At 32.1% G+C, this 72,089-nt stretch overlaps 4 protein-coding genes and 1 long non-coding RNA gene across 8 annotated transcripts in view; 4 read left to right on the top strand and 1 right to left on the bottom strand.

Annotated features, from left to right (window-relative positions):
• The first annotated feature begins 32,336 nt into the window (after nt 1-32,336).
• Nucleotides 32,337-34,211, top strand: LOC100788787 (thaumatin-like protein 1b). The gene is made up of 2 exons (XM_014762597.2): nt 32,337-32,504; nt 33,246-34,211. Exons 1-2 carry the CDS (start codon nt 32,337-32,339, stop codon nt 33,888-33,890), a joined length of 813 nt encoding a protein of 270 aa, XP_014618083.1. The 3' UTR covers nt 33,891-34,211.
• Nucleotides 34,212-40,572: 6,361 nt separating this feature from the next.
• On the bottom strand, nt 40,573-42,530 carry LOC100820314 (thaumatin-like protein 1b). Its single transcript, XM_003535162.5, has 2 exons — nt 42,389-42,530; nt 40,573-41,425 (listed from the first exon to the last, which is right to left on the bottom strand). The coding sequence occupies exons 1-2, from the start codon at nt 42,501-42,503 to the stop codon at nt 40,749-40,751; spliced, it is 792 nt and encodes a 263-aa protein (XP_003535210.2). The 5' UTR covers nt 42,504-42,530; the 3' UTR covers nt 40,573-40,748.
• A 3,658-nt stretch (nt 42,531-46,188) lies between these two features.
• Nucleotides 46,189-52,203, top strand: LOC106794957 (uncharacterized). Of its 2 annotated transcripts, none has more exons than XR_005886586.1 (6): nt 46,189-46,282; nt 47,941-47,986; nt 48,128-50,138; nt 50,255-50,319; nt 50,893-50,965; nt 51,611-52,203. It is a non-coding gene; the product is annotated as an uncharacterized lncRNA (long non-coding RNA). The 2 variants fall into 2 exon arrangements; XR_005886587.1 differs by having other exon boundaries at nt 46,233-46,282; nt 46,733-47,986.
• Nucleotides 52,204-66,350: 14,147 nt separating this feature from the next.
• Nucleotides 66,351-68,112, top strand: LOC100814459 (spermidine hydroxycinnamoyl transferase). The gene is made up of 2 exons (XM_003535159.5): nt 66,351-66,817; nt 66,960-68,112. The coding sequence occupies exons 1-2, from the start codon at nt 66,408-66,410 to the stop codon at nt 67,894-67,896; spliced, it is 1,347 nt and encodes a 448-aa protein (XP_003535207.1). The 5' UTR covers nt 66,351-66,407; the 3' UTR covers nt 67,897-68,112.
• Nucleotides 68,113-68,226: 114 nt separating this feature from the next.
• LOC102670366 (phosphatidylinositol-3-phosphatase SAC1) overlaps nt 68,227-72,089 on the top strand; it is a 6,599-nt gene continuing 2,736 nt past the window's right edge. The window contains exons 1-7 of one of the 3 annotated variants that reach the window (XR_005886581.1): nt 68,227-69,113; nt 69,346-69,533; nt 69,637-69,734; nt 69,890-70,023; nt 70,145-70,276; nt 71,657-71,743; nt 72,001-72,089. The exon at nt 72,001-72,089 is cut by the window's right edge and continues 2,736 nt beyond it. Coding sequence is in view for 2 of the 3 variants with exons in the window: in XM_006588740.3 (XP_006588803.1) it covers nt 68,977-69,113; nt 69,346-69,533; nt 69,637-69,734; nt 69,890-70,023; nt 70,145-70,276; nt 71,255-71,408 (843 nt within the window). In the remaining variant the exon portion in view is untranslated. Of the gene's footprint in view, nt 69,114-69,345; nt 69,534-69,636; nt 69,735-69,889; nt 70,024-70,144; nt 70,277-71,254; nt 71,597-71,656 lie in introns of those variants that run through there. The other 2 variants (XM_006588741.3, XM_006588740.3) reach the window with 2 other exon arrangements.

The raw sequence follows: 72,089 nt of genomic DNA, 5'->3' as shown, positions 1-72,089 counted from the left end.
TGTATGTGATAAATTGAGTATGTATATGATTGAGATACATATGTTCATTGAGTTGTGAACTATGAATTATACAATCACACGACCATAAGTCCCTTTAAGGACGACGAGTTAATGCTAAGTCCCTTTTAGGGCGACGAGTTGATGCTAAGTCCCTTTTTGGGCGACGAGTTAATGTTAAGTCTCTTTAAGGGCGACGAGTTAATGATAAGACCCTTAAAGGGCGACGAGTTAAAATTATTTTGAGAACAATTGAGGAGTTGTGTGTTTTGTACAGTTCATAGATAGAGTCTGTGTGCTAAAATGTTTTCTGGGTTGGACCTGAATCAGGAGGGAGAGGCCCTGACAGACTCTTCGGAGTGTAGGCCTTGGGGGTCACACGGTTTGAGTGCTCCTTTAAGCCTATATTGATCACATATGGTTGGAGCATTCTTGCAAAACGCTGTGACCCTGACTGGTCTCCCTATGATATTACCTAGTAAGAGTGACTTGACTTATTATTGTGTGGTTTGTCTTGTCATGTACTCCTAGGCGCCCGACGAGGTTTTTCACTGACATGGTACCACATTGCATATAGGTTTGAGTCTTAACATAACTGTCGCATACGCTTGCTAATTGTTTATTATGAAATTGATGTGTTATTATGTCTTGATCGGAGTGTGTGATTTCTGTGTATAGTGATTGATGATTGAAAGGTATGATTGATGGATGAAAAGTGTGATTGATGAATGACAAAGTGATGAAATAATGTGAGATATGCCAAGTAAATTATATTTGGCTACTATATGTTGTGTTGTTTCTCTCTAGTAGTTAGAAATGTGATAACTCACTCCCGGTTTGCTGTTTGTGTTTGGATCCTGTGATGATCTTGAACTTTGTGTTCGGGGGAGTAGATGAATAGGTGGATGACTATGAAGAACCTCATGCTAGAGGACACGCGAACACCACGCTCTGATAGGATGTGACATTAGGATATAGGTTCTATATTAATTGTATGAGACTTAGATGACCTTCTTTGAGTCGAGATGACTTTATTATTTATTTGGACAAGTTTGAATATGATGTAGAAGAAAGTGAATGTGAGCCTTTTACCCATTTGAAAAGCTTGTAGTTAAAAATGTTTTAAAAATACTTTTAATTAATATTTGAATTTTTATTCCTTTATTAATATATATGTGAGGGGTAGAGGGTGTCACAATGATCAAATAATACTTTGGACCGGCTCCAAGGAATTTCCATATGTCTACCTCCATGGCCCTCGAAAACCTAGAGCAGCTGACGCAACAAATCAGGGACCAGCTGGAGGAGTCGATCACAGAAAAAGTAACTCAACAGCTAATGTTTTCCTTCAGCCACATGCAATCCCAGTTTCAGTCACAGATACAATCACAAGGACTCGCACTGCCTCCTGAGCCTGAGGTTGGTCCTTTAGCTGCTCGTGTCAGCATAAATGAGAGTTATGTTGATTCCTCAGGGAACGATCGACACACGGGTGACTCAAACAAATGCGGGTTGTACATCAAAGACAATCCTCCCTGCCTGGTTTCCCTAGGAAGACTTTATGAGGGATCCACAACCGTTCACAACATTCATTTGTTGCATGATCAAATCAAGGTTGGTGTTGAGGGGGTTAGAGATGCAGATGTTCTCATTCCTGTACCCACTAAAGAGGTTAAGTGAGTGGGGTTGGCACTTAACACCTTCATTGCTTGGCCGACACATCTTGTCAAGCGTTTATCAGAACAGGGATTTCAGTGTCATTAAATTCTTCTTTTTTCAATTAAAGTGTTCACTGTAATTAAATTATGTTAATTAACTATGTTGGATAAACAGGGAGTTGTGGGACCCGTGAAACCTGCAGATAGGCCGGATCATGATGTCGATGATCCTTTATATCTGATGACATTGACCATCCCACAGCTTTTTCTGAAGTCGTTGCAGGTTATGTGGGATGCTACTATGTTTGGGGTGTTTAATGAGAACTTCCCCTTGTACATAAAGCATGAAGATCTGTCTGAAATAGCACACGATGGTCAATGTCTCAGCATCTCTGTTATACAGTTGTGGATTCTGTAAGTCAGTTTACATTATTCTTTATTACCTAACTTATTGTTTTAAATTCATACATAATTTACTTTATATGTTAACAATAATAGGCATATGACTGAGACAAGTATGCGAGCAGGGAATGCCGATGTGTATGGATTCCATGAGCCACAGTTCATCCAGAGATCTGGACAATCGCAATTTGAATCAGAAAGTTACATCAAGAACTGAATGCAGAATTCAAAGTGGGATGTGTACCTAGGAGCCTACCTGAATGGGTAAGTTAAACTAAACAAATGAATTTAAATAATGTATAATAGTATAACAACCTATATTGGTCTCCACTGCAGTGCACATTGGTAAATGGTCGTCATTTTGCCTAAGGAAAATGTTGTCATCTGGTTTTGTTCGTTGTATAATAGGCCAGACAATTACCTCAAAGGAATAATTAACAGATCAGTGTTGTTTTTCAATACATTTTCATTAGCATTAGTCGGGAACATCAATATTTTAATTGTACAATAAGCATCCATGTTTGTATTCAACAGTGCTTTGAAAGGACTTGACGATACTCCACAAAGTAAATCCAAATCTACTGCTAGGTGAATTGTTGTTAAAATAAGTCATTTAAACAATGCTTCTACTTATATTTTAGTATTGTGTAGACTAATTTGTACTTAACATTGAATATCTAAATTTCATAATGTATTTAGTGTAATAGACAAAAAGGAAGCACTGAGTGTGGATATTACGTCATGCACTGGATGTCAACTATAATCTTAGGAAGTTTCAAGAATAATTGGGAAATGGTAATTGTTTAATTCAAACAAATTTGATTTTGTTATGATTGGAATTATATTATTAACTTATGTTTTATTTTATCATACAGTATTTCAATGATGCTAGACCATTAGAACCAGAGAGATTGAAGGTGTTTCGCATCTAGTAAAGTATTATTTGAAAGTTAAAAATGAAACTTAGGATGTTTAGGCAATTTTGTAATTGTAGTTTACTTGCTTTACATTTTTTACAATTCATGTCTCCTTAACATTAAATATTCTTTTAATTCATAGTTATTAATAAATTTCTCATGAAATTTCTGGTAAAAACTATTTCAAAACAGAGTGAAAATTATACATGTTGTGTGGTCTGATTTAAAATTTGTAGGTTAATTTTTGGATTTATTGAAAAAACAGACAACATATTAAAAAAATTCATAAAAACAACATCGATTTTTTATAAAATCGGTGTTAACTGACACTAACAACATCAGTTTTTGAAAAAACCAATGTTAATCTAAAGATATATAGCTTTTTTTATAATTTTTATTATATAATATTGGTTATTTAAATAATTGATATTGTATTTTTACATTAACATCAGTTTTGGAAAACTGATATTAATGATAATACTTTCAACATCGGTTAGTAATCGATGTTGAAAGTCTTAAATAATCGATATAAAAATCCTATTTTCTAGTAGTGCATATCATGTCACACGCACAATATATATATATATATATATATATATATATATATATATATATATATATATATATATATATATATATATTAACAATATTGTTTCGCAACCTATAAAACATACATCGTATATCCAGAAAAAAAAAACATAACCTTTCCAAACTACCAACAAAAAAATAAATGATTTTCGCATGCGTCTTCTTCGTGACTCTAGTATATTAGGGATGAAGTCATTATAACCTTATATGTTAGCCACAAAGGACACCACCATTTATGCTAACATGGCTATCTTATTTTATTTTTTTACAACAAGGGAGTATTCCTACACCACTTGCAGAGGATACTTCTTCAAACAAGTTTGTTATACACCACAACATGCAATGAGAACTTTAACATGCATGCATGTATTTTGGGATTCCTTTCCCTGTCTATAGGCTGCATGAGGCTACCTTGCTCAACAGTGTCGAACACCGTATATACTAAGCATGTGTCTGAACTAGTCCTTTGGCAACATCAACAGTGTCGATCAGTGTCTTTGCCAAAACAGAAGAAGATGTGTGAGAGGATGTTGCCGCAGAAGTTCTTACGTCAAAAAGGTAAACAAATTAGGGATTGTAACCGCTACATTGTTGATGCATTAAAGATTGACCTTCGAAATATGATCGATCTAAAGAAACAATTGGAGATGGAGAATGCCATTTTCAAGAACCAACGCTAAATGGGTAAGCCAAAAGGAGCAACGTCTGACTTTTTGTAACACTCTTATGCTCCAGCACCAACTACGCTTTTTAGAATTTTTTTTTTGAACTACACACTATGCTTATTTTACTATTATGCTACATGTGCATGCCCTAAGATTAGTGAATCTTTTTTTTTCTTCATCATCTAATGCCCTGTGACAAATTTCTATTGGAACAATAAAGTTATCATATGCACTCACACTATTGTTCGCTCTTCGGTAAACTAATCGGAAAGTGTCCCAAGTCGTGCAAGTAATATAAAACTGTACGAACCGAGTATCGTATCCGCAGGGAACTTGTTTCACTCAAAAAATATATGTTTAATGAGAAAACATTTATATAAAGCAAGTAAATATTAACTTGGATTTTTGTATAAAAATCTAATTAAACACAAATAAAAAATATCTAGAGTTTGAGAAATAAAAACAGTAAAAAAACCTCGTCCTTGATCCCTCGAGTAAATGGACCTAACTCTACTTAAACCAAGATCCCTCGAGTAAATGGACCTAACTCTACTTAAACCTCGTCCTTGATCCCTCAACAAACTTAGTCTAAAAGAGTTGCATTACGATTGCAACATAATAAGGACTAGATCATTGCACTCCATTCCTAGACATACAGTTTTCTAGCTTGCTCTATCAAGTTCTAAGGTTTTAAAGCACTTCCCAGTACTAAAAATCCTAACTATACATACAAATGGGTGATCAAGCCACAAGTATGCAGAAATAAGCATAGATAAAAGCAATAAACACATAAAAACAACATTAAAATAGATAGTAAAAGAGTTTTACATCAAAGGTTCAACAGAACTCCCCAACAAGAGGTTTTGCCTTCCATTACAAGCAATGAACTTTCAGCACAAAGGATAGATTTTGAGGGAAGAAAATGGCTAAGAATGGTTGAGGATGTCTCCTCCAACCTCTAGAACCCTAATCTCACTCCTCTAACCTAAAGTCTCGTGGAGGCTTGTTTCTGTCGCTCTAGCTTCTCCCTTGGCTCTATTTTTTGACTCCCTCTTTTGATTCATGCTAACTTCAGCATTTTAAAGGCTCCTTGACGTTTCTGATTCTGAAGGCTCGCTTAGCAAGATTGGCTCACAAAGCGCGAGTTAGTGAAATTTGGCTTAGCGAGCTGGGCACACTAAGCGCGAGAAGAGACAAACGACTCCTGGGCGAGCTTGCAGTGTGCTGAGCGAGCACATCTCTGGCTGATCCTCTTCTAGAGTTTCTCATCATGCTAAGCGAGCTGAGTGTCTCACTTTGCGGATGTCACTCGCTAAGTGCATATGCCTCGCTTAACGAGACACCAACTGCTTGACCTGCTCTTCTTTTGGCCTGAAACTGAAGTGGTTTCAACATTAATTCACAAAATGGGAGTATCTACTATATAAATTCAAACTAAACATGAAAATATGTACAATTCCTACAAAAGAACCATAAATTAGGGGAAATAAGCTAATTTCATGTAACTATTCAATACAAAAGTTAGTCGTAAATAACGACTAACAACTATGCACTCACTGTCTCTTTATGTTAGAGAATAAGAAAAGATGATGAAGGAATTGATTGAGAGAAAATAGAGGGGACTTGGAATTCTGAAAAAAAAAAAAAAAAAACTTTTGCACTCTCATGCACACTCCTGCACACACACCTTCTCATTGATGATCACTATTATTTTTATACACACTGCACATGTAGCTATAACAAACTTCATAGCTGTCAATATAACTTCAAAATGAATCACTAACTAACTCCTAACTAACTAACTGAATTACAACATACATCAACATCCCTCCTTAATTCAGATTTGTCAAGGATGTCACTCCTAACTTGTCTCTCAATTCCTTGAACTTGATAAACTTCAATGGCTTAGTTAGTAAGTCTTCAATTTGATCTTCAGACCTACAAAACTCCAATTCAAGCTTCTCCTTACTCACTTGATCACGCAAGAAATGAAACTTGGTTTCAAAATGTTTACTCCTGCCATGTGCCAAAGGATGCTTGGCTAAATCAATCATTGATTTGTTATCAATCAACAACCTCATAGGATTGCAATCTCTCAAGTTCAATTCTTCCATTAAATCTTTTAGCCATAGAGCTTGACAAGCTGCCATAGCAGCAACAATATATTATGCTTCACATGTTGACAAAGTAACTACACTTTGCTTCTTTGAGCACCAAGAGATTGATGTTATTCCAAATTTGAAAACATACCCAGCCGTGCTTTTCCTATCATCCTTATCACCATACCAATCTGAATCACTATAACCAAACACTTCTCCTTCTATATTCTTCTGATTGTAAGGATATAAAATGTCAAGATCCAATGTTCCTTTCACAGCCAAGAAGTGAGGTGTCTTTGGTTTCTCCATAAACCTGCTTATCAACCCAACACAATAGGCAATGTTAGGTCTGGTGTTACATAGGTACCTCAATGAGCCTACAGTTTGCTTGTACAAGGTAGGATCAACTTCTTTCTCATCCCCATCTATTTACAACTTAATTCCAGTTTTTGTTGGTGTGACCACAAAATTGCACTCCATCATATTGAACCTCTTCAGAATGTCTTTTGCATACTTCTTATAATGCATGAAAATCCCTTTACTAGTAGAAACAAATTCAATACCCAGGAAGTATGATAGTTCACCAAGATCAGAAATCTCAAATTCTTCCATTATTCTTTCTTTGAACACTCACATATCTTCTTTACTACTGCTAGTCACTAGCAAATCATCTACATAAAGACATATTATCAAAAACTCACTAGAATCTATCTTTCTAACATAAACTTCATGCTCAGTAGTGCACTTGGTGAAATTCTGTTGGACTAGGAAGCTATCAATTCTCATATTCCAGGCTCTAGGAGCCTGCTTAAGGCCATATAGTGCCTTATTCAACTTGTAAACTTTATCCTCTTGACCTGCCACTACAAAACCAGGTGGTTGAGTTATGTAGACTTCTTCTTCAAGTGACCCATTCAAAAATGCTAACTTCACATCAAGTTGATATAGAGACCAGTTTCTGTTGCTAGCAGTTGCCACAATGAACCTAACAGTTTCAAGTCTTGCAACTGGAGCAAAAACCTCATTGTAGTCCAAGCCATGTTTCTAAAGAAATCCTTTTGCTACTAATCTTGCCTTATACTTGGATACATCTCCATTAGGCTTTACTTTAGTCTTATAGACCCACTTCACATCAATTGGTCTTTTTCCTTGAGGTAAGTAGACTAACTCCCAAGTCTGGTTCTTCTTAATTAATCTCAATTCTTCTTCCATAGCTGCTCTCCAATGTGAACTTTGTGAGGCTTCATCATGACTCATTAGTTCTGATTCAGCAAGTAGAGCAAAGTGCACAAAATCCCCTTCTGTAGTAATTGTTGTATCCGGATACAATTCATACTCTTTGGGTGTTTGTGGTACTTCTCTCCCTCTTTGTGACCTTCTGAGTTGCTCTCCACCTGATGGTACATCATCTTCACTTTGTTTATCTTCAAGGTTCACAATCACCTTTCTTTCACTATTGTCAGCAACATTTATTTCCCAATTCCAGCCCTTGGTTTCATCTATCAAGACATCTCTGCTAATCACAACCTTCCTCATTCTAGGATCATACAACTTGTAGACACCGGTTGGATGATATCCAATGAGTATCATTGGTTCATCCTTGTCATCAAGTTTCTTTCTGATCTGCTCAGGCACATGCTTAAAACACAATGAACCAAATATTCTGAAATGACTCACACTAGGCTTCTTTTCTTACCATGCTTCTTTAGGTGTGTATCCCTACAATCTCTTAGTGGGACATCTGTTCAGAATATACACAACAATAGAAGTTGCCTCTCCCCAGAAGTAATGAGACATTCCCTTCCCTTTCATTATGCTCCTGGCCATGTTCAGAATGGTTTTGTTTCTTCTCTCAGCAACACCATTATGCTGAGGTGTATAGGGAGATGTCACTTCATGAACTATTCCCTTTTCATTACAAAATACTTGAAATTCATGTAAGTTATACTCATCAGCTCCATCTGTTCTAAACACTTTGATTACCTTATCACTTTGCTTTTCACTCAACAGCTTAAACTTCTTAAACATGTTAAACACTTCACTTTTCTGCTTAATGAGATAGATCCACATTTTTCTAGGGATTTCACTTCAAAAGGACCACACACATCTGAATAGATCACTTCAAGCTTTCTTTTGGATCTAATTGGAATTTTTGACATGAAAGAATTCCTTGGTTGCTTTGACACACGGCACTCAACACACAATTGTTTTGGTATCTCAATTTGAGGGAGACCATGAACCATTTTCTTACATTTCAGTTCACTTAAACTCCTGAAATTTAGATGACCAAACCTGTGATGCCATATCCAGCTTTCATCACTTATAGAAGCAGCCAAGCATTGAAATTCTGCAATCTGAATTCCAATCTTGAATGCTTTGTTTCTTGTCAAAGGGGCCTTTAGAATCAACCTTTTATTGCTATCAAACATCTTTAGTTGATTGTCCTCCATTTTCTCCTTTGAATCATCACCTTTCCAATGCCTTCTGCAGTTATAGAACTATTATCTGCAAACTTAATCTTGCTCTTCACCTTATCATCAATGTTTACAAACCACTCTCTATGTCTAGTCATATGATTGGAACAGATCGTGTCAAGATACCACAGATTAACACTGTCTTCTTCTGAGTTTGTAGTTGCTATTAGTAACACTTTATTAGAGTCAGAATCATCATCTTGTGCCAATTGAGCTTCATCTGCATTTCTTGGAACCCTTTTATTTCTGCATTCATGTGCAAAATATCCCCATTTCTGACAATTATAACATTGAATCCCTTTCTTGTTGAATTTCTTCTTGCCCACTTTGTGATTCCCTCCACTTTTCTTGTCAGTTTCTTCATTTTGGTTATGATTTCCAAAACTGCAGAAGCCCTCACCTGACCCCTTCCACTTATTGTTCTTCCATTTTCCCTTTCCCTTTTTATTCTTGCCACCATCGTAGTTGTTCCCTTTAGTTGTTTGGGCTTGCATAGCTTGTTGAGCTGATCTTTGTGAGTTTCTTTCATTGAGCCTCGTCTCTTGAGCTTCAAGTATTCCTTACAGTTCTTTAATCTTCATTTCTTCAAGATCCTAGTCTTGCTCAATTGCCACCACTATATGATCGAATCTTGGTGTCAAGGTTCTTAATACCTTGTCAATGATCCCCAAGTCTGATTGCTTGTCACCATAAGCATTCATTTGATTTGTAATTGCCAAGATTCGAGAAAAGAACTCACCAGTGCTTTCTTGATCACTCATTTGTAAAAGTTCATACTGCCTTCTCAAGGTCTGCAACTTCACCTTCTTGAGTTTGCTATCCCCTGCATAGGATTTATCTAGAGTATCCCATGCCTTCTTTGCAATATCAGCAGATCTAATTTTCTGGAAATTATCTACATCTACATACTGATGAATAATGAACAATGCATTTGCATCTCTTTTCATCAAATCACAGCGAGCCACCTTCTGTGCATCAATTGGGTTCTTTTCAGGTTCTTGAACCCCTTCCTACATCACTTCTGTCACATCTTGAAATCGAAAGATTACCTTCATCTAAGCACACCAATAATCATAGTTCTTGCCTATGAGAACAGACATAAATGCTGGAAAATTTTCATTCGAGGAAGCCATCTCAATTTCGGTATCCAGGGATCTTGAACCTCAGCTCTGAATACCAGTTTGTTGGAACAATAAAGTTCTCACATGCACTCACACTATGCACTCACTTTCTCTCTATGTTAGAGAATAAGGGAAGATGATGAAGGAATTGATTGAGAGAAAATAGAGGGGACTTAGAATTCTGAAAAAAAAAAAAAAAAAAAAACTTCTGCACACACACCTTCTCATTGATAATCACTATTATTTTTATACACACTGCACATGTAGCTATAACAAACTTTATAGCTGTCAAACTAACTTCAAAATGAATCATTAACTAACTTCTAACTAACTAACTGAATTACAGCATACATCAACAATTTCAAAAAAAAAAGTAAAAATACATATATATATATATATATATATATATATTATGATTAACAACAATAAATAACGAGCCATATACATTAACAATGTCAGTCATTTAAACTTAATGGGATTTTCATATTTAAAATCTATTATTGATTGAATATATAATATCATAACCAACACCACCCAATTTTTTAAATTCTGACATCATTCTACTGATAAACAATGTCTTTATGACATGGCAATGGACTAAAAAAATCATAAAATTATAATCTTTATGACATAGTGTGTACGAATCATCGCATTAAGGATCACTTATTCTAATCATAAATTACTTTTGTGGTGATGTTTAAAAATTAATTAAATAATTGTTGATACATTCAGATCCAAAATCAAGACTTGATATTGTTACTTTCATCTAGAACTATGCCTTTAATCCAATTACACTCGTCACATTATACTTTTTCCTTAAAGAAGACATCAAAAGACAAACTTGTTCGTTACATTATTCACATCGACTGTTTCAGTACGTCTTAATTCAACAAGGGCATCACCTTTCTCATAAACAACTTCTTTATGAGATGCCAATGGATTAAAAAAATTATAAAATTATAGTCATTACGATTTAGTGTGGACGAATCATCGCATGAAGGATCACTTATAACTTATTTTAATCATTACAAATTATAATCATCGTGTATGAATCATACACATCAATATTGTATAATGTGCACACATAATATTTATCTATCGAATTTTCATATTATTCAAAATAATATCAAATATATTACTTATTATATAATATAAAATAGTCGAGTATTCACATCAAATTCAATTTATTATTACTTAATTATTTTGTACAATTTTTTTCAAATGAACAAACACAAATATAATCCACTCAAAATTAACCAACCTATCAAAACTAATTCAACATTATTACTTTCCAAATGATTTTCGGCCATCTACATGGGGCCTCACAAAATACATTTTTTCATCGAACTCTATTGGACTCTAACTAAAAACTAACACCACAATATATTGGGCCTCCAGATTAAACAACATCACCATGCACAAGCAACAAAACCAATGTCAAACCATTTTTCTTTGTTTATGGTCCCTACCAACCACTCCCTCCCAATCACCTCCACTTCAGATGATAACCACGTGCCAACACGATGGTCCCTACCAACCAGTCCCTTCCTTGCTCCCTGATCATGGTGCAGTTATAACCATTTAACTGCCAAACTGAACACAATATTCAACGACAATCATCGATGAACACAACTTATGCATAAAGGACCAAGTTTAATTTTAGGACTTTTCTTTCTCGTATTTCCTATGTAACCACACTCATCCACCACCACCACATTTAACCATGGTTTAACGACGTGGGTACCAAACTCTGTCTAGCGACACAAAATCTAACTCCGAAAATAAAAACCATTATTTAATAATCATTCCACGCGGGAAAATGGGTTTAAGAAAATATTAAATGTACACAATCTTAGCTGGACACAAACATCTGATCAGTGTCATCCATAGCCAACGGTGGAAAATATTACACGCACCGTGGATATCCAAATGGCGTGTCCCACGCTAGCCGATGTCCTTTAAACACATTTATGCACGTGAAGACTTTTCGATCTACAAAATAGTCTTCCACTTCTAGTTCTAGAGTGCGTTTAATCTATATAATTATACAAACAAGGCCCTGACTATATTTTCTCTGTCCTGTTGACACCTATCCACTGCCTATTCTCTATCCTGTTGACACCTATCCAATTATAGGCCTTCTTTTATGCTTCTTTGCTCATTGTCGTGTGTTGCCACCTGTCCAATAATAAACCCTCTTTTATGCTTCTTTGCTCATTGCCATGTGAAGGCTTTATCCTTTTCTGAAGGTTTGTGTTTTACAAGGCCCATTCTCTCTTCTTTGTGCCAGCTGTTGTAATTCCTTATTTCCATAACCACCAAGCCACGTGTCACTTTCTAATGGCCGGATTTTACCGCACCATTTAATTCTCCTTAATTCCAGAACTTTCTTCTCTCTCTTCCATTTCTCTTGCATCCGTCCAGATTCTTCCCCTCCTCTTTCTCTTCCTCAACTTCTTCTCTTTTCTTCTCTATCAATATTCAGTTTCCCCTTTTTTCTCTTCCTCAACTTCTTTTTTTTTCCTTCTCCGCTTTTGTTTATCCTCCTTTATTCTTTTGCATCCATGCCATTTTTGTTTCTCCTCCTTTATTCTTTTGCGTCCGTCCATATTTTGTTTCACGTTAATATTCTATTTTTCCCTTTTTTGTCTAATTTTTTGTGGTTTGATTTTTAGGATAGTCTAACGACGGTGCTGAAGGTTACGAGGCTTTGCCCATGGAAGAGTTGGGATAGGCTACTAAAAGAATAAAGGTATTAAAGAATAAAAGTTCCATTTTTATCTATTTTTTCTCCTTTTTTTTGCCTAATCTTTTGTGGTCTGATTTTTTGTGGTTTGATTTTTGGGACATGCTAACGGTGGTGTTGAAGGTTACGGCACTTTTTCCATGGAAGGGTTGCAACAATAGGACTCGAGGTTACTGTTCTTTTTCGAGGTTACGACACTTTGCCCATACAAAAGTTTAAATTTTGTTGTGTTCCTGAGCTTTCTCCAACGTGCTCATTGCTTCATATGCCCAACTTTTTGTGTTTTCGTCCTTTTTTGGTGGTGTAATGGTTCAATATATTTTTTGGTATGTTGTATGCAGAGAAGTTGGAAGAACACATTAAAGCTGTCATTTTTATCTCAAAAACTCCATGACTACAGGTTGGAAAACACAAAAGCTTAAATTTTTTTGGTGTTCTGCCTTTATTTTGTTTTCTGACTTCTCGCAATAGAAAAGTTTTAATTTTTTTTGTGTTACCGAACCTTTTTCACTATGCTCATTGCTTCCTATACCCAGCTTTTTGTGTTTTCGTCCTTTTTTGGTGGTGTAATGGTTCAATATTTTTTTTTTTGCATGTTGTATGCAGAGAAGGTGGAAGAACACATTAAAGTTGCGACTTTTGTCCCAAAAACTTCATCAGTACAGGTTCGTAAACACAAAAGCTTAAATTGTTTTGGGTGTTCTGCCTTTATTTTGTTTTCTACATGAGTACAGGTTTGTAACGACAGTGCTGAAGGTGTTGAAGAATAAATGTGTCATTTTTTTTCTTTTTCCTAATTTAATTTTTAAAAAAATTAATCTTCTGCCATTTTTGCTACAAGAGTTTTGCTGATTTCTTTTTGTTTCTGTTCTATTTTTTTCGTTTATTTTTTTAAAAATGATGTTCTGCCATTTTTGCTACAAGAGTTGTTGCTGATTTTTTGCAACCATATGATTCACAGAGCAGTGTTAAAGAATAAATGTTTCATTTTTATCTATTTTTTCCCCTTTTTTTCTAATTTTTTGTGGTATGATTTTGTGGTTTGATTTTTGGGACAAGGTGTTGAAGAATAAAGGTGTTATTTTTTCCTTTTTTTCCTAATTTCTTTTTTTAAAAAAATTATCTTCTGTCATTTTTTCTACAAGAGTTATGATTTTGTGGTTTGATTTTTGAGATAGGCTAACGATAGTGCTGAAGGTGTCGAAGAATAAAGGTGTCATTTTCTCCTTTTTTTCCCGATTTCCTTTTTTAAAAAAAATTATCTTCTTTCATTTTTGCTATGAGTGGTGTCTTTTTGTTTCTCTTCTATTCTTTTTCGTTTTTAAAAAAAATAATCTTCTACCATTTTTGCTAGAAGAGTTATTGCTGATTTTTTGCAACAATATGATTCAAAGGGCGGTGTTGATGAATAAAAGTTTTATTTTTATCTATTTGTTGCCTATTTCTTTTTTACAGGGCGGTGTTGATGAATAAAGGTTTCATTTTTATCTAATTTTTGTCCGTTTCTTTTTGTCTAATTTTTTGTGGTATGATTTTGTGTTGTCTGATTTTTGGGACTGGCTAACGAAGGGGCTGATTGTGTTCAAGAATAAAGGTGCCATTTTTATATTTTCCCCCTTTTTTATTAAATTATCTTCTGTCATTTTTGCTGTAAGAGTTATTGCTGATTTATTTTTGCTACTAAAGTGATAATGGCGATGCTAAAGACTTTTTCAAGGCAGAGTTACTATATTTTTATGGTATTTCCATTTTTATGGTGTCTGATTTTTGTGGTATTTTGTTAAATCATTGTCATCAAAGTTGATACTTTCCCTTTGGAATACTAATATCTATTATATATTTCATTTGTTTTGTCTAGATGTTGTGAGCAATCTGCAGAATTGCAACTATGGGGTAAGGATGTGTGGGTAACGCTACCCAGTGCTTTTTTTTATTTAATTATTATTATTATTATTATTATTATTATTATTATTATTATTATTATTATTATTTAAATTTGTATTTTAATTTGATACTTTCCATCAAAAAATGTTTGAATGTCAATATGTGGACCTGGAAGTCATTTTTATTGTACCCATGTGATCAAAGACATTTTCACAAAGTTTATATATTTTTATGATACCGAGTGTTTTTTTTTTTGTTATCAATTCATTAACAAAATTTTGTATATTTGGATTTTATCAGTTGTGATTTTCTTTATTAAATTTATGTTTTTCTTGCAATTTTTATGATAGCCTTAGATTGTTTCTTATATCATTCGGTATCTTTGTTTTGACAGGATGGTGAAGCTGCAACTGAGGAGGTGAAAAAGAGTTACCATGTTCTGAGAAAAATAGACTGATGATGACCCCATTTTGATTGATGGAGAAATCTTTATGTTACTTTGTAAATAAGAGTAATAAAAAAGGAAAATGGTAATTAATAAGTATAGAAAAGTAAAGAGGAAAAGATTTTTGAATAGTAACAGAGGAAGAGAGAGAAAAAGGTAGTGACAGAGCCAAAAGAAAAAAAAAGATAAGAAAAGAAAGAGTGAAAACGCATGAGAGAGATAAGGAGAAGAGAAGCGAAAACGCATATGTAACAGCTGATGCCATAATTAAAACGGTCATTAAATTTTATTAATAATATTAAACATTTTTATACTATATTCTCATTCTATTAATTTTATTTCATTCAACATTATAAAATTTAAATTTAAATTATGCCTTCTAAGTAATTAAATATTCTTAATAACATTAAACATTTTATACTATATTCTCATTCTATTAATTTTATTTCATTCAAAATATTAAATTTTTCCAAAAAAAAAATTCCCGGAGGCTTTTATTTTCATTGCATCATATTTTTGTCATTATTATATTTGATTTACTATATAATCGAATTCAATATAATGATATGTTACTAACTTACTATGAATACAAAAAAAATTAGTGTATTTATTATTTATTATTTGAAATCAATCAAAATTTAAACATGCAGTTATCACATGTCATCTTCCCTTTTAAACATTATTTCAATTAATTACCAATTATCTGCAATCAATCAAATTGTTTGAAACAATCAAAATTGAATCACAATATATTTTTGAATCAATCAAATTCATATTTTAAAGCATTATATATTTTATACAACTACAAATCAAGCACAAAGTTAGAAATCATTTTTAAATATTTTGTTCGGATATGAGAATAATCATAATCTTCAAATTAATTATCATATTTTGTTGGTATAGGTCTATTAACTTTATACAAGCCATAATTAAAATGGCCATTAAATTTTATTAATAACATTAAACAATTTTATACTATATTCTCATTCTATTAATTTTATTTCATTCAACATTATAAAATTTAAATTTAAATTATGTCTTCTAAGTAATTAAATATTCTTAATAACATTAAACATTTTATACTATATTCTCATTCTATTAATTTTATTTCATTCAAAATGTTAAATTTTTCCAAAATAAATTTCCCGGAGGCTTTTATTTTCATTGTATCATATTTTTGTTATTATTACATTTGATTTATTATATAATCGAATTCAATATAATGATATGTTACTATGAATACAAAAAAATTAATTGTATTTATTATTTATTATTTGAAATCAATCAAAATTTAAAGATGCAGTTATCACATGTCATCTTCCCTTTTAAAAATTATTTCGATTAATTACAGATTATCTGCAATCAATCAAATTGTTTGAAACAATCAAAATTGAATCACAATATATTTTTGAATCAATCAAATTCATATTTTAAAGCATATATATTTTATACAACTACAAATCAAGCACAAAGTTAGAAATCATTTTTAAATATTTTGTTCAAATATGAGAATAATCATAATCTTCAAATTAATTATCATATTTTGTTGGTATAAGTCTATTAATTTTATACGGGCCATAATTAAAACAGCCATTAAATTTTATTAATAACATTAAACATTTTTATACTATATTCTCATTCTATTAAATTTATTTCATTCAACATTATAAAATTTAAATTTAAATTATGCATTCTAAGTAATTAAATATTCTTAATAACATTACACATTTTGTGTGTGTGTGTGTGTGTGTGTATTTTATTCGTATTATTGTTGGTTTCCATTTCAAGTTATTCAATACTTAACAATCAATTTTAAACATTCTGTTACGATATGTAAATAATCATAATTTTCAAATTAATAAATATTTTATGTTACAATATTAAAATAATGATAATTTCGACATTAACTTATTCGTCATTAGTATGTACATAACAATCAATTTAAAATATTACGCTATCAATTTTTCCATGTTATTCAAATCAATTTCAATTTTCTATTTGTTTTTGTCATAATTATTATAAATTTATTAATGTTTAATTATTAAAGGTTCCAATTTTATCTATTTTTGGCCCGTTTCTTTTTGTCTAATTTTGATTTATTTTTGCTGTCTACGTTTTCTTTGTTTCTTTATTTCTTATAGTGCAAAAGCTTAAATGTTTTTGGTAAGCCTGTATTGCATGCACAACTCTTGTAGCAAAAATGCAAAAATTTAAACTTTTGTTTAAATTTAAACTTTTGTATTGTGATAACTCAGAAAACAAAATAAAGGCAGAACACCAAAAAAATTTAAGCTTTTGTGTTTTCCAACCTGTAGTCATGGAGTTTTTGAGATAAAAATGACAGCTTTAATGTGTTTTTCCAACTTCTTTGCATACAACATACCAAAAAATATATTGAACCATTACACCACCAAAAAAGGATGAAAACACAAAAACTTGGGCATATGAAGCAATGAGCATGTTGGAGAAAGCTCACGAACACAAAAAAATTTAAACTTTTGTATGGGCAAAGCGCCATAACCTCGAAAAAGAACAGTAACCTCGAGTCCTAGATTTTATTTGGGTTTTATGATTTTTCCCAAGACAAAAGCTTTAATTTTTATCGGGTGTTTTCCTTTTATTTTTTTTCCTGAGTTTTCACACTACAAAAAGATTAAATTTTTTTGTGCTGCTGGAGCTTCTACACCTTGCATTGCATTTTCGGTTTATATCTGTATCATTGGTTAATTTTTAAAAATTATTCTTTTGCAGCCCAAAAGTTTAAACCTGTCTTCTGTGTTTTTAAAAAATTTAACATTTCGATTTTGAAAACCAAATCTGTGATTTTTATGTCTGCTCCCTCCCCAGTGGATTTCTATATTGTGTTCTTGGTGGAGGAACGCACTAAAGCTGCGGTTTTTATTTCAAAACTCTATGAGTACACGTTCCTTTTGTTGGTGACTTCTCACAAACATCTTTAATGATTGAAGATTTTTACATGCATATATGTATAGTTATAAATCATCTAATTTGGTTAAAAGTTCCAGAGAGAGTAAGAAAAGAACAGAGGAAGAAGAAGAATGAGGAGTGAGAGAAAAGGATCAGTGCACAAATGAAAAAAAAATATAGAGAAAGGAAAACGTATTTGGTTTTCTTGGAAAAGTAATTTTATGAGAGAGAGAGAGAGAGAGAAAGAGAAGAGAAGAAAAAAGATAAAAAAAATATTAATTAATTATCACAGGAAAGCAACGGACAAATTTTCATTGACATGAAAAAACCGGGCAGGACATGTGGAGGGATTCACAATGATTCACATGACTCTCCACCTCCAATCTTGCCATACTGCATTGAATGCTCAACAATTCACATTTTCACCAACCACTGTGTCACTGCAACATTTATTCTCCACAGACCTCTTCTTCGAAAAATATTCAATGTTCATTCCTTTAAGATAAAATACTGAAACGGCTCGGAGAATGGCTTCAGAATTATCGACTGACACAACCAAGACAAGTACCAGTTCTGATTCATCATCAGCAACAAGCAAGGTGAATGTAAAACCAATTACTCGCTTACTTTCTCAAATTACTTTGAACATTGCTCATTCTCTTTTTTCCTTTTTCGGTTTGGGTTTTTGTTGATGGGTTTTTGTTTTGCTTCCTACTCGCTCAACTTTTGGTTTCCTTTACATTTAATCGTTTTATTTTTTATTTGGTTTTTATGTATATTGCTTTCGACTGAAATACTGAAAAAATGCGTGACCTTTGTCATACCTAGGTTTTCTTTGTCTCCTGTTATTCTGATCTTGATCTAGCTATGAAACAAAGCCTTCTTTCTTCCTTTATGTTTTGAATGCATACACGGATATATTTGGACTCATTAATATTGTCAACAGTTATAAACATTATTTTCTTCATTTTTTACCAGCAGACAAAAATTACACAATTTTCATTGTTATTTGCTCTGTTTATTTGGAATATACCACGGGTAGATAGCAATTAAATATAATATTTTGCTGGTAGGATTGCTATTTCCTCTGTTTCTTCATGACTTTGCACGTTACAATCCCTTTTTTATGCTTATTCTTTACCTCAATTGTTTCTGGATAGCAAATTATGCTACTAAACTTTGGAATTTGGGCCTATATTGATCTCTCATCTTCAACAATAGTCGCACATTGTAATTCTAGAGCAAACCACAAAACAATGATAGTCATATTCATTCATTTTATTATGTTGTTGTCATTCTCCAAATATTTTGGACTTTCCTATTTCAGTACCATACTTGATTTTCATTTTTTGCATTTCCTCTCACTGCAGATTCAATGTCCAATTCACACAATTCCATTAATCCTACAGTTCACTGCAGTATTACACAATGATATGGTAGTGTTACATACTAATTGTTTTTATTCTTCATATAGTTTCATATTTGCTTTCTTGCTATGATTATTTGCAGGACATTATAGAAGTGCCCTCTTTTTACCACCGACAATGGGCACCAGAATACCCTAAGTTTGTCAACTTAAGATATGATGGAACAATATACCAAATCAGGTTAAGGCAGCATCAAGCAAAAGTCTACTATGCAGAAGGACTAAAAGAATTCAGAAAAGATTTATCAATTTTTGAATCTGTGATGATTAAATTCTTGGCATGCAACAACAAATCCATGTTTGATCTTTATTTCGTTCCCTCACTGGAATGCCATACTTGCGGAAGGTCAGAAGTTATGTCAAGACAACAAACATATTTGGACAATTGAAATCACACAATCAATGCTTGGTGCACCAGGACCACTGGTAACAATGAAAACCTCTTCAATGTTGCTTATTAATTCAGGCTTATATATCATGTTGTTTTTTTCCCATGCTGAGACTCCCCAACTATGCCATGACACATGTAAATGCCTGCGGTCAACACATGACCATTCTCAGAAGATTTGGACCTCCATTACAGTGGAATGTTGTCGTGGTTAATGGTGGAGTTGGGCGCAAATATGTTGTACAACCATGGTACCAATTCCTTGCAGAGAATGATTTCTCTCACGGTGATGAAGTCTCCTTCTATTACAGGACCATTGATAAAATATGGGAAATTGTCATCCGCCAGAGAAAGAATTGGGACTATTAGCTTTAGTTTATGTACTTTGATTTATTCCCCTCTCCTCTCATTTAATTGAAACAACATTTATTTTTTTGTGTTGGCATTTTCATTTTCACCCGCTCCTTTTGTTCCTTTCGTTTTCTTCTTTTTTACTACACCCATCAAAAATTTACCTTGCATATGTTCTCTTGGCTTTTGCATTCTGGGTACTGTCATTCAATTTTTAATTTTGTGGTTTTTTTTGTTCTGCTAACCTTTGTGGGTTCATGTTTTCTTACATGAGTATTGGTTCATAAAAACATTTTTATTTTGTTTTCTGACTTCTCACAATACAATCACTATTGTATGCACATGCTATTTTTATTTTATTTTCAACATGGATATTATTGGTAGAGCCACAGTTAAGCATTTTGCGCATCGACTATATTTCTGATGCAGTTGACATGTATTACACATAAATTTTGGCTTTCAGATTTTGTTTTGTCATATGACATTGTTAACAAATGTATCACTCAATTTTGAGATTTCATGGTTTGAATTTGAATGAAATGACTCTGTTTAATTTAATCTGCTATATTAGTAATTTATAACTGTTGTACTACAAATTTTTGGTATGGTAAACTAAACATTGTTGATAAAGCGATATTGTTGTCTACTTTGCTCATCTTACACATTCCCTGCTATAGTGATCTCATATTTATTTGCTGCCTCTTCCAATGTTTATGTTTTATAGACCATGTAATATTCATGATCTGTTTTCAGATTTACTTGATCAGAAAAAAAAAATCCTATCACACCATGCTGTGTTCTTAGACCACATTAATATATATAATTTATGTGGAAAAAAAAATTCATACGAAAGTGAACTTTTGGTTTGTCTTGCATTTGCTTCTTTTTTTGCGGTTATGTGTTCATTGTTTGTTTACCTTTTTCGGTTTCTTTTGGACTGAAAGTAGTGAAAACATGCGTGAGCTTTGTCTGATTCTAATTTACATTACTACTGTTTATGCCTTTCTGTTCATTTTGATGCCTACTACTGTTTCTGTTTTGTTCTTTTTTACACACGTTTGTATGTGGTTTGTTTTGGTCTTTATGTTCGTTTGCATACAATATTTTTGAATTTATTTCCTATGTTTCTTTTATATAATTTAAATCAATTTCAAAATGTTTCCAACACAATCAACTCTTTTTACAAATTATCTTTATATTATATATAAACAACACCTTGACTAATACCAACACAGAACCCTGACTAATAATATTTGTGCCACTTAAAGTAAAATACCCTGCAAACCCGCAATATTTTTTAATTTATTTCATATGTTTGTTTTATATAATTTAAAATAATTTCCAAATGTTTCCGACACAATCAACTCTTTTTATAAACAATCTTTATGTTATATACAAATAGGACCCTGACTAATAGTATTTATGCCCACTAATTATGCAAATTTAGTCCCTCTTCACAATAAAATACATCTAAAATAAAATTTTCCCTGCAAAACCATAATATTTTTAAATTAATTTCCTATATTTCTTTTATATAATTTAAATCAATTTCAAAATATTTCCAACACAATCAACTCTTTTTGTAAATTATCTTTATGTTATATACAAACAACACGCTGACTATTTATCTTATATACAAACAGCACGTTAACGATTTATCTTATATACAAACAGCACCATGACTAATAGTATTTATGTTGACGCGAGAGTCTCACGTACGGTTCCTTTGAGAAGGGTGTGATACCACCACCTATCAGGCCCACTACAAAATTATTTTAAAAATTTAGTCCCTCTTCACAATTAAATACATCTAAAATAATTTTTTTCCATGAAAAACAAAATATTTTTTATTTTATTTCCTATGTTTCTTTTATATAATTTAAATCAATTTTAAAATATTTTCAACACAATCAACTCTTCATACAAATTATCTTTATGTTATATGCAAACAGCATGTTAACAAATAGTATTTATGTCATTTACAATAAAATTATACAAACAGCACCCTGACAAATATTATTTATTCACTTACCGTCTAATGATACAAACAGCACTTTAACAAATAGTATTTATGTCACTTATAATAAAATACCGACCGTTTATCGCACGGACTCTCCACTAGTTTACTCTATTTTGATCCCATGGTCTCGTCATTGGAGTCATCGTTTTTAAACGGAATACTCTCATTGCATTTGGCCAAGAAATTAAATATTTGGGAAAAGTACGTATAAGTTTCCTTATTAATATATTTTATCTATTGGCCTACCAAAACAAAAAAACGTATAAGTACTTTGAACTTCTACCATTTTGCAAATAGACACCCTTAACTCACATTTCATCAAAACTAATACTTAAACTTTTAAGACTGTTTGCTGATAAATAGTTAAGTCCAAAATATATTTTTCTTATCCATAAATTTAAAATGCATCATTTTTTTTTTTGCCTGAAACAAGATTCAATTATATCCAAACTTGTGATCATCAATGTAAATGTAACATTTTTTTTTCATTAGTTATATATATAATTGATGTAAAAAAAACTATAGACGTAGATTTGAATATTCAAACCTTACTCTAAATAAAAATATGACACATTTTAATTTTATAAGGATGAAAAATATATTAAAATTTTTACAATGAGAAAAACATATATTTTTAATTTAACGAGGATGAAAAATAGATTTAAGCCAATAATTAAATGAATCAATCTATAGATGTAATCAAGTTGTCGATCGCCATGCTTCTTTGATATTGATATTTTAATATAACATGTAATCTTTCATTAATTAAGAGGTCTAGGATCTATTTTTTTAATACCCCAAATTAAAAAGCTTATTTTTTATTTTTCTAAATTCACAAAATATTTTTTTAGTTCTTCCCGTGATAAAAAATATGTCATCGTGAACTAAAAAGAATAATTTTTAATTGAGTGACTAGAAAGCACAAATTTAAATTTGAAAGACTAAAAATATAATTCTCTAAATTTAAAAGAATATATTTAAGGAAAAATAAAAATGCAATCTTTGATTAACTTGATGTCGCATCCTTGGTTATAGTGAAGTTGTAATCAAATAGTTAACATAACTAGTCTATACAGTTGAATATCGATTTTTTAATGGAATTACTATCTTTTAATGTCCTAAATTTTTAGGATTTTTATTTATGTTTTTAGTTAGAATTTTTTTCCTTTAACTTCTCTATAGTTCTTACTTTTAGTTGTTTAACTTTTTTTTCTTAACTTTTAATCCTATTAAGAAACTAAAAAAAACAGACCTCAAATTAAAAATAGAATGCTTAAATATATGTTTTTATTTTTAGTCTTTTAAACCTGGGATCTGCCATTTTAGTATTCCAAATTAAAAAATTATTTTTTATTTTTTTAAATTCACAAAATATTTTTTTGGTTCTTCCCGTGATAAAAAATATGTCATCATGAACTAAAAAGAATATTTTTTTTAATTGAGAGACTAGAAAACACAAATTTAAATTTGAAAGAATAAAAAGATAATTTTCCAAATTTAAAAGACATAATATATTTAAGGGAAAATAAAAATGCAATCTTCGATTAACTAGATGTCGCACCCTTGGTTATAATGAAGATGTAATCAGATAATTAACATAATCAGTCTATACAGTTAAATATTGATTTTTTGATGGAATTACTATCTTTTTATGTCCTAAATTTTTAGGATTTTTATTTATGTTTTTAGTTAGAATTTTTTTTCCTTAACTTATCTATAGTTCTTACTTTTAGTTGTTTAACTTTTTTTTATCTTTACTTTTAATCCTATTAAGAAACTAAAAAACCAGACCTCAAATTTGAAGTGCCAATTTGTTTAAACTTAAAAATAAAAGTGCTTTTCAATAAATATTTTTTAAAAAAACAAATAGAATTTGTTTCTTTAAAAAAGCAAATAGAATTTGTTTCTTTAAAAAAAGCAAATAGAATTTGTTTCTTTAAAAAAAGCAAAAGACAATAGTAAAAATTCCTATTTAATAAGACTTTTTAATATACCTATGAATTCCATTTAAAAAAAATCAATAGACATAAAAAAAATAAAAAATGGTTATTTTATTCAAATAAGTAGTTTTATTTTTTTAAAAAATAAGTTTACACAAACAAACCGTAAAACTAATATCCATCAATATTTGGAGGACCAAAATAATATTTTATTCTGTAAATTTTTTATGTACTTTTTTATTTCTTTATATTAGGTTATTTGAGTCTTTTTCATCTCATAATTTATTTGATTTTTTATTTAATTATAATTTTTCAAAACTTTGTTCACTTTAAATTTTTTAACACATCGTATATAGAAATATTTAGATGAAATATATACACAATCAACAGAATTTCATCTTCATAATTGCATAATAAAAAAAATACATTGAATACATTTAAATATATGTTATCAAAGTAAAAATTTAATTATTATTAAAAATAATATAAAAAATTATTAAGTGTATTCACACCAATACTAATCTTTATTATTAACTCTATGAGGAGTGAAGCTTAAAAAAAAAACTCTTTGATGAGTGAGTTGAAATGCGTGCCATAAAATAAAACAACTTAGTGGGTGAAATTAGTAGTATTTGAATGACACCGATGTCCCTTTAAATAAAACCATTTAGCCATCTTTTAGAAAATTGATTTGATTATATTTTTATATGTTTTCATATGTTTTTGCTTTGCCTTTTTTTCTTTCTTTCAAATATATGTGAAAATAACTTACTTTTTTTTACTGATGAAAATAACTTATAGATTGTTTCCATTTGCCAAAACTATTATATCTTAGGATATTTGAAAACAACTTGACTAAGTGCAACGTGAGGGTGCTCCTCTGCAAATCCAGCCTACATACACTGGATTCGGCAAAACAAATTATTATACATTTATTGTGTCTCAACAATGTCTTATATGCTCCTTTAAATAAAATTATATAATTGAAACTACATATTAATTAATTGCCACTTAAAAGCTTTATTGGTTTTTTCATAACCAAAACTATATAAGTCTTGATTAAAAGTGATGAAGAATTTGAATGTAAATTAGAATCATTGAAGACTATTTGTGATCACACTGCTAATTAAGTAAATTGCATTTTAACTTGGAAAGAACTTTCGTCTTAATTTATAGATATCTACACGTAATAAGTATAGAAGATTACGATGAAGGAATTTTCTTTGTGAAAAGACTATTGAAACATTCACGCGTTAATCACGGTAAATCAGAACATTCACTCTTACGACATTAATTTCTATGCAGCGGATATGACTGCGCAGCCTCTTTATGGGGTCAAGGTTGACTTCAGCCTTGAAGATTCAAACCTCGTAGCCTAAATTTCACCGAAAATAGTCAAGATGTTAAAAATAATGTCTGAAAAATGTGCATGTTAGCATGCATATTACTCCTCCATTGGACTTTGGCATGCATAGATTTATTTTCTCGCCATAAATTAAAGTATGCCCATTCCCACTTCCCACTTCCCACTTACGCGTTAACAACTCCACAAAAATTATTTTATTTTATTTTTTAAAAAGACTCCACGATTAATTTTATCATGAAAGACTATACTTTCATGATCAGTTCTGATGGGGTCAAGTTGAAGATTTCAAAGTTCAAACGGGAAAGCGATAAGGTTGAGTTCCTGCATGCTAAAATAAGTTTTTTTTTTTTTTTTTTCTGGAATATATGGGGCAAAAGACACCTTTAATTTTGACGGGTCACAGTTAGTATGAGAAAAGTTGTCTTGAAAGCTTCAAGTTAGCATTAAGATGTTTATTTAAATAAACACGCTTCAATTTGATCATTAAGTTGAGATGAACTTTGTTTTTTAATCATAATAAAATAAGATCAAATTGTTCATAACAATAATTAGTGTATATATGTTTATCATATAATTGATTTTGAAAAATTAATAATAAATGAGGCAGACGAATCTACTTGGAAGACATTGGAGCAACTGTCTCTAGCAACTTTTAATTTTTTTTATATAATACGCATGTGTAATTATGAATTGTGTCTATAATATTTTTTATTTATATAGGAATCAAAGTTTAGTATCAGGAGATTAATTTACATCAACTTACACAACTCAATCAATTGATTTAGATCCTTTTAATATTATGTCTATTTTTTTGTAAAAAACTGAAAATTATGTCCATAATATGAAATGTAATATATCATCAATCTAGCTTTATATAAGTATTGTTTCCACAGATTTATGTATATGAATATTGTTACCACACAATATAAATTTTTCTGGTAAAGGCAATGATTTTTAAAGAACAGTGAGGATAAAATAATTGAGTATACTATTTGATGATAAAGTAGAATTAGATGAATTACTTTTTAAAGTGCAGCATAGATGTAATTTATAAACCTAGCTCACAGTCAAAAAAATATTCTTTTAAAACCATTAAAAATTTTCATTTCTTCCACAATTGGCTTCAATTCACTGCATAATGGATGTACTTCTCAATTTTAGTTGTTGTACTCCTTAAATTCTTATTTTATTTGGAGTCAATATTTTAAAATTTATTTATAATTAAATAATTAATTAGGTTTTTTAATGGATGTAATAGTTTGTAGGGTTAACTTTGTATTTTTTATGAATGTAATAGTTTCATAAGATCAATTAGTATGAAGTCATCAACTATTTTAAACACATGAAAGATTAAAAACATATTTTACGTAAAAAGTTATATGTGATTGTCTATTAGACTCATTGATGTTGTAATAAGTCTTTGGACTACCAATGTTTTTCAATAAAAATGTAGAATGTTTCATAATTTATTATAATAAAATATAAAATTTATTTTAAACTTATTTAAATTATTATTTTTTATACAAAATATATCTAATTCTCTTTAATTATTAAAAATATAGTACTTATTTGGATGACCTAGAGAGGATAGAAAACTATCCTATCATGTAATAAATTGTTCGATCCATGAATATGATATGATTTGTTTATCCTATTATCTATTTTATCATATTTGTATAATGAAATTTATATCTAACATGAAGGGGAGAGTTAAGTTTAAAAAAATTATAGGATAGGATAACTACTCTCTCCCCCTCCCTTTTACCATCCACCCTTTCTACAATTGTTTTTATCATCATTATTGTTATTATGATCATTATTATTATCACCATTGTCATAATTATTGTCATTGTTGTTTTCATCACCATCATTACTTTCACCATCCCTGTTATCATTGTCAACATCATCATTACAACTACTATTGCCACTAATTAATACCTTATCATTGTCATTATTCTCACTATCACCATCGTCATCATCATTACTAATATCAATATCATTGTCATTCTTATAATTATTAAAGTTGGGTAAATGAACTAAGGTCTATAGGCTAAACCCACAACCTATCACTGGCCCAAAAAAGTTGTCCTATTTATGATTTTAGGTTTTTAAGCTTCATATGTTTAGCCTATGATTTAAATGAATTTACTCGTGGGCTTCTTAATCATGTTTTAAAAAAAATCACACCTAAAGCAACTTTAAGAGTTTTTTGAATCATCTTTCATTTCTTTCTTTACAATTAGACATTTGATTCAATTGATTGAACCCTTAAATAAATTTAATTGTGGGGACTAAAGATCATAAGTATGTCCAAGGATGTTTGTTTCTAGTGCTAAAATGAAATTGACTCCAAGGACAAAAAAGTAGAAAAAAGATCAAAAGGTTAATTTAGCCATAAAAACCAAATTAAGTTTTGCACCACACAAATGTTTTTAAGGGATGAATTTCAAAATGAAACTTTTAAAGATAAGTCAATATAAATATATCTACAAACTGCAGTTTAATTATTTATTTTATTGCATTTTTTATATAGTTTTGTGCGTCGGGGCAGACCCATTACCATGCGAGTTAAGTCAGATTGCTTTGTGTAATAGTCAACCCAGGTTTGAACATAACACCTGCAACCAACGCTCTCCACCACTTAAGCAAGACACAATAGTTGTTATACTCTTAACAACTTTAACATATATTGGAGTTAAGGAGACTTAAACCCAAGATCTTAGAGTGTTTTAAATGTTTATTAACCACTAAATCAACACGAAATTTTTTGAATAAAATATATAATATAAATTATAAATTATATATAGTATATATTATTCTTAATATGGTCTCACTTTTTATAGTTTATACTATATTAAAAATATTAATAATAATGCTATATGTTTATACTAATAATATATATTACACTATAATTTTATTAAAATGTGAACGGTAGATTCAACAAATTATATAATTTTAAAATATATACTAGGTAAAATATATGTTAGCTATATTATTTTTTAAAATATATACTAGGTAAAACTGATTCAACCATTAACTCATTACCTTGATCGGGTTGGTGACCAAGTCAATTTTCATAACATTGGTATAGATGTAGACTGATTAAACGCTAGACTATTGATTTTCTAGTCTTATAAGAATGGCCATTTATATTGTGTGCAACAATTTGGGGGCAAAAGTCACAAAAAAAATAAATGTGACACGAAGTTAAATGGTTTTATTTGTTTGTATATCCAACTCTAGCCATCGTCATCTATTACTATGTAGTTTGCATCAAATATAGGATATGATAACACAATAATGTAACAAAATTATGAATTAAGAAAGATAAATTTTTTAAACAAGAACAACAATATTGAAAAAAATATATTGAAAAAATATTAAAAATGATCCGTCAAGTTTTTCGATAAAAATAAATTATTGATAAAATTTGATAGATATTTTATACTGAAAGAGTAATATAGATATAGACATTTATGTAACAATATAGACATTGCTAAAGTTAATTGATTTTTGTTTTGTCAACAAAAATATATATTAAATGTGGGTATCAGAGGGACACCCCAACCCTTTTATAACACTCCCACCGACTTAATTTATTTTTGTCAAAGGCTTTGTTTTAGAAATTCTAGTTTAACTCCAACCAATAAAATTTCATCATATGTTTCTGTAACCAACAAGTTGGTGGTTTTTGTCATCGTATGATACTAAATTCAGTCTTGTTAAGTATATAAGATATTGAGTTTTAAGTTTGTAGATGAAAAAATATATTCAAAAAATTATTAAAAATGTTTTGTCAAATTTTTCAATAAAAATGAATTATTGGCAAAATCTAATAGATATTTTTTACTAACACTATTAAAAAAAAAGTAATTTTTACGACGTATTTGAGGAGTTTTTACGATGATTTTCAATTGTCTTTAAAGTGTTTCAACCGTTGTGAAAAGTCTTGACTTTCCACAATGGTTCTTAAACCATCTTAGAAATTAGATATTCTAAGATGGCTTTGTCAAGAACCATCTTAGAAATTATTTTTTTAAAAAAAATGGATGTTCCTAAGACTTTTAAGACGATTTTCCATAAAACTGTCTTAGGATGTCTTTTTTTAAAAAGAAATTTTAGAAAAAATTGAGAATTTTAAGATAATTTTTTCAAAAATTGTCTTAAAATGTAGACCTTCTTTTTAAAAATTTTCTTAGAATTTTTTTTTCAAAAAGAATTTAAAAAATTGAGGATTCTAGTATTGTTTTTTCATATAGATTTTCTAAGACAGTTTTTCAAAGAACGTCTTAGATGTCTTTTCTTCAAAAAATGAAAAATTGAGGATTTTAGGATGTAGAGTTTCTAAGATAATTTTTCAAATAATCGTTTTAAAATGTCTTTTATAATAAAGAAAATTAAAGTAATGAATTTTCAGTGGTGGCCTCACAGAAATTTAAAAAACTTTGATTATGTAATTGGCTTCTGTGTTTCGATTTGCATAGCTTATGCCAAATTAGATTTATCAATGATATTTCACTTTGTTTATGAAAAAAAAAGTTCAATGCTTCAAATACTTGTTTTTTTTTCACTTCTAAATACTTGTTATTAATTTAAGATTAAAATAATATTACTCGTTGACCATGATATGGCACCAGAGTATCCCACTTGTATTAGAACAAAACTTGAGGCTTAGTTAGTACTACATGTTATTGGCAAGAATTTAATTTCCAAATATTTATGTGAGATATTTTTCCCAATATATTTCTTCAACTATCACTGATTTCTCATAAAAATCCATATAAAATAAGTTTAACTTAATTAATTAGATGTGCTTGATATAAAAGAACAGAATAACCAAATTATTTGATCACCGAGAGCTACCTAGGTGTGGAAATTTGATTGGACTGAGTTAATAGTACTATTGATATAATTAGAAACATACACAAAGAAAATGACTTTGTGACTTTCTACTCCAATTCACTCCTTCCTTGATGGGGAAAGATAGAGAAAAAGCATACAAAAGAATGGAATAAATAAAAGCAACATATTTCTGTGCAGTTGATTATCCAAGCTGCCACTTGCCATGTATTCATACACCAAAAGCCTATCCTCATCCTCACAGCACTACCCAATTAACTTAACAAGATGCGAATATGCATCAGCTGTCCAAGAAATATAATTTCTGCCTATAAAAGAAAATATGTGCCAAGCTAGTATTAGATATTATTGAACCTTGTTTCAATAGCTAGATTTTATCCATATGAATAATACTTTTAAATTGATTTGTGACTAATACTAGAATGATGAGGTGAAACAAAAAAATAAAAAACCAAACACTCCCTATGACCTTGCAAGCCATCCAAGTCTATTTGTTTCACTGCCACAAGCTGAGCCTTCACACCAAGTCTAAGTTTGTCATCAAATTTGAATCCAATGCAAAAGTTACAATGTTACTTCAAACATGTGAAAATATATTCAAAATCAATTCTAGATACAAAATTAATTCTTCAACGCCAAACCAAACATGCACTTACTCCTTATACACACATAAAAGTTAAGTTTTGGTCTTTGCCATTAACATCGTTAGGGATGTGGTTGACAATTTGTTGTTAACATTGTTGTGAAACTCTATAGCAATGTAAAATTGCTATAAAAATTCTTAGCAATGTAAAATTGCTTTAAAAGTTTTCCATATCCTATTTTGGGCAATTTTGCACTCACCAAAAAAGTTCATAGCAATTTTACTCAACCTGAATTTTCTTTGTAACAGTATTAACAACAACACCGTTTAATGATCAGGGAACAATTAACTTTTATGCGCGTGTAACGGCTAAAACTTACATTTTTTCATATAGGACAAAAATTTAAAATGGAGATAACCATAAGAACCAAGTGAATAATTTAACCAATACAAAATTAATACGTATGTGAAGTAAGATGCATAAAACTTACTGATCGATAAATAGAGAAAGGCTCTTCTGATAAAGCATTACTTTACTTGATTGCAATTAGAAGATAATAAAGATGATGATATAAGAAATTGACTTTGTAAGTATCTATAAGGTTTTCTTCAAGTGATAGTTTTCACTTGAAGAACACTAGGATAACGTTAAATAGAGAAAAATACATATTAACATCAAGAGAAATTTAGTAGAAGAACCCAACACTTTTTACTTGATAGTTTTCACTTCCATAATTCTAGATATTTAGCTTAAGTTCAAATAGACTTTAGTATAGAATTCAACTTGATATTTACTTGCTTTTAATCAATACTAATGTTTGCATTCTGGATGTACAGTGACTGAGTGAAACAAATTCCTTAAGGATATGATACTCGGTCTTACCATTTTATACTACTTGAACAAATCGATACACTTGCCGACCAGCACTAACAATCATCTTGCCCTTTTTTGGTTAGAGGAACTCGCAACTCAGAAACCGAAACAGGAGGAGGCTCTTCACTAAAGTACTTGTCATGAAGCAGCTCCATCGTCATGACCCTCTTAGCAAGATCACAAAAACCAATTTTTTCACCAAAGCCATTTCATCAAGGGATTGATTGGGTAAACAAGCTTCAAGACCAACAGGATTCTCCACCTTGCTAAAGGAGATTATCCCATAATCAAGAAGTTTTGAACAACCAGCCCAAGCACTCTCATCAAGGTTACTCAAAACACCAACAATTCTACTAAGTTAGTCAATATTAGCATTTCCAGGAAACAAAGGTTGTAGAGTTAAAATTTCTGCAAAGATACATCCCAAGGACCTCAAATCAAACTCCAATTAAAAAATCAATATAATTATGCAAACATTGGCTAAAACATTTCAATAGTTAGAGGGTTATGGTTTTGTGATTGTTGAGAATGAGATAATCTGTCCAAAATTAGTGATCTTGAGGAGGTCAAGTTCAGAAATTAAGAGATTAGATGGCTTCAAATCATGGTGGAGGACCATGTGGCGGTGATAGGTGTCGAGGCCGGAGAGAATCTGAATCATCCAACGCTTAAGCTCATCGGCGGGGAAGGGCTGGTTGGCCTTAGTGGCATCGACAATGATGGTGGCCAAGTCGGTTCTGAGGAACTCGAGGACAAGGAGTACTCGTGCAAAGTGATGACATTTGGGGAGCCCTGCAAGAGCTGCAAAGCGTCAATTTCTCGGAAGGCGGACTAGTAGTCGTGGATTTCCTTGAGGGCGACAGTGAGACTATCAGAAAGGCGACGACCACGGTACATGTCAGAGAAGAGCAAGTTGGCGGAGAGCATCGTGGATGGAGGACTATAGTGTTTTAGAAACATGAGAGCTGGAATGTTTCAGAAATGTAAGAAGGCTAGAGTATTTTAAATTTTCACATGCAATACAATGATGGTTGTAGGTGAAATCATCTTTAAAGTTGTGTTATCTAAGACGATTTTCACCAAAATCCTCTTAAATTTGAGTGTCTTTACGACGGTTTTAGGTAAAATCGTTGTTAATGCGTCCCTTTATTTATGAAAATGCCACCAACAATTTTTTAGAGATGATTTTGGTAAAACCGTCCTTTTTCTAGCGTCTAAAAGACTATTTTTCTAGTAATGTAATAACATAATTAGAAAAAGAGTAATAATATATGAACATCCCTTAATTTTAAACACCCCACCAAATTTTTTTATTTCTTTCTTCCTGTTACATCACATATCCTATCATACTTATATTAATTTTTATCTCTTTCTAGGTGTCGAATAGGTTGATGAGTGTCCATCAAACTTTTTCTAAAATATACATGTTTTTGTATGATTTTTGTATTATATAGCAATGCAATTTACAATATTAAGAAAAAATATTTCCTAGTAGCTCATGAATTGAATTGAGTTGGGATTAATTTTGTATGTAGTGGCTCAAGGAGCCAAGGTTACTTTCACAAACAAATACATATACATGTTATGGCCAGTAACCCAAACCGGTGATCAAAAGCCGCAATTATCAACAACAGGTTTCGAGCTGAGTTGGCTCCAGGAGCATCAAACTCTGTACGTGGACCTTCCATCACCATGGTCGAGTGCGTTTCGGGCTCGAACTGAATGCTCCAACAACAACGGAAGGTTCAACTGCGCCACTGTCGACTGCACCTCCGATCAAGTCGCATGCAATGGTGCTGGTTCAATCCTGCCGGCAACCAAGGCAGAAATTACCGTTGCAGAAAACAGAGGACAAGATTTCTACGACGTGAGCAACGTGGACGACTTCAACATACCCATGTCCTTAACCGCACAAGGTGGAAGTGGCGATTACAAAACCTTAGGTTGTCTTAGGAACATCAACCATGTGTGTCCTTCGCAGCTACAACAACCAGGGCCTAGTGGCAATGTCATCGCTTGCAAGAGTGCTTGTGTGGCTTTCAATGCAGATCGATATTGTCACTTAGGAGATTACTTAGGAGATCGATATTGTTTTGGGGTTTTGTTTATGCCAGCCCCTTTTCGGCTAGTCTTCAATATTAAACCTTTCAAAGAGTAATTGTTTTTTTTTTTTCAGCAAAGAGAAAATTTCATTAATCAAGAGAAATACAAGGAGTACTGGTTATCCACCTCATTCCGATGAAGGTGCACTGGCCCCTGATCATAATTAATTACTATTGATGGTGTTTCCTCTGCATATCCAGCCTACATACACTGGATTCGTCAAAACAAATTATTATACATTAATTGTGTCTCAGCAATGTCTTATATGCTCCTATGTTGCACAAGCTTTGGTTTTTGTTTCTCAATTAGTTATGCAAGTCTAACCAAGTTTTTTTTATTAAGGACTAAATGAAGGAAATGCATCATTGCAAGTTGCTTACTCCATCAATCTCTTCTCATGCCTACTCAATTCAGACTTCTACCTCCTTTCGTCTTGGCATCAAAGACTCGGTCATCCCATTCACCTCTCGTGTCCTTCATCGTGCGCCTCAAGTCCAACAAAATTTCTATTCTTGTCTCATCTGGAGTCTTGTAATTAATAAGAGTCATAAATTACCATTCAATTAATCGAACCCAACTTAGGGGATGCCAAATGACATCGTTGATGCAAATGGACTTTCTAGGGTGGCCATTAATACCCACCAGTCTCATTAATCCACCACACTCAGTCACTCACTGTGTGCTTACTACTTAGCAAACAAAGGAACTTTATTGACTAGTATTAGTGGCAACTTTACTGACTAGTATTAGTGGCAAACAAAGCAACTTTATAAACAGAACACACTCAGACCTTATAAATTTGTAATAGCTGACAAATTTTGCATTCAAGATCAGTTATTTATAAATAGAACACACTCAGCCCACACTCAGTTATTTATAAATAGAACACACTCAAATCCAAAACTATCAGTAGCACAGTACGCACCTTAATCGTGACAGTGATGAACCCCAACTCGTTTGCAAGTTCAGTAGCGCAGTTGTAGGTTCAGTGTGAGACGACAGTGTGAGGAGGAGGAGACAACAATGACAGGGTAAGGAGGAGACAACAATGAGGAGGAGACGATAGGGTGAGGAGGACAAAGGAGAAAGAGGGTTTGCCAGACTGAGCGCGCATGGGCAAAAGTGAATTGGGGTTTTAATTTACCAATAACACTATATCGATTTTTTTAAAAAAATCGATGTTAACTAATTGATATTAACATCGATTTTAAAAAACTGATGTTAATTACTTGATGTTAACCTCGATTTTGGAAAAACCGATGTTAACTACTTGATATTAACATTAGTTATTGAAAAAATCGATGTTAACCTCAATTATAAAACCGATGTTAACTAAAAATGCCACTGTGTTTTCTTTTTAACATCAATTTTTTGAAAAATTGAAATTAACCCTGCCATATTAATTCTATAAATTCTAGTAGTGATGTTTTGCTTTTGAAATGAAAATAAACCCATAGAAGGTAAAAATGGATTGACCTAGACACCATATATAACCACATGAAGACATACCCATTGTGGTTTGAGGTTGCGACCATTCGGATCAGAGTAGAAAGATGATAGAACTATCCTCCCAACAAATGTTGGACAATCAGAGTCTTGATTAATCCGGCGTGTGATCAAAAGATAAATAAAATCTGATCAAAAATTAAACTTAGATAATATTTGAATTATTTAACTTTAGCTTCACCACATTAATCATTTGTGTTTAATTACTTTATTAAACATATTTGGTTCTACTACATCATAAAAGTGATATTTTAATATTTGTTAAATAAGTTAATAGTTATAGTTTCTAAGTCATAAACATAATTTATTACTTTTTCTCAACAGATTTCCTACCTAAATTTTACCTAAAATACTCAAGATGTTAAAAATAATGTCTGAAAAATGTGCATGTTAGCATGCATATTACTCCTCCAATGGACTTTGGCATGCATAGATTTATTTTTTCGCCATAAATTAAGGTATGCCTGCACTAACATAGCATTCCCACTTCCCACTTAGGCGTTAACGACTCCATAAAAAATTTTATTTTATTTTTTTTAAAAAAAAAACTCCACGATTAATTTCATCACGAAAGACTATACTTTCATGATCAGTCCTGATGGGGTCAAGTTCAAGATTTCAAAGTTCAAACGGGAAAGCGACAAGGTTGAGTTCCTGCTAAAATACGTTTTTTTTTTTCTTTCCCTGGAATATATGAGGCCAAAGACACCCTTTAACGGGTCGGGTCACAGTTAGTATGAGAAAAGTTGTCTAGAAAGCTTCAAGTTAGCATTAAGATGTTTATTTAAATAAATACGGGTCAATTTGATCATTAAGTTGAGATGAACTTTGTTTTTTAATCATACTAAAATAAGATCAAATTGGTTTTGAAAACAAAAGTTCATAATAATAATTAGTGTATATATGTTTATCATATAATTGATTTTGAAAAATTAATAATAAATGAGGCAGACGAATCTACTTGGAAGACATTGGAGCAACTGTCTCTAATAACTTTTAACTTTTTTAATATAATACACGTGTAATTATGAATGGTGTCTATAATATTTTTTATTTATATAGGAATCAAAGTTTAGTATAAGGAAATTAATTTACATCAACTTATATACAATGGTCAAATCAATTGAATTAGATCTTCTTAATATTAATATTACGTGTAAAATATTTTTTTTGTGAAAAACTGAAAATTATGTCCATAATATGAAATATAATCTAAAATATCATCAATCTAGCTATAATATAAGTATTGTTTCCACAGATTTATGTATATGAACATTGTTTCCACACAATATAAATTTTTCTGGTAAAGGCAATGATTTTCAAAGAACATAGAGGATAAAAAAAAATTGAGTATACTATTTGATAATAAAAGTAGAATTAGATGAATTACTTTTAAAGTGCAGCATAGATGTAATTTATTAACCTAGCTCACAGTAAAAAAAACATTATTTTAAAACCATTAAATTTTTTCATTTCTTCCACAATTGACTTCAATACACTGCATAATGGATGTACGCCTCAATTTTAGTTGTTGTACTCCTTAAATTCTTATTTTAATGGATGTAATAGTTTTTTAGGGTTAACTTTATATTTTTTTATGAATGTAATAATTTTCGTAAGATCAACCAGTCTAAATTCATCAATTATGTTGAACAGATTAAAAACATATCTCACGCAAAAATTATATGTAGTTCCATTAGACTCATTGATGTTGTAATAAATCCTTGGACTACTAAGGTTTCCCAATAACAAAATGTAGAATGTTTCATAATTTATTATAATAAATAAAATTTATTTTAAATATATTTAAATTATTATTATTATTATTATTATTATTATTATTATTATTATTATTATTATTATTATTATTATTATTATTATTATACAAAATATATCTAATTCTCTTTAATTATTAAGAAATATATCTCAAAAGTTACATATTAAGTTTTTTTTTAATCATACAGATTAAGTTGTATACTATGCTTCAATATTATGTAACTAAAGAAACAAAGGCTAATTAAGCTTTCAAGTGACGCCATTTTTGAAAATGTAATTTCTTTTTTTTTTTTAATAACAACAATGAGATTTGAACCTCGGATAACATGCAAACTATCCAAATTTTCCGCCATTAGACCGATTCTAGTGGATTTTCTGAATCTATATCATCTCAAGTATAATAGTGTGAAACTAATAACAGTTAAGAAAAAACTAAATTGTTCAGAATTTTGAAAATACAAATCTATAATCATGTAGATGTATAAACTCACTCCCACTGTACTAAAAGATTAGTATACGCAACTGAAGCAAGATTTATTACTTGAGCTATTTTCCAAGGCAATAATCACAGCACTTAAGTCATGCCATAGCCTTCTCACATGCTTGCCTTTGTTTATTTAGACAAAATACATAAACACATATGGAATCATCTACCGGACTTCAAAACACTAGAAAAGGCATACCAACTGCTAGAAACTAGTCAAACTACAAAGGTTTACTGAGTGATTTTTGTGCTTACCGGCGGATTTTGGCCATCAGTAATTAGGCTTTCTCTAGTAGTGCCAAGTTCGTTTCAAATAGCAACTTGCTAAGCTACACTAGTACAAGCAAAGCACTTCATTATGAAGCTTTCCAAGAAGAAAGTGGTGAAGTATCAGATTTCTTCCAAGTAGGTACCTCATCACCGTATCTATCACCCTTGACAGCATTTACACCAGCAAAGGACTCAAGTTCTGTCATTTCTTCTGGTGTTAGTTCGACAGACTAAGCCTCAATGTTTTCCCTACCAGGTATTAATTGGGCACACATCTTCTCCTTGGTGATGAACTCAGGCCAATGCAAGTTGAGGAGGTACATCCCTTTTTTGCAGCCAGTTCATTAACCCTCTCAAATTTAGTATTATTCTGGTCTGCATTTCAGGCTTGAATCTAGGCAGAGACTGCAATAGATTTAGACGCACATAGAAGATTATATTTAGGTATCAGTGATAGACACTTAAAAGATAACAGGGCAATTTCTTTGACGTAGAATTGTAGATTGTAAGATACAAGGAGGTATCAGGTAGGGAAAATCCTAAAACCTGGATCTAGGGAAGCACGATGTATGTTTTTAAATCATATGTTTTATTATATATTAAAAAATTATTAAAAATGATGAATCTAATTTTTTGATAAAAATAAATTATTAAAAAAATCTGATAGATTTTTTGTATTAACAATATAATTAAAAAGAGTAATAAACAATGAACATTCTTTAAGTTTAAAAATCCCACCAACATTTCTTATTTTTCTCTTCTTATTACATCACAAATCCTATAATACTTATATCAATTTTTATTTCTCTTTCTAGGTGTTTGATAGGTTAAAGAGTGTCTATCAAACTTTTTCTAAAACATACATCTTTTTGTATAAGTTTTGTGTGACTTTTGTATTATATAGCAATGCAATTTACAATATTAAGGAAAAATATTCCCTAGTAGCTCATGAATTGAATTGGGTTTAATTTTGTATGCAGTGGCTCAAGGAGCCAAGGTGACTTTCACAAACAAGTGCACATACACGGTATGGCCAGTAACCCTAACCGGTGATAAAAAGCCGCAGTTATCAACAACAGGTTTCGAGTTGGCTTCAGGAGCATCAAACTCTGTGGACATTCCATCTCCATATAGTCGGGTGCGTTCTGGGCTCAAACCAAATGCTCCAACAACAACGGAAGGTTCAACTGCGCCACTGCTGACTGCGCCTCCGGTCAAGTCGCATGCAATGGTGCCCGTTCAATCCCGCCGGCAACCTAGACAGAAATTACCGTTGCAAAAAACGGAGGACAAGATTTCTATGAGGTGAGCAAATCCAGCCTACATACACTGGATTCGTCAAACCAAATTATTATACATTAATTGTGTCTCGGCAATGTCTTATATGCTCCTATGTTGCACAAGCTTTGGTTTTTGTTTCTCAATTAGTTATGCAAGTCTAACCAAGTTTTTTTTTTATTAAGGACTAAATGAAGGAAATGCATCATTGCAAGTTGCTTACTCCATCAATCTCTTCTCATGCCTACTCAATTCAGACTTCTACCTCCTTTCGTCTTGGCATCAAAGACTCGGTCATCCCATTCACCTCTCGTGTCCTTCATCGTGCGCCTCAAGTCCAACAAAATTTCTATTCTTGTCTCATCTGGAGTCTTGTAATTAATAAGAGTCATAAATTACCATTCAATGAATCTTCTTTGACCCGCACCAATCCTTTAGATATTATATATATAGTCTGATGTTTTGCAAGGGGGACCTTCTCTCTTTGTTTAAATTCAATAGAAAGCTGTGTAACATCTTTGACCCATCACAAAAAAAAAAAAAAAATTCCATTCTTAGTTTTCCCTATTATATATGTACAGCAAATACACTTGGTTATATCCGATGAAATTTAAATATGATGTTGCACTTATCTTACCAATTCTTAGAAATCTGGTGGAAAAAATCAATTCAATGACAAAAAAAGAAGAAGACAGAAATTAAAAGAAAAAAGACATTACACTCTGATAATGGTGGATAATTCATTAAACACAAATATTTTTTTTCAAATCATGGTATCGCTCATTTAACTACTAGATCCACTCCACCCCGAGAACATGCATAATGGTCGGTCCAAGCGAAAACATAGGCATTTACTTGAAATTGCTCGGTGCCCCTTTCATCCTAAGCATCCTTTCCACCACGATATTGGACTTTAATCTGTGCTCCAAACAACAACATATCTAATATTAAACCGGCTCCCTACTCGATCCCAATCCTAAAATCAAATTCTCTTACTTCACTATATTTCATCATGAACCCAAGTACACCAAATTAAAAATATTGGGATGTCTATGCTTTCCTAAGCTTAAACATACACAACTCAAAAGCTTCAACCAAGTTTTGAACCGTATGTATTCCTTGGTTACAATCTCATCCATTGATTGAATTGTTTTATGATCAAATACCTCAGCAATCTTACATTGTTTTACAATCCTATTCCTTTTACAATTAACAGTGTTTACATGGTTTTTTTGGTACATGAAAGGATTAATTTGTCATTCTGTTAAAAAAATTACAAAACACAAGCAACATTCTTTCTTATATTTTTTATTTTATCGTTATAGAAGTTATTCCATTAATGATCAAAGAAGTTAAAAACGAAGGTAAAGCGGCACATATAAAAAAACCACCCAGTCCAAATTAATCACGTACAGAAAATCAATTATAAAAGCTAAACTTTATTAATTGGATGGTAATTCATCAATACAATCACCGAAATCACGTGATTTATTATTCATACTATATAACCTATGAGTGGGTAATAGTATTTGTGTATTCACTTATTTTAAACGGAGGGATATATAACCAATTAAGTCGATCTCTCCACTGGTGAGCACTTCAAGGGCAGAATGTGATGGCATAATCAGGCCTGTTGGAGCAAGTGAAAGTGCTGCTCTTATCATCGTAAGCGTAGGAATAAGCATCGGGACACTGCTCCTCGAAAATCTGAGAGTAGTTCGTAGGTGGACATGTTTCTGCGGTGTTGTTAGGTCCAGTGCAGCAATATCTATCTTCCTTAAAAGCCTCGCAAGCACTCTTGCAAGCGATGACGTTGCCATCGGACCCTTTGACTTGAAGCTCCGCAGGGCACACAGAGTTAATGTTCTTAGGGCAACTTGAGGTTTTGCAATCGCCACTCCCACCTTGTGGGGTTACGGACATGGGCACGTTGAAGCCATCCACGTTGCTCACGTCGTAGAAATCTTGCCCTCCGTTTGCTGCAACTGTGATTTCTACCAAAGTAGCTGGCGGGATTGCACCGGCACCGTTGCATGCGACTTGACCGGAGGCGCAATCGGCGGTGGCGCAGCTGAACCTTCCGTTGTTGTTGGAGCATCCTGTTCGGGCCCAGAACCGACCGGACCATGGAGATGGAAGGTCCACAGAGTTGGATGCTCCTGGACCCAACTCGAAACCAGTTGTTGATAATTGGGGCTTTTGGTCACCGGTTAGGGTTCCTGGCCATACCGTGTATGTGCACTTGTTATTGAAACTAACCTTGGCTCCTTCAGCCGCTGCATACAAAACCAAAATCATCAGCTGCTACAAGCATATTTATATTTATCCATAAACAGCATTGCTATATATATAGTACAAAAATCAAAATGTACAGAAATTATATAAAAAAAATGTGTTAAATTCTTATGGATAAAGATTGGTTAAATTTAAATTAAGAATTTGAAGGCAAGACCTTTTAAAGAAATCAAAGGCGGAGGGAGTTATAAATTTTGGTAGTGCTGCTGTACATATTAGCAGTTTTCCTATTATAAATATCACCGAAATTTGTTTTACAGAAAAAAAAAAAAAATACCCTTGAGGTGGCTGTTAACCAATGTTTGAAAATTAGATTTTATGAGAAAAGAATGAAAATTATTTTCTTTTATTCCACATAAATATTATTTAATTTGATAGTTTAAAAATTAAAATGATTGATTAACAAAAATTAATATTTTAATATATTCTAATTTTTAATAGTTTTATAAATATTAAATAACTATTTAAAATATAATAAAAAAAATTGTTTCTCTTTTTGGTTTCAAAGTATCATCTCAAACATATCCTCTTAGCTAGGAGGTAAGATTTAAATAAGAAAGAAAAAAATATAAATGTAATAAGTGATATAATGATCATAAGAGAAAGAAAGCGATAAAAGTGTGTAATAAGTAAAAATTTAGTTGTGAAAATAGTTGCTCATTCTTTTGGGACTTGATTAATTAGTTTGTATATACTATATTTCAGTAACACAAGGTTTACGTATACCACCAAAATAACGGTGAGGAAAATCTTATTAAGTAGCACAAGGTGTAACAACTTAATTCTTTGATCCAGGTTGACATATAGGGCATAATAACAATTAATATCAGGAATGTCTATATTCTTACATGAATGAGTGTAATAACTATTAAGACAAGTCTGCATACGAGATAAAGAAAAGAAGAAAATAAATGAAAAGTGGAATGCTATTGAAATATATATACCGTAGAAGAGGAATGCAAATAAAAGGCAGAGAGCAACACGGGTGGTCGTCATTGTTGGATATGTATAATTTTCGTTTTGCAGGTGCAATGGTGAGTTTTGCATGTTGGAAGTCATGCTATTTATAGGCTACGCAGCTTGAATCTTCAACAATTAGCATTTGATACGTGGAACAATTCCGTTGCATTATGACAAAAAAAAACTGAGTTAGTCCAAGGCTGCTGCAAACTTGACCACGAAAAGGGGCTGCTGTCGTATCCAATGTGTCGAATTGTCTAAATTGTTAATGTTCTGATCTACCGGGATCCACGGCGTGAATGTTTCGATAGTTTATTCATAAAGAAAATTCCTTCATCTTAATCTTCTATTACGTGATGGGAAGAAAGAGTTAGTGAATTCCAAAGAAAAAAATTGCCTTCTATCAACTGGAATAGATACAGACTAGCCATTTCGTATATAGGCCAAACATGTTCTGGTCCTATTTCTTGTTATTACAATTTGAACAGTCCGTAATTAAAAGAAATATGTTATGGATTGTCCAGTCCACAATGTATTTTTTTATTATGGACGTTGAATCTGCAATACAATTTCTATTACGTATTGAACAATACATAATACTTTTATATGGATTGATTAATCTGTAATAGAGACCACTTCGTGCTTTAGTAAGGCCATTATCCTCAAAAACATCAAAGTCGTCACTGTCCCAATCAAGGGGATTCTCACAAGTGCCCCCCACAGTGAAGAGGAAAACGGAGAGAAAAAGATAGTGAGTGAGAGGAAAGGGGTAAGATGGGGACTTTACAAATTTTGAAGGTGCATCAAGCAAAAAACTGATTGCATTAAGTAATTGTTGGTGGATTTACGGTGGTTGCTATGCTAGAGCTGCCGAATTGGCCCATTCATAGGGCTTGGTCCTAGTCTATGTAGGTCATGGTAAAAACAAATCCAATTGATCACGTAGTTCACATAAAGTAAAGTCTACAGTACCAAAAAGCCCCCAAAGTTTTGTGGGACATGACCAGTCACATGGTGGCAGATATGTCTTATTGTGTTTGAATTTGCTCCAAATTTTATTTTGCATGTTTACCAATGGATATAGTTCAGATTTTTTTCCTAGCTAGAGGCTTTTAGTCTTCTCTTTCTGTAATTCACAAAAAAAATGTACATTATATTAAGATGATTTTATTTTAAAATAAAATTAACACTTAATCCAACATTTCAAACATTCAAATCTAAATATTTGTTACCTATACAAATTCATGCATGTAATCTAAATCAATAGAAATGAAACAAAATTTAATTAAATCGAACTTAGTATTGACAATCTATTATAGTTTTACAGAAAGAGAAATGATATTTAAAAATAAAATGAAAATGTTATATCAAATGTGTATATGATTTATACCTCACATATAACTACTTGTATTACACAATACTTTTGTATTTAATTATTTTTAAAATAAGTAAAAAGTGTTATATAATTTTAATTGGTGTCTAAATATGTGTTAACATAACATTTTATTATAGTCCTCATTTAAATATTTTTCATGTTTACTTTTTATAATAATATATATAAAAAATTATTTGCGATGCATATATATTTTTGAGCTTGGAGGAATTGGTCTTAATTTGCGAGTTGAAGGGTTAGATACCTTAGCTAGAGTCGCAACAGATTGCAAGAAAAGAACAATGTCATTTGAGAAAGATGGAAAATCAATCGTACTTGTTAGAAATAGCAACAAAAATTCTACAGGCAGTAAACACGCACACACACACAAATACGATATGGTTCAACAAGTATGCTTACGTCTCTGGAAGTACAGCATTTGTTTCTATTATTGATTTGCAAAAAATGATTACATTAGCATTTAATTATAAAATAAATCTATTATGATGCAGTTTTACAATATCGTCATTGTAAAGGAAATTCTTATGGGGGTTGTGAAGAGGAGAGAAAAATACCTTGACTCAAGTGGTCTAGAGTATGCCTCCCAAAAGAAGGAAGGGGGTTTAGGGGTTCGTGATATTTCTTTTTTTAACAAAGCACTAGTGGGGAAATGAGGTTGGAGATTATTGGAGGAGGACACGTCCTTATGGGCCAGCGTAGTCACAGCCAAATATGGATATTTCTTAGAGCAAAATGTGGTGGAGGGATATTCTTAATCTTTGTTTGGGGGAGGGCAAAGGGGCATGGTTCAAACGTAACATTGTCAAATGAGTGGGTAACGGTGAGACAACGAAGTTTTGGGAACACTGTTGGGTTGGGGAGTCAGTCACCTTTAATTTGAGAGATGTTTTTCCTATGCTTTATTCTATATCTCTTAAAAAGGGTGGTGGATTAGTGAAGTGGGAGAGATTGGTGAGGGTCATTGGCTATGGAACCTTAGGTGGAGGAGAGAGCTCTTTGAATGGGAAAATGATATTCTTTATAGGTTATTGAATATGATTCAACTTGTACCCGGTCAATAGTCTAATGTTGATTTGTGGACTTGGAGAAGTGGCTCACACAAATCATATCCAGTGTGTGACATCGATATTGAAACATGCATAGGTGTGGGTCATGTTTTAGTATTGAATGATGACAACATGCACAGGCTCTTGCAGAAGGGTGGTTTTTAAAGCAGTACTATGCATGGGGTGGGTGAGAATTCTTAAATAGAGGCACATTGATAACTAGGAGTGGGTAATTAAACGGATCGGTCCGCTTTGCGTAAGGTCCGCCCACATAAGTTTGTATTGGTAGCGGACCGGATAACCCGTCTCACACTCTTACACGAACCTAATAAATTGGTCTGTCTCCGTTTCACGGATCTTGCGGGTCAAACGGATTGGTCCGCGGGCCTAATTTTTTTTAAAAAAAATCAATTTTAATAAAAATGCAACACAATCAAATTAAGTTCAACACAAATATAAATAAAATCTCAACAATTAATAAATTACATTAATAAAATAAATAATGTCTTAACAAAAAAAAAATCAAACAATAAATCTAAAATATGATCTTCTTAATAAGAAGTATTTGGTAAGATATGTGATGAGAATCTTGAAATTGACCAAATACAGGCTAAAGGCCCAAGTGGAGAAGGGCGAAGGCCCAAGTGGAGAAGGATAAAGCCCCCGAGGGGAGAAGGATGAAGGCCCAGAGGCAGAGACACTATCAAGACTATTAATTGTTGCTGAAGGCCTAGATTAATTTGAAGGCCCAAGTTAAATATGTTTTTTAGTTATAATTTTTATTTATTGTAATTTTGGCCCAAACTATTTAGAAGGCCCATGTCTATTTTTATCTTTTTGTTCAGATACACTATAAGTATTGGTTTTTGTTTTGAATAAGAGAAACTTTTGGCATTTGATAAAATTTGGTGAGAGTTTCTCTCTGAGTTCCTTGTTGAACCAATCTCAGACTTATCAAGGTAATCCTTGTGGCGTCTACCCTGACTTATCTTCCTTCACCGGAAGTGACATCATCCAAACCTCTGTAGTCTGTATCAAACGATCCGCTCTTACTTAGGTTCACATCAATATGACATTGGTAGACCACATATCTATAAATCCATGTGACGCCATTAGCATATTTATTTATAACAATGACATAACAAAATTTATGACACCAACAATAATGCATTAATTCTACCATCCAACAAAGTTACAGAAGCAAAAATGTAATGTTGGTAGAAGGCCACGTATAGCTTTACATGAACACAAGCATCTTGCACTAGTGTCTATGTTGAGAACCATATATTGATAAATTAATAACAAAGATAATGCGTCATGCATGATGCAAGTTGAAAGAAAACACCTATAAGATGTTAGGATATGGGACGGGTTATGCCTTTTTTCTATGGAAGGATATGATAGAAATATATGATAGAAATGATGGGAGTAGGAAGATGGTGAGTTTTCAGAAAATTGACAACTTAACTTGAATTGTGCTTATTAGCTTCTTTACTTACATTACATGACTTGCTACAACTTATGCCTTTATATAGGTTACATAGGTGATTTTTACACACTTTTATACTACTTAGTCCTGGAGTCTTCTAGACTCATCTATCATCTACCATCCATCTCTATAATGTTCTAGGTACTTCTATGACTTTAGATAATAAGATATTTTTCTACATTCATCAAGAAGTTTCTACACACTACAACATCTCCATAGGTGTAGAACTCTCTAAATAATGGACCACCAATTATACATCTACACTTTTCTAGATTAATCTTCAACACTCCCCCTTAATCTAGAAAATTCTTGAACTCCAAGCATGTCTCTGAATTTGATGAACTTCTCTGTTGCAATTGGCTTGGTGAAGATGTCTACTAATTGTTCTTCAGTCTTGCAGAACTCCATTTTGATTTCTCCACGTTCCCCGAGCTCTCTGATGAAGTGGTATCTAATCTCAATGTGCTTTGTACGGCTGTGGAATACTGGATTCTTAGTCATTACAATAGCTGACATATTATCACAATGAATAACGGTTGGAGTCTTGGAGTCTTGTTATACGTCTTGCAGAATTTTTCTGAGCCATGTCGCTTCGGACACAACGCTTGTTGCAACCATGTATTTTGCTTTTGCTGATGATAGAGCAATTGTCGTTTGCTTCTTTGACGCCCATGATATTGCTTTGTTGTCTAGAAGAAACACATATCCACTTGTGCTTTTTCTATCATTTGTGCTTCCTGCTCAGTCGCTATCTGTATAACCTGTCAAGTTAAAGTCTCTATCTACCTCGTACAAAATGCCAAAAATCCTTTGTGCCTTTGACATATCTTAGGATTCTCTTGGCTGCTGCAAAGTGTGCTTTGCTTGGGTTACTCATGAATTTAGACACGATGCTAACTGCATGTACGATGTCTGGCCTTTAGTTGGTTAAGTAGATTAGCGAACCGACTAGGCTTCTATAAACTGTTGCATCAACTTTGTTTTGCCCATCATCTTTTGAAAGCTTCTTGTTCATCACCATAGGTGTGGCAAGTGGTTTGCAATCTTGCATGTTGAACTTCTTTAGTAAGTCATTTGCATATTTTTCCTGCAAGATAAATATTTGTCCAGGTCTTTGCTTGACTTGCATGCCGAGAAAATATCTCATGAATCCAAGATCGGTCATTTCATACTCTTGCATCATAGCCTTTTTAAATTCTTCCATCATTTGTGAGTTGTTGCCGGTGTAGATTAAATCATCCACGTATAGGCACAAAATAGAGAAATAATTACCTTGCATCTTCACATATAGTGACGGCTCACTTGGACTTTTGAGGAATCTATGCTCGACGAGGTATTTGTTTATTTTTCTGTTCCATGCTCGGGGAGTTTGTTTGAGACCATAAAGCGCCTTTTTCAAGCTGATTTTACATCTAGCTGGTAGACTTGTAGCTTCAACTATGCAGCTAAGGCCGGTACAGTTCTGATTGTTTCCATGCGCACAACGGGAGCAAATGTCTCATTGAAATCAACTCCTGATAGTTGTGAATAGCCTTTAGCGACAAGTCGTGGTTTGTGTTTTTGGATTGTTCCATACTCATTATATTTAATTTTGTAAACCCATTTCAGGCCAATGTGACAGCGTGCCACCGTGACACCTCGCCACCATGCCTAGGTATTTTGCTGCAACCTTATTTTCCGTGACTCTGTCAATACCATTGTTGCAACCTTGTTTTTATTTTATCCGCACTTTCGTCAAGCATAAGCACCTATTATGTATATGTAATCAGGTAGTGTCGTGAATTGTTAAATGCAGATTCCAAAGCCTTTTAGTTCCATTTTAACTTGGTTTGTCGCTATTCCCTTTATTTTGTGGCTGCCTCAATCAATTACCAGAGCAATTGTACAAGAGTTTTTTTTTTAATTTTAAAGGTATGATTTTTGTTACATTGCCTTTTTCATACATATGACGATTTATTTGATAGCACTGGAGTTGCAAATGTTGTTTCACTGGTCAATGATCTAAGGGTTTCTAAAAAGAAAAAAAAAAAAGAACAGTTACAAGGTAAATGTACTATCTGTGTTCTATCTTTAGACGGGAAGATTGTTACTACTTCCCTTTTTAATAGTACTTGATTTATAGCAAATAGTTGTGGCCATATGCATGGCAGGCCTTTTGCCCATGTTCTTAAAGCTAGAGATTTTTGTCTAAAAAGGTGTTTGACTTGTATCTATTTTTCATTGGTTCATCTCAGTATTTGAATAGTCATGGACATGGAATCAACTTGCACTATTCTTAGTTAATAGCAATGAGTAGTATGAGTCATGAGTTCTAATATTATATTTGCTCATGGTAAGTAATATGAATCATCGTATTTTTTTTCCCTAGACCAAAGGGGAGTGATCTCATTAATTTCAACCAAGGGAGAAAGCTGGTTCTCCAATGGTATTTGTATATGATGATCAGATTCAAGAGGTAAGGGATTGAGAGATCGCAACAAACCTTGAGGAAACTATGGTTAGCCTTTTTTATAACCTCCTTCCTTATTCTTAGTCTGTCACTAATGTCTATTTGCCTATAGGGTGATCACTCACAACCCCACAATTGAGGGGTTTCGGTTTGCTTGTTCTTCATTGTTGTTTTCTTTTTTTAAGTGCTTCAAATATAATTAGGTAAACACAAACATTTAAACCAATGTGAGGTAACTATTGTGTGTTAGTATCATTTAGAAACTACTATTTATGTGGTTGCTAAAGTGTATACCAAAAAACAGGATTTTCAGGTGTGGGCTCACTTGTATTATAGGAGGCAAGTTGGCAGCACCAACTTAACAGCTTAACTTAACAGCAATTAAGTTGTGTATGGTTTCTCACTTGGATCACAAACTTAACAGCTTCCATGTTTTGCTTTTTTTTTTTGTCAACTTATGGACATTCGTGGTTGATAAACTATGGTGATGTTTGAATAGAGTGAGAGAGAGCGTGAGGACTATAAAGGGAAGTGGTGGTCAATGTAGGTAGTGACTGGTGAGGTAGTTCTTCTATTAAGGATTAAAATAAAGACTACATGAATAGTAACAGATTTACATGAATAGTTGCAACTACTATTATCACTTGCTACGTTAGGATGATATTTACATGAATAGTACCAGATTTAAGTTCTCAACTGCATAACTAATAGATTAAATAAATTGAAGAAAGTTTGCATGATAAACTGAATGCACTTCTTATTTATCTGGTTCTATATTAGCGGAAATGGCAACTTAATGTACTCATTGCTTACAGTGATTATCACGGTTGCTACATAAATATTGCTAGCATCAATTTTGGTACAACCAAATGATGACAAGGACTTAAGGTTTTTTATTATGACCCAAATATTCAATTAAATTAACATAATGAACTAGCTCCAAAAGATTTTTGACAACTATACCCTCGTGGAAGTGTAGAAAATGAGTTGTAAGATTAATATTCTTGATTCACTTTGCACTTAGTTTACTATAACTACCACTTATAAGAAAATTGTTCATCAAATTTGTTTATTGTATGAATAAATTTTATGACTCAAACTATAATTCATCACATTGATTCAGCACTTAGTTTAGTATAACTACCACTTATAATTTTTATTGACTGTTTTATGCGTCTTAAATAAGATGAATTTGTTTTGCTAAGATGAGACTTGTTTTGTAGTAATGGTTTGATCACTGCTTTTCCTCTTGTTGACTGCTTTATGTGTCTCTAATAAGATGAATTTGTTTTGGAAACAAATTCATTGGTTCTTGGTCAGAAATTGGTATGGATTCCACTTGCAGACTCAAATATGTGTAAGGCACCTAAAGCCCTTTAAGTACACTTCTTATTTATCTTTGGGTCTATGTGCATGCTTGGTCTATTTTGTTATTCATAATTTCTCTAGCATAAATAATTTTTTTAATTATAGGACAACTCCAAAACCTCCAGGCAATATCACTGTCACCAACCCTAACTATTTCCTCTAACTTTGAGGTACATTCCCCTATGGTTTATTATTTGTGCTTACTGATGGTGTGATTATTGGGTGCATGTGCTATGACATGGTTTTCCATTCTTTGAGTTTTACACAATATGTTTGTTTATTTCCATACTCAATTGAGAGAATCGTCTCCATTCTTTGTCTATTTAGAGAGGTTACTTACAGGTAGGTTGATTATACTTTGACATGGTCTTCCAATAAGGTATCTTTGGTTTGAAATATTTTCACCAGTGAAAAGTAGGCATGTTAACCTTAGCACTGTCTGTCTGGGACTTGGGACTAGTTGACACCAACGAGTACTCGATGACATTGATTGCTAAGAGACTTAATACAAATATACTTGTATGAGTTGAAGTATTATTCATTTGCTATATCTCTTTTTGTGTGTGGTTGTGTTTTGTTTTTAATCTATTTTAGTAGCAGATATAATATATAAACTTGAAGTTAGTTACATGGAAGCATTCAAATATAAAGTCAAGGGTCATTGTTCATTTCATGTAAAGTCTTACTTGATATATCCAAGTTTGTCTTATATCCCACTTAGCATTCAAATATTTAATTTGTAGGCACTATTTGTCTTCTTGTTTGCATCGTGATCATGACATTCATCATTGGACATTACACTGATCATCATCACAGGTAGGAAAGTTTTTCATAAACTTTTGATGCTCATTTTTGTTACCAATGGTTTTGTATGTTGTTGTCTGTGATTAATGACCAGTGCTTTATATACAAGTTTTGTTCATCATGAGTAAACCTTAGATTCCCGTTTGAGATTGAATACAATGATTCTTGTGAATAGTTTGCATTAATTGTTGTATTGAATCTTGAATTGTCCATTTGGATAGTTTGGAAAGAGTCATATTTTTATGGTGGATTCATGTGTTAAGGTTAACATTATTTTGTTGAATTTGATGAAATTTTGGAACAATGCATTTCTAGTTGTTCTCTGAGTGCATACTTGATTGTCGAGGAATTAATGTCACCACTTTCATGTCGTGTACTTAGAGATCAATGCAAAATGCTACCGAAATTTTTCCAAATTTAACAAAAGAGAGTTAACCTTGATGTATAAATCTACCATAAGAAAATGTCTTCTTGAATGGGATAGGGTCACTGTTAGTCGTTATTCATGAGTTAGTTTTATGTTGAATATTTGCAAGGAAATAGCACCTTACCTCCAATTTATGGTTCTTTTTGTAGGAATTGTACATATTTTTATGTTTAGTGTGATTTTTAGAGTAGACACTCCCATTTTGTGAATTAATGTTGAAACCACTTCAGTTTCAGGCCAAAAGAAGACAAGTTTCAAGTAGCTGATGACTCACTTAGCGAGTGGCATCCGTTAAGCGAGGCATATAGCTCACTTAGCAGGTTGGGAAACCCTAGAAGATGATCAGTCAGAGATGTGCTTGCCCAGCGCGTAGCCAGCCTGCCCAGCAAGGTCATTGTCCCTTCTCGTGCTTAGCGCGCCCAGCTCGCTAAGCCAAAATTCACTTACTCTCACTTAGCGAGCCAGTTTCGCTAAGCGAGCCTTCAGAAGCTGAAAGGTCCAAGAGCCTTTAACACACTGAAGTTGGCGGAAATAAGCATAGTTTTACATAGAGAGTAAAAAACAGAGCTCAAGGAGAAGCTGAAGCGACAGAAAGAGAGTAGCAAAGAGAGCTTAGGTTAGAGGAGTGAAGTTTAGGGTTTAGAGGTTGTAGGAGACATCCTTAACCAGCCTTTGCCATTTTCTTTCACTCAAAAACTCATCCTTTCTTGTATTGAGAGTATATTGCTTGTAATGGAAGGCTAAGCCTCTTTATTGGGAAGTTCTGCTGAACCTTGATGTAACACTCTTTCACTATCTATTTAATGTTATTTTTATATGTTCATTGCTTCTATCTGTGCTGATTTTACATGCTTGTGGCTTATCACCCATTTGTATGTATAGTTAGGATTTTTAGCATTGGGAAATGCTTTAAAGCCTTAGAACTTGGTAGAGCAAGCTAGAAATCTGTATGTCTAGGAATGAAGTGCAGTGATCTAGTTCATATTATGTTGTAGGCTTAATGCAACTCTTTTAGACTAAGTTTGTTGAGGGGTCATGGACAAAGTTTAAAGAGGGTTAGGCTCATTCACTAGAGGGATCTTGGTTTATGTAATTTCTCAGCATAAGAACACTAGGATATGTGAATGTATATATACATGATTTTGATGATGCCAAAGAAAAATCGAACAAGGCTGCTTCAAAGGATAAGCATTTGCTTCAAGATTAATACAAGATTGCTTCAACAAACAAAACCTAGATTCAAGATTTCTTTAAGATCAAGCCTTGCCTCAAAACAAAGGGTTTCAAAGTCATGCAAGGCTCTGGTAATCGATTACCAGGAAGTGTAATCGATTACCCGAAGGGAAGTTTGAAAAATAGCTGTTGAAAAGGGTTTTGAATTTGATTTTTGAATCTGTAATCGATTACCAAATGTTTGTAATCGATTACCATCAACGAAACTCTTGAAATTCAAATTCAAAAGTCGTGACCCTTCAAAATATAACTGTGTAATCGATTACCAGAAACATGTAATCGATTACCAATGAAGATATTCAGAAAAAGCTTTTTGAAAAGACACATCTCTTCAAACCATTTTGAAAAGGCACGAAGGGCCTATATATGTGTGTGTGTCTGACTTCAAAAAGCAATGATAGAGATTCCAAGAGAACTTCATTGCCAAATTCTCTCTCAAAAGAAACTCTTGGGAAAATACTTGCAAATCCATTAAGAGTTCATCTATGGACTTCAATTGTAATATCCTTCTCTTCAAGAGAGAATTCCTCTTCTTTCTTCTTATACAAAGAGATTGTTTAAGGAAATGAGGGTCTCTTAAGTTGTAAGGATTCTTGAACACAAGGGATGGGTTGTCCCTATGTGTTTCTGAAGTTGTAAAGGATTTTATAAAGAGAAAGGAAAATCTCAAGTGGGTTGCTTGAGTACTGGACGTAGGCACGGAATTTGCCGAACCAGTATAAAACTGTGTTTGCATTCTCTCTTCCCTTATCTCATTTATTTTGTTGCAATCAATTTTGTCTTGTATGTTTAAAGAACATTATTAAATTGATTGCTGCTTCTTCTGCATTTTAAGCCTATCCCTCTTAAGTTATTGAGGCCGCTGGTCCAATAGGATAACGTTAGATAGAGAAAAATACATTTTAACATCAAGAGAAATTCAGTAGAATGACCCAACGTTTTTTACTTGACTGTTTTTACTTCCAAAATTCTAGATATTTAGTTAATATTCAAATAAACTTTAGTATAGGATTCAACTTAATATTTACTTGCTTTTAATCCATACAAATGTTTGCATACTGGATGTACCGTGTCTAAGTGAAACAAATTTCCTGAGAATACAATACTCGGTCTTACTGTTTTATATTACATGTGTGACTTGGTACACTTGTCGACCAGCTAACACGAACAGTCACACCTTTAATGAAAAGTGAGATTTTCATGCATCGAATAACTTTGTCAGTATCACAGAGTTATTATTTACATGGATCGAAGTTGGATGAATGAAAGTCGCATGAGCCCTACGTATGAGGAAGGCGTGGAGTAGTTCTTGCAATTTGCTTTAGAAAAAAGTCGACCGGATGAGGACGAAAATTTTTTCTGTCCCTGCATAAATTATTTGAATGGAAGACGACAAATACTTGATGACATATGGGAGCATCTGTTGTGTGGTGGGATTAAGAAGAATTATGCAACGTGGATATAACATGGTGAATTGACAAACATGCTGAGTGGGTCCCAATCTGAACCGTGTGTAACAAATGTTTGCATACTGGATGTACCGTGTCTAAGTGAAACAAATTTCCTGAGAATACGATACTCGGTCTTACTGTTTTATATTACATGTGTGACTTGGTACACTTGTCGACCAGCTAACACGAACAGTCACACATTTAATGAAAAAGTGAGATTTTCATGCATCGAATAACTTTGTCAGTATCACAGAGTTATTATTTACATGGATCGAAGTTGGATGAATGAAAGTCGCATGAGCCCTACGTATGAGGAAGGCGTGGAGTAGTTCTTGCAATTTGCTTTAGAAAAAAGTCGACCGGATGAGGACGAAAATTTTTTCTGTCCCTGCATAAATTATTTGAATGGAAGACGACAAATACTTGACGACATATGAGAGCATCTGTTGTGTGGTGGGATTAAGAAGAATTATGCAACGTGGATATAACATGGTGAATTGACAAACATGCAGAGTGGGTCCCAATCTAAACCGTTTAATATAGAAATGGGAGATCGGTTAGAGGATATGATTCGTGATCTTGGACAAGAGTCTTTTCAGCAAGCACATGCCCCTATGTATGATACATTGCAAACTGATTCAAAGAAGCCTTTGTATCTGGGGTGCAAGAATTCCTTGACGTTGTTGTCAGTGGTGTTAAGTCTGGTTAATGTGAAGGCCAGATATGGATGGACTGACAAAAGTTTTAGTTCACTGCTTCAAGTAGTGCACGATATGCTTCCAGACGAAAACACATTGCCAAAAGTCACTATCAGGCGAAGAAGATATTGTGTCTGATGGATATGGAGTATCAGAAGATTCATGCTTGCTCTAATGATTGCATATTGTACAGACATGAATTTGAAGAAATACAAAAATGCCCTAAGTGTGGGGTTTCACGGTACAAAGTGAAGGATGATGACGACTGTAGTAGTGACAAAAACTCAAAGAAGGGCCCCCCAGCGAAGGTGTTGTGGTATCTTTCAGTCATTCCAAGGTTTAAGCGTCTATTTGCTAATGGAGATGATGCAAAAGACTTTACATGGCATGCAAATGAGAGAAACTACGATGGAATGCTCCGTCATCCGGCTGATTCCTCCTAGTGGAAGAAGATTGATCATTTGTATTCGGATTTCAGCAAAGAGGCAAGAAATCTTAGGCTTGGACTTGCCACTGATGGAATGAATCCATATGGCTGTTTAAGCACTCAAAACATTTTGTGGCTAGTTTTTCTAGTAATTAACAATTTGCTTCCTTGGTTATGCATGAAGCGAAAATACATGATGTTGTCTATGATGATATCGGGTTCAAGACAACCAAGAAATGACATTGATGTTTATCTTAGTCGGTTGATTAAAGACTTGACAAAGTTGTGGGACGAGGGGGTTTCAGTGTTTGATGGGTTTCAAAATGAGACTTTTCACTTGCGCGTAATTTTTTGCACCCCACGGACCCACTGGTTGTCAATCTAGATCTGTATGACAATGCACCTCAGTTTTATTAGTGGAAGAAGGTGTCTAGATGTTATAAATTTTATCATATCATATTTAATTTTTAAAGATAATAAAATAAACTGTATGTTAATGTCAAAAAGATTATTATGATATATTATATATTCATAATTTTATTAAGATAAATATTAATCGGTGTTTTTGGATCATTGATTAAAAAATTAATAAAATACATAAAATTATATTGTTCATATTTTTTTATATTTTTATATGATCTTTGTAATAAATATTTTTTTTATTTTTTAACCAATAATCTAAAAATACTGATTAATAAGAATTTTTTTCAATAAGACTGTAATTTTTAGATCATATATATTAATTGAGCATTGAAAACATTAGATGAAGATGGGTTAAAAAAGAATATTATAATATTTTTAACAGATTTTAAGCTTTACTAAATATTATATAATATTAAAGATCTTGATTTATTTTAAACATATATGAAGTTATCGCAGGAAGTATAGGTAGAAGAAATTTATATTTCACTAAAAATATTAATTATACGAAAAATGATTTTTTTTTTTAAATATACACATTATTTCTAGAATATTATTGGTGTTATTTACTTGGAATTGTTGTTATTGCTTAAATTAGTTTTTAAATCTTATTTGATATTAACTATGTTAGAAGATAAATTGAATTATTTTAGAATTTTATATATTGAATATCTCTCTTATTTTTATAAGCCGAAGTTTATATTATTGCGAGAGTCAGCATAAGAGATGCCAATGGAGGAATTACAATGGTGATATTAATTAGTACTTGTTCGGGATTAGTCTCACAGTTTTTTACTGCAAAAATACCTTACTTTTAGGAGGGGGAAAACAGCCACAGTATCGTGTGATACATACCCGTAGGTCACAATACAAATCAACAAGTACAAAGGAACGTTAAGCATACCCACCCAAGTCGGGCAAAGGATCATTTGGGGCCACTTCTTTTTCAAATTTGTCATTTGGGATAAAATTTAAATTGTAATATATCGACTTTTGAATTCAAAGTCATAAATTAGGTTATGATTTTTTTTTCCTCAGTGAAGTTGGAAAAAAATTTAAAACTTTAATTTTTTATATTTTTTTAAACATAACTTTAAAGTCGTAAAAGTTTTTTTTCACATGACTTTAAAGTCGTAAAGGATTATTTTTCTTTTTTTTAATTGAAGTTTTAAATTATTTTTCAATTTCAATTTTTTTTGCACTAGTAATGTATTTTTTTAAAATCATAAATGATTTTTTATTTTAATTATTTAATAAATTAATGTATGTTTTATTTTTTAGTTTTATTTAATATTTTTTTATATTATTTTATTTAATATTTTATGTATATTATTTTATATAATATATTTTCTATATTTTTTTTTACTAATTTTAAGGATTATTATTTATTTTGTAAATTAAAAAAAATAATGCAAAAACTTAATTTTTTTTTTAAATATTGGTCGACTTGGGAGACAAGCAATGATATACATTGTCAAATTGAACAAATGGTGGTGTTATTGTGAAAAATTTTAGGTATTTTGAATTCCCTGCTCGCATGCAATTGCGGCAGGTGTTTCTCGCAATTTAAATTATGATGATTTTGTTGACCCTGTATACAGGTTGAAAAACATTCATAAAGTTTATTAGCATCAGTTTCATTCCCTTGGAAACGAAGATAAATGGTCTTAATATTTGAGTCCATATTTTATGTCTGATTCTTCAAATCGATGAGACATAGTGAAAAGGCTAGTCACTAGTTGTATGCATAATGAGATGGACGAATCAATTCCAAATATCCCTAAGAAATCTTCATTGTGTAGAATTGAAGGACATAATCATAGTAATTATCCATACAAACAAGTTGACGACTAATATTGTGGTACTTTGTTAACTGCCATTGGACAAGATGGTAGTCGAAACATTTTTCCAATTGCTTTTGCAATTGTTAAGAGCAAGAGCAAATAAGCTTGGATGTGATTCTTGCATTATTTGAGGAGATATGTTACACCTCAACCAAATTTGTGTATTATATTAGACAGGAGAACCAGTTTGATATAGTTTGATATAACAGCTTTGCCATTAGAATGAGTTGGGTAGACTAGGCCAGATATAATTTATGTGTATTATATTCACCACATTGCATCAAATTTTCACAAAGAGTTTTAAAATGTTGACTTAAAAAAAACAAGTCATCAATATGAGTAAGCTTCTAACCATTTCATGCTTCAAATTCTTGCATTATACATGTTCAAGATACATATTACCCATTGTTTTGTCTTTTGCCATAGGATATCAGATGAGGAAACCGCAATTTAAGGCAAAGTTGCTCGCAATGCGATTAGAGTTTCCACAAGCAGCAAATTGGTTGGACCAAATTTCCAATAATAAATGGACTCGGGCCTATGATGAAGGAAAATGATATGAGCATATGACTACCAACCTTGTCAAATGTATGAATTTTGTTTTGAAAGGAGTTTGAGCATTTCCTATTACTGCCTTAGTCAACAAAACATTTAATAGAATAAATTACTCATTTTTTTACTAATAGCATGAAAATCATGAATATAATAAAGGTAGGACATAGGTACTCTGAAGAGGTATATGTCACGATGCAAGAAAATTGACACATTGCTACCTCGCATTATGTTCGCATGCACATTTGGGAAACATAGGAGTTTGAGGTTCAAGAAATTGCTAATACACGGCTTAGGTGACAAGCAATGACATGTACTGTCAAATTGGAAAAACGATTGTGTGATTGTAGAGAATTTCAGGCACTTCAAATTCTTTGCTAGCTCGCATGCAATTGCAGCGTCTGGTTCTTTCAATTTAAATTACGATGAATTTGTTGATCTTGTATACAAGTTGGAAAATATTTACAAAGTTTATTAGTATCAATTTCATTCCCTTGGAATCGAAGATAAATGACCTCAATAATTGGATTTATATTTTATGTTTGATCTTTCGAAGCGATAAGACACAATGAGAAAGCCAGCCACTAGTCCTATACATAATGAGATGGACTAACCAATTCTAAATAGGCCTATGAAATGCTCATTGTGTAGACCTCAAGGACATAATCGTAGTAACTATCTATGCAAGCAAATTGACGACTAATATTATTTTTACTTTTTAATTTTATGTTCCTCTTTAATTTGTATGGTTCAATTTATATTAATGTGTTATGTTATTTTTATTTTAACAACTATTTTTATTACTAAATTATTTTTTATGTTTAATATTAAAATAATTTATAAAATTAAATTAATTAATACTATTGTAAGAAATTAATTTACTTAATGATAATTGTAGAAATTAATTAATTTTTTAAAAAAATTAATATTATTTGATAAGTTGTAAGTTAATATTATTTTTTAATATTAGTACCAAAACATTTTAATATTTTTTTAAAATAAATATGTATTAAATTTTAACATTTTTATTTAAATTTAAGTTTTTTGTATTATTTTTTAATTTACAAAAAAATAATAATCCTTAACATTAGTAAAAATATAGAAAATATATTAAATAAAGCAATATGAAAAAATATAGAAAATATTAAATAAAACTAAAAAAATAAAACAGACACTAATTCCTTAAATAATTAAAATAAAAAATTAGTTATGATTTAAAAAAAAATACACTACGACTTTAAAGTCGTGCAAAAAAAAAAATTTGAAGTTGTAAAATAATTTAGGACTTCTATGAAAAAAAATCATTTACCACTTTAAAGTTGTGTTAAAAAATAAACTCTTACGACTTTAAAGTCGAGTTTAAAATTTTTTTACGACTTCAATGAAAAAAAGAAGAAGTCACAACTCAATTTACGACTTTCAATTCAAAAGTCGTAGGTTACCCAATGACTTATTCCTTTCGGGGTATTAATTTAATTTTTACCCCCACTTGATAAATTTGAAAAAAAAATTCTCAAGTGGTCGTTTGCCCCATCCAAGTTAGTGTGACATTAAATTTCAAATCAATATCCCAATAAGGATAATTTTTTTTTTGCCCCACCAAATTTCTAGAAGAGGACAATTTGTTTTATAAGTCATAACGGATGTTACGACTTTTGAATTGAAAGTCGCAATATTAATTATAAATTATATTTTTTTAATTGAAGTCGTAATATATTTTACAACTTTATGTTGTTTCGAAATAATAACTTTAAAGTTGTAAGAGTTTTTTTTACGACTTTAAAGTCGTAAAACATATATTTTTTAAAAATTGATTTATTAAAGTCGTAAATGAATTTAAGACTTTCAATATTTTTTTTGGGTATATTTTTTTAATATTTTCTACATTTTTTGTATATTGTTTATTTAATAGATTTTCTATATTTAATATTCTATATATTTTTTTATATGCTTTTATTTAATATTTTCTTAATTTTAGTATATTATTTTATTTATAATTATGTATATTTTTTGTTTATTGTTTCATTTAATATACTTTCTATATTTAATATTTTCTCTATTTTTAACTAATGTTGAGGATTTTAATTTGTGAATTAAAAAATAATACAAAAGACTTACATTTAAATAAAAATATAAAAATGTATTACATGTTCGTCTAACAAAATATTAAAATGTTTTGTAACTAATATTAACTTATAATTTATCAAATAATATTAATTTTTTAAAAAAAATTTAATTAATTTTTACAATTATCATTAAGTAAATTAATAATCTTGTACATTAGTATTAATTAATTTTATTTTATAAATTATTTTAATATTAACAACATAAAATAATTTAGTGAAAAAAGTAGTTGTTAAAATAAAAACAACATAATACATTAACATAAAATGAACAATACAAATTAAACAAAAGCATAAAAAGTAGAAATATTATTAACCGTTAACTTGCTTTTATGCACAGTTACTACAATTATATTCTTCAGTCCTACACAATGAATATTTCTTAGACTTATTTGGAATTGGTTCATCCATCTTACTATGTATACGAGTAGTGGCGGGCTTCCGGATGTGTCTCATTGCTTTGAATGATCGGGCATAAAATATGAATCCAAATATTAAGGCCATTTATCTTCACTTCCAAAGGAATGAAACTAATGCTGATAAACTTTATAAATGTTTTCCAACTTGTATACAGGGTCAACAAAGTCATCGTAATTTAATTTGCAAGAAGTACATGTTGCAATTGCATGCGAGCAAGGAATTCGAAGTGTCTGAAATTCTCCACAGCCACACCACCATTCGTTCAATTTGATAGTGCATATCATTGCTCGTCGCCCAAGTCACATATTAGCTATTTCTTGAACCTCAAACTCCCTTATTTCCCAGTACATCTGAACATAATGCAAGGTAGAAATGTGTCAATTCTCTTGCATCATGACATATACCTCTTCAAAGTACATGTGTCCTGTATTTATCATATTCATGTCCTTAGTAACAAATGAGTCATTTATTTTATTAAATGTTTCGTTGACTAAGGCAGTAATAGGAAATGTTCGGGCTCCTTTCAAAATAGAATTTATACATTTGACAAGGTTGATAGTCATATGCCCATATTGTTTTCCTTCATCACAGGCTCGAGTTCATTTACTCTTGGGAATTTGGTTCAACCAATTTGCTGCTCGTGGAAACTCTGATTGCATTGTGAGTAACTTTGCCTTAATTTGTGGTTTCCTTATCTCATATCTTACGGCAAAAGACAAACTGATGAATAATATTAATGTTGAACACATAATAATGCAAGAATTTGATGCATGAAATGGTTAGAAGCTTACCCATATTGATGCCTTGTTTTTTTTACGTCAACATTTTTAAACTCTTTGTTAAAATTTGATGCAATACACAAAAGTTCTATCTGGCCCAGTCCACCCAATTCGTTCTGATGGTAGAGCTACTATATCCATTTCAAGTGCTTTCTATTTAGTTGTCCATGCCTTTTTGTATGTCGCAGTATAACCAAAGCATTGTAGCATGTATTTAATCAAGGTGTTGATTTGGATACCATAATTTGTTTTCACTGAGTGAACAATATTATGAATAATTACATATGAGTCTAACCTAACATGATCTTATGATATGAGTAAAGTTGTGCAAGTGAGTACCATTTATTTTCTTTATCTCCCACCTCCTGCGTATTTTGCTGAAGGATGCTCTCACCCTCTAATGACATCCATTACCATATTGTCGCTCTTGCTCTCTTCAACATCATAATTAAATGCATGTAGAAAATGAAATTGTTTAATGACATTCACAACTGCTTGTTTTGATTCAAATATCATGCCTTCTTAAAGGTCATAGGAGTCATTCGTACTGTCACTCCTTCTATTCTAATAAGGATTTAAGAATGGTAGATCTTCTGATAGTTGGCTATTAATAGTTTCAAATTATGAAAATGACCCACACTGATTTTGATTGCTTGATCCTCCACTTTTGTGAACATCGTAGTCCTAATCCTCATCACTAAAATCGCTAACATTATCTCTTACTATGAGTTCTTCACCCGCCATCTCTGGACAAATAAAAGTGTAATTTATTAGTAAAAATGTGAATAATTTATAGTATCTAACATTAAATAAAAACATATTGAGAAGATCGTAAAATGACTACAATGACTTCTAAGGAAAATGTGAAAAGATGGAGAAGATTACCAATGAGCTCAAGTGCTAGACAATGTCTCTTTTATAATGGAGATGAAAGTCATATGTTTTGCATGAGTTCAAAGGAATTAAAGCCTCCATGACTTTCATTTGATGTATAGTATTTTTGTTATAAATAAGTATAACTTATAAAAATTTTGTATAAATAATAATAATAATTAAAACCATAAAGTTTTTTTGTTATAAATAATTAAAACCCTAAAATAATATTAACTTATAACATATAACATTTTTAAATAACTAAAACCCTAAAACAATATTAACTTATAACATATAACACTTTTAAATTACTAAATCCCTAAAATAATATTAACCTATAACATATAACATATAACATTTTTAATTAACTAAAACCCTAAAATAATATTAACTTATAACATATATGCTTGTTAAATAAATAAAACATAAACACGACTTTAAAGTCATGCCACATGTCACAACTTTAAAGTTGTTCCCTACCTCATGACTTCTAAACTACAATACCACCATTAACCTACCTAAAAACACTAAGGTCGTGGCCATTTTTACAACTTTGAAGTTAAGCCATGTGCTACGACTTCTAAGTCGTGTGACTCATGCATGAAAAAAATGGAAATAAGAATATTGGATATAAGGAAATGCAGGTTAGTCGTGCATGAAAATAATGGAAATAAGGAAATGCAGGAGGCTCGTGCAAATGGAAATAAGGAAATGCAGGTTAGGCTCATGCAAAACAAGAGAAAAAGGCAGATGAAGCTTGTGAATAATGCAAAAGAAAGTGAATATTGCATGTTAACTCGTTGGCAAGTGTACCAAATTTGTCACAAGTAGTAAAGTACTCGGAAGTCCGAGTGTCGAATCCACAAGGACTTTGTTTGTACTTAGATTAATGCAAATCCAATTTAAAAGAAATAGATAAATAATTTAAAATAAAGATAAGAAAATATAGGAGATAAGATAAAGATTTAAAGGAAAGGATAAAAGATTTAAAGATAAAAATAGAAGATAGAGAAGATAAAATATTTAAATTAAGATATGATAAAGATAAAAGAAAATAGAAGATAAAAGATAAGATAAGAAAAGTAAAAGATAAAAATAAAATAAAATTCAGAATTTGATAAGGTTGGGACCTGACCTGCCTTGTTTGCCTAGGATGTATGAGTTTATGATTTTTCTTTATCAATTTAGGTGATTCTATTCTACCCACATCTGTTCAATTACTTACCCCTGATTCCTCATGATGACAAACCTATTTTATTTATTTATCTTCCAAATTCCTTTGCAAAGACTCAACAAATAAAATGCATGAAGTATGAATTCAAGATGTTTGCAAGAATGCATGTGCATAAAATTATCATTCTATTCCTAGCAATGATTTTCTTATGAAATCCTTTCTTTTTGTTCTATTAGAAGTTACCCTCTTCCGAGCGTCTAACCCCTAAAACCAAATCATGCATACCTTCTCTAAATCTGATTTAGAAGTTACCCTCTCCCGAGCGTCTAACCCCTAACAGAATATAAAGATGAATAATGCAAGATAAAAGCATAAAAGATAATAGAATAGAAAACACCTTTGCATTGATAAATAGTGAGTACATCATACATCGCTTGACTTTTAGGCCTGCCAAGCCCTAACTAGGGGTTTAGCCACTCATGGCCATTGAGGGCTTTCCAATGGATGGGGTATAAGAACTGATGGGATAAGAGGGTTGAAAGAAAGGGAGTAAATGAAATCCCTAGGTGAGGGGGTTCTAGGGTTGTGTCTCCTCCTTGGCTTGACTCTCTTTTTATAATTGTTGGAGTGGACTTGGGCCTGATGCTAGAAATCTTCATTTTTTGATATTTTTGATATCTTTTGGATTTGTTTTGCTTTTAATCATATCTTCCAGAGATTTCCTGATATTTTGGATATTTTCTTGATCTTTTTCTCTTTTAATCTCTCCTTTTCATATCTGCAAGTCATAAATAAAAAAATATCAAATCTTAATATTTAAGCCAAAGATAACTGCTAAATAAATATTTTTAAAGATATTTTCAATATATTTTTACTATCAAAATAACTCATATTTAGCAGTTATCATTGCAACTCATGCGTAAAGAGTCTTAGCTTGCATGACATGAATTATGGAAATGACTATACAAGAATTTACTATGCTGCTCGTGAATGATGAAGAATCTTAGCTCGTGAATGATATTGCAGACTGAATGATGAAACTCATGAATGATAACTTGAAGAACCCAAAGACTACACCTTTAACAAAGTTCAAACCTATGAGATTCTATTCTAGACATTCAACATGATCTCAAAGGCATGTCATTGTTTCTCATGTGAACTCAAAGGCATTACCTGAAGTCAAGTCATGTACATTGCAGAGGCATGAGATGCTCAAAGTTGGCTAATGACAAATGCATGACATGTGAACTCAAAGGTATGAATAATTTGCACTATCTACTGATGCATGACACGCGAACTCAAAGGAAACTTCTCTCATGTAGTCTACCTCCACTTGGTCTTTCATTCTTCTTCATTCTAATTTTCATCCCACCAAACTTCTCTCACAAAGCTTATTTCTTTTTCCCACATTCCACCTTTTCCATCCTTCTTGCAATCTCTTGTTTTTTTTTTTTTGAACCAATGGAACATGCATAACCTGGCCTATTGATGGCTCATTGTTGTGCCTACAACACAATCATATTTTAAATCAAGTATGGGAAGACCAAGAAAGAATGATTTGTCCAAGGTGTAATTATGTCTGGTCTTTTACGCATTTGGATCGTATAGATAATCGTGTGAAAAACTTAATAAATGAAACTAGTTTTGGTCGTGTTATAACTATCAGCCAAATTGATATTAATCAGCATTTGGTCACTGCGTTGATTGAACGTTGGAGACCCAAAACTCACATTTCATTTTCCAATTGGGCCTTAAGATTGACAGACGGTCGGTAACTTGTGTCATTACTGGTGATGTACATGTTGCTTATCATGTCTTACTTGGAGACATTCCACCTGATAAGTATATCAAGGAAAAAATGATTTATCTAATTTGGCTATGGCAAAATTTTCAACAACTTATTGATCGTGATGATGTGATTGCACAACATGCTAAAGCTCATATCATGATGCTCAAAGGCAGATATTTGATGCAAGATACATCAAGAACAAAGGTTTATTTTATGTATCTCTTTTTGTTATCAAATTTAACAGATTTACCATTAATGTCATCACCGACAAAATGAAAAAAAAAAATATCGCAAAAGAAGTATATGGTAAGATATGACATTGGTAGACCACATATCTATAAATCCCTGCGTCACCATTAGCATATTTATTTATAACAATGACAGAACAGAATTTATGACACCAAGAATAATGCATTAATTCTACCATCCAACAAAGTTAGAGAAGCAAAAATGTACCGTTGGTAGAAGGCCACGTATAGCTTTACATTAACACAAGCATCTTGCACCAGCAGTGTCTATGCTGAGAACCATATATTGATAAATTAATAACAAAGATAATGCGTCATGATGCTAGTTGAAAGAAAACACCCATAAGATGATTCAAATGTAGTAATTTCTATTGTTAAACACGATCTGTATTTTTTTTTTTTACTTTTATTTAAATCACGGTAAATCATTATTTCCATTCACATTCACACACGTGTATATATATATATATATATATATATATATATATATATATATATATATAAATTAACAGTTTGGAAGTACAATTAACCGCCATATATATTGCCATAAATACATATTAGCCGCCATAAAGTTTTAAAAAACAAAAACCGAAGAAGAAATTGTCTTTGGAAGTACAATTTCTTCGTATTAAAATCATCTTTTGAAACACAATTCACTTATTTTTGTAATTTTTTTAAAAATCTATCTATTTTGATAATTTATGAAAAAATATTACATCATTACAGTATAAAAGTCAACAATCATTTTGAAAACACTGAATGCCCATTTTTTTTTATCTTATATATTTTGCATCCCAGATAAAAATAATCCGTTCCATAAGTCGTAAAAAAAACTTCGTACCCCATTGCCCAGAGACTCTTCACTATACGAAGGCATGGGGGAGGGATGTTGTCATAAGATAATGTTTTTTACTATAAATATTGCTTTATATGTATAGCCAAGCCATGAAGCATATCCAGCCTCAGGCACATTAGTTCAAGCCTTCAAGCACAAAAATGATAACCATTGTTGCTTCTTACAATGTCACTCCAAATCAGCCAACTCCCAGTGATCCTATTTGGCTATCCGATAGTGATCAAATTGGGCACCTACGTCATGTAAACACTATCTATGCCTACAAATCAAGACCCAACAACACCATTGATATTGAGAGGATGAAGAACTCTCTTAGCAAGATTTTGGTGCCATACTATCCAATAGCTGGCAGATTGAAGCTGACAAAAAATGGTAGAATGGAAGTGGATTGCAATGCAAAAGGAGTGACATTGATTGAAGCTGAAAGCACAGCCACATTTGGTGATTATGGAGACTTTGCACCTTCCGATTCCACCATGGAACTTGTTCCAAAAGTTGATTATACTCGACCCTCAGAGGACATGCCGCTAATGCTAGTGCAGTTAACAAGGTTCTGTGGTTTTATTTTTTTTATCGGTAAATATTAGTTGTTAATTAGAATGTTAGTTTTTTGTTAGCAAGAGTAGATTGAACCCGTTATCTTTCCTCTTTTTCATTCTCTTTTATGCATCCAATCCATCTTATATATCCAGGTTCTGTGGTGGTGAAGGTCTTGCCATTGGAGTTGCTTTCTCTCATCCTTTGGTTGATGGTACTGCCGCTATTTTCTTCATCAACCGATGGGCAAAGCTGGTTCGAGGCGAAGAACTGGATCCCAATGAAGTTCCTTTTCTTGATCGAACACTACTCAAATTTCCAGAGCCATCAGAACCATGTGTTGATCTCCCAGAGTGGAAGCCTGTAAGGTTCATGCCAGACAACATTGCTGAGCAAAACAAGATAAGTGCTATATTGTTGAAACTCTCATCAAGCCAAGTGGAGAAGCTGAAGAAGAAGGCTAATGAACAACCTTCAAAAGAAGGGGTAAGACCTTATAGCAGATTTGAAGCTATTTCTTCTCATATATGGAGATGTGCATCTAAGGCTCATCACGCTCATGCATCTGATGAGAATCACCAACCAACTGTAGTTACGTTTAGTGTTGATATTCGCAATAGATTGAATCCACCTCTCCCTCAGAATTATTTTGGGAATGCTTTGGCAAAAACACTGACTCCTAAGTGTAGTGTGGGAGATATCTTATTAAACCCATTAAGCTATGGGGCTCAAAAGATAAGGGATGCGGTTTATGCGGTTACATATGAGTATATAAGGTCACACATAAGTTATGTTTTAGGGCAAGAGCAATTGGATAACATAAGGGCTTTTTTCTCGGGACAAGGAGACCTTATTAATGAACCCTATTCTGGGAATCCTCATAACATTCTCATCACAAGCTGGATGAGCTTGCCAGTGTATGATGCAGATTTTGGTTGGGGAAAGCCTGTGCACTTTGGTTTAGCAAAAGTATTTCGAGAAGTTAGGGCACATATTATTATAAGCCCTGATGGAGATGGTGTTCTTATTTCCATGAATTTCCTGACAGCACTTATGGATCTTTTTAAAAAATTCTTCTACGAGGATATATGAAGAAATATCCATACCAAACCAGCTTTGTGCAAGGAAGAATTACATGTGACTCGTCATTTTCTGTGATCAATAATTTACATGTGATTTACCGTTTAATATGTTAAATAATTAAAGATCCTGTTTTTATTACGTGATTTATTTTCTTTTATTTTTCATGGTGGTATATTTGAGTGTATAATCTTTGTTTAAAAAAATCTGTACATTTAAATTATAAAATTTATCTAAGGATTGTGAAAATTATGATAATTTTAGTTTTCATCACTACTACAAAAATGTCTTTTTATGTCGTCTTATCTACATCGGTTATAAAAAAACCGATGTAGATGGAATTTTTAAAAATAAAATAAATTTTTTTAAGCTAACGACAACGGTTTTATAGAACCGCCTTCAATGTGAAGGTTACAAAGGCGGTTTTATAAAAACCGTCTTTGTTAGTCACCAAACTACTACGGTCTTTTTGACAACTGCATTTAATTTGAAGTTATAAATTTTTTAATTATTTTTTATTTCAGTTTTCCCTCTTTATTAATAAAATATATTATACAAAACGTCTTCATTTATGCGAATTTGGATGGAAGATTCTGGAAACGTTCCTTTCACCCTCATCAGATCGATAACAGAGGAAGAGGAAGAAGGAAGAGGAAGAGTCTGAGTCGCTCGTCAGTCGCTGCAACGGGATGATGATTGTAGCCAAATGCAAAGCCACGTGGACCGCCCATGCCGGCGCATAGGACAGCCTCATAGTACAAAAAAGGGTTTGTCATAGCACCGCGCCGGTAAAGTGCTGGAAAGGGAATCGAGTGGATGCGATTGCGGCGAGGGCAAGGTTGAGGTCTAGAGGCGAGGAATCGGCGGCGACATCGCAGTCGCGGCTAGAGGACTCGACGATGCTGCTCTAGCTGGGGCTCAAGTTCTTAACATTTTCCAAAGGGAGAGGGAAGTTTGTCTTGGCCTTAGGGCCACGAAACTCTCGTGCTGCGGCGTCGTAGGCACGCGCTGTCGCCTCCACAGTGTCGAAGGTTCCGAGCCAGACGCGGCTCTTCTGGCTGGGATCTCTGATCTTCGAGGCGTATCTCCCCCATGGCCTCTTTCTCACTCCACGAAAATGCACCTCCGGTGATATTGATGATACATGCAGGAGCCATCAGCCATGCTCATGTGGGATCTGCATCTGTGTTGGTTGGTGATATTGATGATGCATTGGACTCTGAAAAAAGGTAACGTTCTTCACATTATTAACTAATTCAAGTATTATTTGTCATTCTGGCCTTGTTCTTATCGTAATATTGCTACCATTGTATCTGCAAGTTGCATAGCAAGCAATATTCTTTGATATCAGGAATTATCTGTATTTTGCAATTTGCAATGATATTTGGTTTTACATTGTGTCTATCTGGCTAAAATAGTAATGGTTGGATTATTTTTCTTTGTCATGAATTGTTTCTGCAGGTACTTGAAAAGGGGTGTGAATGATCGGGGGAGGGTTGCTAATGATGTTGAGACAGAGCAGATTGTCCTTGATGAAGAATCAGGCTCTTGCAAGGGAAAGATGAGTTCAGTTGTGCAAATGCGTGGATCAATACCACTTTTCTGGTCACAAGAAGCATCCAGATTTAGCCCCAAGCCTGATATAATTTGTATGAGAGTAGTTGAGATTAATATTTATCGTGTTCATTGTTAAATTCTATGCTTTTATAATACATCTAGCTCTCTTTTGACGCCCCCCGTTTTGACTTCCAGTGCAGAGGTATGATCCAACATACCAAGCAACAAAATTGCATTTTGAAGACCTAGCTAAGAGATATGGCAATCCAATTATTGTTCTGAATTTGATTAAGGTAATTCCTCATATAAAAATAGTTAGTGCGTTAACAAATATGAATTTACATGTTTTTTTATTCCTTTCACATTTTTTCTTTGCATTAATGAAATGCTTCTTTTATAAAAAGATAATTTATACTTTGTTGTTACTCATTTAAATGATGAAATACAGACAGTTGAGAAACGGCCTCGAGAAATGATGTTGAGGCGTGAATTTGCAAATGATGTTGGGTATCTGAACCAAATTCTACCAGTGGAGAACCATCTTAGATTTATTCACTGGGATTTTCACAAGTTTGCAAAGAGGTAAGCATGTTACGCTTTATCTTTTTGTCTCACGGTAGCAGTCTCTTCATTTTTTTTTTCTTTTTTTTGCATTTCAAATTTAAATTTGACTATTTCCTATTCTTCTCTGTCATTTTCAAAGCAAGTCTGCCAATGTTTTGGCAGTTTTAGGAGCTATAGCAAGTGAAGCGCTCGATTTAACTGGTTTTTACTACAGTGGTAAACCCAGCATCATTAAGAGAGCCAACAAGAGCAATCAAACAAGCACAGGGAGGTATGTCCATCATTGAAATTGTTACTTAACATTAAACAGTCTTTTTCTTGTTTCTTCATGTAAGTTTTAGTTGAATCATAACTCTTAACTTGAAAGAAAGCAAAGATATGAAAAATGCAGGGATATGTGACCTTTTCCCCTTCATAACTTTTGTTATGAGGTTTAACGACATGTTCTTGTAGAGACAGACTGTCTGTTATATATGATCTTTCCACAATTAGAGGATATAGAACTAGTAGTCTCCATTAAAATGATAAAATGATTGAATAAGCTCATATCCTTTCTTTTCATTTTTTGGATCTTATACTTAAGATTTCCTGTGTTATCTATTTTTGGATTTTGAACTAGAAGATTGCTTTGGATAATCAGTTTTCGATGACTGAGGGGAAACTTGATTTAATCTGTAATGAATAATGATGATTGCTGACAATAATGAACTGCTAGGTCTTAGTAGCAATGCCACCCAAGAAATAATAGCATTATACCAGTAGTCAACTATCTATGTTATCTCTCCTGTTAGGGTCTTTAAGCCTAGGCTCCATTTTGGGGGATAAGATGTAGTTTAAAGCTGTAATTTGATTCTGGTTTTATATTTGTATTGCACAAGGATTTATAAAGTAAATTGTAATTTTACATTTAAGTCTATGTTGATGATTAGATGTATGATTTAGATTTTATAATAACACATAATATTGTTACCATAACTTCAAACTTAAATGCATAAATAATTCAATGAGTATTTTATTTTGATGGTGGTAAGGTAACAACACTTGTGGCTATATCAGTAGAGTCTCTACTGGAAAAATGGAAAATGTTAGAGATTTAATATAAAATCATTGATGCCAGTGTTATTTCCGGGTGATTCTTATTTTTACTGAATATTATTGCAGTTCTATTTTATAATTGTAAAAGTGCAAGATGTTGCTTTAGAGAAAGGAAGTTCTATTTTTATCTTCAACTCATTATGTATTTTTATAGGGATACTTCACTGAGAGATCTGAGAGCTAGTTCTGTGGATCTTGTGAGGATTGGGAACAGTAATGAAATGATAAATTCTGTGGTTAATCAAGACAAAGAGACTGACATGAATTTAAATATAGCTCCATCATTAAGCAAGAAAAGGGTTTTTTGATTGGACAAAATTTAAATATAGTTCTTAACATGTTGTTTGTCATGTTCTGTTATTAGAATTGAAATTTATCTCAAGGTTTGTACTAAAAAAATATGTAGATTAAATTAAACTCCAATAGGAGAAAACTGCATGACGCAATTCACACTTAGTTGAAGATAAAAATATGAGAAAACTGATTTTCAGCTATCTCCTTAACTATGGTTTAGAAGGTGAGTGTGTTCTCTGCTCACCTTATCTATGGTTCACAGGTGAATGGTTCAGTGATCCACTCACCATCAGAGTTTGATGCAGCTTCAATGGCTTTTGAGATCCCTCTCCTAACCTATGGTTAAGAGGTTAGTTGATTTTCAGCCCTTGTGTTTGTTCTTGTCTTGGTTGAGAATACACATGTATTGCATAATAAGACAGAACTCTGAAAAAATGTCTCCATTCATTTTCACCTACTACATCATATACATCCTTAATCCTTCAATGACTAGTTGTAGTTGTAAGCCCCTAATCTTTGTCTGATTTCTGATTAATCAAATGGGAAAACTAGTTTTTGTTTGCATTTTAATCTATGTGGTTTGACAGATTTTTTTATTGAATTCAGTGGGACTAATTGTTGGAGATGTGTGTGTTCTCAAGTTAAACGTATGTTTTTGGATTGGTTGAAAAAGGTTTTGATGGAGTCTCTAGTAC

Source organism: Glycine max, chromosome 10 (assembly GCF_000004515.6).
Source record: "Glycine max cultivar Williams 82 chromosome 10, Glycine_max_v4.0, whole genome shotgun sequence".
Taxonomy (NCBI): Eukaryota; Viridiplantae; Streptophyta; class Magnoliopsida; order Fabales; family Fabaceae; genus Glycine; species Glycine max.
This window is presented reverse-complemented; position numbering and strand designations above follow the sequence as displayed.

What these genes read in the sequence shown, in the direction of transcription:
- LOC100788787 (XM_014762597.2), top strand. Translation starts at nt 32,337, where the DNA reads ATGGTGGAGGACCATGTGGCGGTGATAGGTGTCGAGGCCGGAGAGAAT. An exon ending in ACAAGGAGTACTCGTGCAAA is followed by an intron (nt 32,505 to 33,245) that starts GTGATGACATTT and finishes AATTGAATTGAG; the next exon opens with TTGGGATTAATTTTGTATGT.
- LOC100820314 (XM_003535162.5), bottom strand. Translation starts at nt 42,503, where the DNA reads ATGACTTCCAACATGCAAAACTCACCATTGCACCTGCAAAACGAAAAT. An exon ending in ATTTGCATTCCTCTTCTACG is followed by an intron (nt 41,426 to 42,388) that starts GTATATATATTT and finishes TTTTGTATGCAG; the next exon opens with CGGCTGAAGGAGCCAAGGTT.
- LOC100814459 (XM_003535159.5), top strand. Translation starts at nt 66,408, where the DNA reads ATGATAACCATTGTTGCTTCTTACAATGTCACTCCAAATCAGCCAACT. An exon ending in ATGCTAGTGCAGTTAACAAG is followed by an intron (nt 66,818 to 66,959) that starts GTTCTGTGGTTT and finishes TTATATATCCAG; the next exon opens with GTTCTGTGGTGGTGAAGGTC.